The 72,089-nt window shown below is 33.4% G+C and overlaps 2 protein-coding genes across 2 annotated transcripts; both read left to right on the top strand.

Moving 5' to 3' along the window:
• Nucleotides 1–1,498: 1,498 nt before the first annotated feature.
• Klp64D (kinesin-like protein 64D) lies at nucleotides 1,499–7,002 on the top strand. Its single transcript, XM_077428774.1, has 11 exons — nucleotides 1,499–1,617; nucleotides 1,779–1,994; nucleotides 2,076–2,281; nucleotides 2,346–2,682; nucleotides 4,212–4,409; nucleotides 4,480–4,663; nucleotides 4,735–4,930; nucleotides 5,009–5,189; nucleotides 5,847–6,083; nucleotides 6,163–6,288; nucleotides 6,363–7,002. The coding sequence occupies exons 1-11, from the start codon at nucleotides 1,612–1,614 to the stop codon at nucleotides 6,513–6,515; spliced, it is 2,040 nt and encodes a 679-aa protein (XP_077284900.1). The 5' UTR covers nucleotides 1,499–1,611; the 3' UTR covers nucleotides 6,516–7,002.
• Nucleotides 7,003–37,833: 30,831 nt separating this feature from the next.
• dysf (neuronal PAS domain protein dysfusion) lies at nucleotides 37,834–56,171 on the top strand. Its single transcript, XM_077428857.1, has 10 exons — nucleotides 37,834–37,844; nucleotides 40,728–40,909; nucleotides 41,541–41,611; nucleotides 41,696–41,785; nucleotides 42,126–42,326; nucleotides 48,743–48,927; nucleotides 49,322–49,428; nucleotides 49,501–49,654; nucleotides 50,603–51,004; nucleotides 55,565–56,171. The coding sequence occupies exons 1-10, from the start codon at nucleotides 37,834–37,836 to the stop codon at nucleotides 56,169–56,171; spliced, it is 2,010 nt and encodes a 669-aa protein (XP_077284983.1).
• The last annotated feature ends 15,918 nt before the right edge of the window (nucleotides 56,172–72,089 follow it).

Raw genomic sequence — 72,089 nt, 5'->3', positions numbered from 1 at the left:
CACTTAGCAGCGGTAATGGCACTCATTCCCTTGGGGTTCTTAGAACTGACAACGCCAAAGCGTGGGACTGCATATCCGAGTACGTGACTAAACAATGGGGAAGTAACCGGACGTCGAAGACGCTCTGAGCGACCTGTCCTTTATAAGGAGGTACTTAGACCATATCAAGACGCACTGGCGGTGCGTGTATCTCCCTAATCACCAATAAATGCTGTGGCACGACTTTGGCCTTTTACTTGGATCCTCCACCCACCCCTACGCAACAATATACATATACAGAAAAACTGTAACTAAAATAACCCTTAACAAAATAGAATTTTTTTGATGTAAAAATGAATTAATGCGATACCTGAGCTTGTCGGATTTTGCAGATTTCAGAAATATTCGGTCGAATATTTGATTTAGCTACCCTCAATTCTTCCTCTAAATTAATCTATTTCTCGTTTGTAGTTTTTATATTAGTTATTGTTAAGAAACCGAGCTCACACAAATATGATGTTGAAAACGGCAACTTAATTTTCAGTGCCCTCATGTAGAGAACTGGATATTCCTTTTGTACAAAAATCCAATAGTCATTTCGGAAAATAGAGTAATAAAAATCTCGTAAAAATGACCAGTGACACGAAAGCCATGTGAAACGTAAAGGAGGTATGTAAAAAAAGCATATGCTGAGTAATATTTGGGCAGTTTTCTATACGGAATTTTTTTTGTGCGATAGGAGAGTTGCGCACACGATTTTCGTAGCGGCGGTTATCCTGGTAGCGATTCACATTTGAGATGTAGCCCGTTTACTATTTTTTTAATATGCAGCTAATGTTAATCTCGTAAAATAAGTATCGATATGTAAAACATTTTCGTATATGTGTTTTGTATATATAGAAAAAGTTGGGCGAATGAGTCTCGAGAAACTTCAAATTGGTGGAATGAGTTAGACTCAGCGTTTTCCCCAATGATTTAAAATTTTCATTTTAAATTTCAACACTTCTTTTATTATTTCCAGATAAAATTTATTAAGTAGCATTAATATTAGTCAATAAAGATTATATTGTTGCGTAGGGGTGGGTGGAGGATCCAAATAAAAGGCCAAAGTCGCTTCACAGCATTTATTGGGTGATGGAGGAGATCTACGCACTGCCAGTGCTCCGTCCAGAATGCCTTCATATGGCTTAAGTACCTGCTTATAAAAATCAGGTCGCTCACTGGATCTTCCTCGACACATTTGTTTACCTATTGTTATAGTCACGTACCAGATACGCAGTTCCACGGTCTCGGTATGCAGTCCCACACTTTCGCGCTCTCAGTTCTGAGAAAGTCCATTCGGGAGTCTCCATTGTTAGCCGACAGCACTTAAGCCTGTAGATAATCCTCAAAAACAATTATAACGGCGGGTCCTTTTAGCATATGCCACAATATGATATCTAAAACTAAATTTAGATTAAAATTATCTGTCAACACATTGAAGGAGCGTGGCCGTATAAACAGCTGTTACGTTCTCAGCATCTGTTTGAATGACAGTTGCCATAGTTGTCACTCGGGTGTGGGTGTGGATCGACAGTCATCGGTCTAAAAATTGCACTAAAATATAAATTGGTATACACATAGTGAACAATCATGGTTGTAAGTATGATATATCTTCTTCAAACACACCTTCTGTCAATTTATAATTTCCCAATTAGATATTCACAGTTTCGCAATGTTTCACCTTGTATCGCGTTTCATACAATCTAAACTGACATTCTCCATATGGAATATTGAAAAATGTATTGTGTGAATTCAAGGAGGAGTTGACTAACGATGCCTCAGAGACGGAGAACGTTCGGGTGGTGGTCAGAGTGCGACCCATGGATGCTAAAGAAAAACTAGAAGGCAATCATAACGTCATATCAGTCGATACTGTAAATAATAATATAACAGTGACGAAACCGAACGCTATTCAGAATGAATTGCCGAAGACATATTCGTTCGATTCCGTATACGACATCAGTACTACTCAAGTAAGACTAACACTAATCCATACATATACATATCTTCAAGTATATTTTGTATCTGATTTTACATATATCGATATGTTTTAGATGGATATTTACATTCAAACTGCAAGTCCGATTATAGAACAAGTGTTGAAAGGTTACAACGGTACAATATTAGCTTACGGACAAACGGGCACTGGTAAGACATATACGATGGCTGGTATATCGTCTGCCCCCGAATTGAAAGGAATAATTCCGAATTCCTTTGCTCATATATTTGGACACATCGCTAAGGCTACTGGAGATGAAAAGTATATCATCAAATTATATAATAAACCATTTTAATTTACATTTTTAATATCAATCGTTTTGTAGGTTTTTGGTGAGAGTTACGTATTTAGAAATCTACAATGAAGAAGTGAGAGATTTGTTGGGTTCAAAAGCTCACAATAAGCAAAGCTTAGAAGTCAAAGAAAGGCCTGATATTGGAGTGTTTGTGAAGGACCTCACCGGTTATGTAGTTCACAATGCCGATGAATTAGATAAAGTAATGCAATTGGGAAATAAAAATAGGGCTATCGGTGCAACGGCGATGAACACTGAGAGCTCGCGTTCTCATGCTATATTTTCTATTACGGTCGAGTCGAGCACTCTGGGAGAGGACGGTGCTCAGCATGTTAAAATGGGAAAATTACATCTAGTCGATTTAGCGGTAATTTTAAATGCATTTATAAGTACAGTAGAACCTCTATTATCTGTACTAATTGGGGATGAAGGTAGTCCGGATAATCGAAAAAATCACAATTGACAGGGAAAGACGTTTACATTCAGTATGAATAATTTTTATTTGCCTACATATACATATATAATAACATGAAGATCAATATTAAACTATTCTTTATTAAGAAATTCAATTATGGATTTTTGCTTAAAGTTAGCTGTTCTTTTTGAAGCTGCCAAATCGCGAATACTTTTCATACAATAATGGATCAGATATTAACTGTCCAGATATTCGTCTTTGGATGAATCACATAAACATACACTCTTGGAGTTCTTTATATCCTGATTTTTTCATAACCTTACTTCTTCTTCATTCTTCTGACATTAAGAGGGCTGGACACCAGCGCCTAGTCCATACAAACGTATTACACTTCTCCCTTCCTCAATTATGGCACTAGAGCAATTATTTTTTAATATACTATGGATATCCACCATTGGCATGTTTCTGTGGTTTTATTTTGTTTGATTAGTTATTTTTATGGAAGCTAGGAGCCGCCAAACATCTATAAAATCGCCTCTTTTTTACACCCACGAAAAGAGTCCAGCGTGCTTTTTTAACGGTTGATTCTTAAAAAAATACGAGCACACAAACATAGAAAATATCTTTCTCATACTGATGATGATTTTTTTTAAATTGGTCCAGTTTCGAAGGAGAAAACTGGAGAATACGAAACCTCGATTTTGTTGATTTAAAATAGGTATTATCTGGTCAAGTCGTAACTGTCGCATTCACTCAATATATATAACAGTTGGGCTGAAAAGTTCGTAGGCTAGCATAGAAAAAATCTTTTTTTTGTTAGAATTTGATTTTATTATTCAATATAGTTGCCTTCGAGGGCGATACAACGATTATAGCGGTCATACAATTTTTCGATACCATTTTTATAGTACGATTTGTCTTTAGCATCAAAATAGGCTTCAGTTTCGGCGATTACCTCTTCATCGGCGCAAAATTTCTGTCCAGCGAGCATCCTCTTGAGGTCTGAGAACAGGAAAAAGTCGCTGGGGGCCAGATCTGGAGAATACGGTGGATGCAGAAGCAATTCGAAGCCCAATTCATGCAATTTTGCCATCGTTTTCATTGATTTGTGACACGGTGCATTGTCTTGATGAAACAGCACTTTCTTCTTCTTCAAATGGGGCCGTTTTTATTTTGACGTTCCAGCACCATATTTATTTGACAAAAAACGTCCTAAGACACCGCTTTTTAAAGCATTGATTATACCTAATTTGACTTTTAATTATAATACAACACATTTTCTTTCCCATATTGGTAATATTAAAAATAAATATTTAAATCGTGATCAAATTTTCAACAAACAAATATGGTATGCACTTCAAAGCAGCAAAATCTTAAAATTTGTTTTTTTTTTAACAATCTGGATAATCGAGGTTCAACTGTAGGTGTTTTGATTTATTTAATATTTAACAGTTGATTCAATTTTTTTTTGTATATTATAGGGCTCTGAAAGGCAAAGCAAAACACATGCGACTGGAGTTCGCTTAAAAGAAGCTACAAAAATAAATCAATCACTGTCCGTCTTAGGTAATGTAATATCAGCGTTGGTTGACGGTAAAAGTACTCACATCCCTTATAGGAATTCCAAACTTACAAGGCTTTTACAAGATTCGCTCGGTGGAAATTCAAAAACTGTTATGGTTTGTGTCGTTTGCTTTAATATTAACATAAGATGGTATTTTTAGTTTAATATAAATTTGCATTGATTAGATTGCCAATATCGGTCCGGCTGAGTCGAATTATGTAGAAACTATAAGCACGTTGAGATATGCTAATCGTGCTAAGAACATTGAGAATAAGGCTCACGTTAACGAAGAGCCGAAGGATGCGCTTTTGACCCGATTCCAGCAAGAGATCGACGAGCTTCGTAAGCAGCTCGAAGATGCTGCCAACGGTTTGTACCGCATATTTGTTGGAATTGAGTGTTTTTGTTGGATTTGAATCAATATGTGTTTTGATTTGTAGCTCCACCTGATTCCGACAATGCAATTTCTGACGATGCTAGTTCAGATTCAGCTGACGATTTCGATGATTTGATTGATAGTAATGGACAAATGAAACATAAGAAGGAGCTTGAAGGTGCGGAAAAGGTGGATGCCGAAAAGGCTCATCTTGCTAAGAAAGCTTTGGAGGAAAAGCGAGCAGAATTGCAACGCACGAAGTATACTTGTTTCAAATGTATATGATTTTTTTTTATTTATTAATTTTTGTATTAATATTTTGTATTATAATTTTGCAGACAACAGCAAATCGACTTGAAAGATAAATTGAAGAGTTTGGAAAGCAAGGTTTTAGTCGGTGGAGAGAATCTTCTTGAAAAAGCTGAAGCCCAACAAAAATTATTGGAGCAAACATCGAAAGAGCTTCAATTGAGAAAAATAGAAGAAGAAAGACTTCAAACACATCTTCAACGAAAAGAAGTATGTGGATTTTCATATAACCCTTTGAATGCTGACCAACGCCGATCGGCGTTTTGCCAACAAGTTCATGGGCTTGAAAAACGCCGATAGGCGTTGTATTTTGAGCATGTACAAAGTAAACAAGAATACTACCCGCTAAGCCTTTCCAGGTAGCATTGTAAAAAAAATTGCATTGAACATGGGTCGTGTAATCCGTGTCATTCGTTTGTCAACGTTTATAAAGACTGGTTTACACCGGAATTTCTGAATTTATAACCATAGCAGAATTTTCTGATAGAAATCCCCAACTGCTAAGCATTTTAGATTGCATAAGAGCATTACATTTTAACAACAATGAAGAAGATGGAACTAGTTTTGGAAAAATACATTCATTAATAGACTTGTTTTGTTTATTTTATATTGTTGCTAGATATATTAGAGTCTTAACACCCTTTTACAAAACTCGAAATCCTCGGCGGTAGTTATCTAGGGTTTGTTTGGATTGGCTTCAATTTTTATACCTGCTTTCTATTGGATTTATAAATAGTTCTAGTTGGAAATGTTGGCGAAATTTTCAGCGTGGCAGACTTTCAACAGAAAAGACTTCAGCACTCAAAGGGATAATCAACCAATGTTTTCGATGTTTATATGTTGTATTAAATTTGAAATGTATTTTAGGCTGAACGTTTAGATATAGAAGACCGTTACACAACGTTACAAGAGGAAAATGCTGCTAAAACTAAGAAGTTGAAGAGAGTCGTCCAGTTATTGAACTCGGCAAAAGCCGAACTCGCAGATCAGATGAGAGAACAACAGAGAGAAATGGAAGGCATATTGGACAACATAAGGGCGCTTAAGAGAGAAATACAACTAGCTGACTTAGTCCTTGACTCGTACATTCCCAAGGAATATCAAGTATGATTATATTTGTATAACATACATATTGGATTTTAAATTTGCCGTTTTACATTATGTTATGATTGTTCGTCAATAGAAACTTTTGGAACAACATATCCATTGGAACGAAGACATCGGTGAGTGGCAAGTTCGTTGCGTGGCTTACACAGGAAACAATATGCGCAAACAGCACATTCTCAATGCTCAAAATAGGGAAAAAGAGGTAAATTCGATCAATCTGAAACTGTTTATATTCATTTGAATTGTTTTTTTTAAACTGGGTTATGCTTGTTTCAGCACGAGAGTGTTGATTTGTCTGGACAATATCTATCTTACGGTATCAATAGCAATGGCAGTGGGGGCTCTATAGAGAGACGACCTCGTTCAGCGAGAAGTGGTATATCAGGAGTACCGAGACCGGCGACTGCGAGATCTCAAAACCGACGTTAACCGTTTTTTCAACATGGTCATTTAGTTTAAATTTAAATCAATACTACCTTCAAGTTTTGATGAGCGAAAAATGAAAATATAAAAAAAAAATTATATATATACAATTTATACACATACATAACTATAGTAGTTTTTTAATGCTCATTATTATCTTGATTTTGTAAAATTCATTTATATATTATGTTTTACGGTTATTTAAATTTACATTATGTTTCTATTCAAAATTTTATTTATTATTGTGATATAAATGAACTACATATTTTAGCAGTATTATTTTATAAATCGTTCATTTTGTTTTCTTTCTGTTATTTCTGAATTGTTTATCGATTGTTTCTTGTATTTGAAAATTTTATTTTTATTTTATTACATACATACATATAATATAATTAAGTCACATTCTTGTAACATTTAGAAATTTTATATTTACACTTCATTGAAATTATTATAGGTTGTGGCTATTTGCAGATACTATATCTGCAAATCATTGGCTATTTGCAGGTACTATATCTGCGAATTATTGGCTATTTGCAGGTACTATATCTGCGAATTGTTGACTATTTGCATTTACTTTATCTGCGACAGGCGCAAAGCCTTCTGCGCATGCGCGTGAACTATCACTGTCAGCGTGTTTACTGTTAAAATTTTGATTTAAACCTCTTAAGATTTAGTTCGAAATCGTAAAGTCACGTAGAGTAAAAAATATAATCCAAATTAGTTAATATTATTAGTTTTTAGAAAATTATTATCATATACAACGTATAATACCTACATACAAGTACAAGCCGCGAACTACCTAAATGATATAAATCTATTATAATGACGTGCGAAATTTATTTTCCTCATGTATAATGAAGGATTGATACATTAACAAGTCTAGCATACATTAAATGTAAGAAATTATAATCGGATTATAAGTTCACGCGCATGCGCAGAAGGCTTTGCGCCTGTCGCAGATATAGTACCTGCAAATAGCCAATAATTCGCAGATATAGTACCTGCAAATAGCCACAACCATTATTATATGCATTGCTTGAATTTGTACTGATAACAAAAATATTTTGACATGGTGAGATTTAATTTTGTATTAATTCAATACGTATTATTGTGATTATTTTATGTGTTGTGAAATTCAATATGTCATTGCCCCGACTTGTAAACCTCTTAATTTTGGTCAGAAACGATACTTTTATTTTTTATCTTATAGTAACATTCTAAATCTAATTGAATAATGATTTTTAAATCATAACTAAAAAAAAGGCTGATTAACCCTTTGAATGCTGACCAACGCCGAACGGCGTTTTGCCAACAAGTCCATGGTCCTGAAAATCGCTGATAGGTGTTGTATTTTGAGCATGTACAAAGTAAACAAGAATACTACCTGCTAGGCCTTTCCAGGTAGCATTGAACATGGGTCGTGTAATCCGTGTCATTCATTTGTCAACGTTTATAAAGATTGGTTTACACCGGAATTTCTGAATTAATAACCTTAAGAGAATTTCCCGATGGAAATCCGTAACTGCTGAGTATTTTAGATTGTGGCTTGGCATTTAGATTGTGAGCATTAAGTTTTAACAACAATTAAGAAGGTAGAACTAGTATTGGACAAATACATTCATTAATAGACTTGTTTATTTTATATTGTTGCAAGCTATATTAGAGAGTCTAAACACAACTTTACAAATCTCGAAATCCTCAGCGGTAGTTATCTAGGGTTTGTTTAGATTGGCTTCAATTTTTATACCTGCTTTCCATTGGATTTCCAAATAATTCTAGTTGGAAACGTTGCCGAAATTTTAATCGTGGCGGGCTTTCAACAGAAAAGACGTCAACATTCAAAGGGTTAAATAGTTTTCATTGTCCTCTTAGCTAAATTTAGTTTTGATGTATGAGGTTTTCAAGTTAGTGTAAAGATATATGTAATTATTTTATAAAAGCAGTCTGAAACCACCGAGTTTTGTCGTAGCCTGTAACAAACGGTTAACGATTCATCTCGGCGGAAAAGCATCCGATAGAAATTCACCACTCGTACAAACTGTAAATATGAATTTATTATTATTTTGTCGTCGATGCACAATTATTTTTAATAACATTTTATTAAAACGACGCTTGTGATTCACGATACTCTCTAGTCATGTATAGGTTGTACACCGCATTGTCTTTTTATCGAATAAAATATATATGTATATACAAAAAAAAAAAAAGAGTTTGAGTGTATTTAACAAGTTTGATCAGACTTTTGATTGTCGATATTGAGAATTGGCATCTCTCTTTTTTTTATGTTGTGCTATATGACAGGTAACATTGTGCAATGGCTGTGGGTGATGCCGGAGAGGATCGGTGTGCCCCGAGATCAGGTATGCGTTAACTGACGTTATCTGGCCGTGGGTTATCTCTCCCGAATCGGAATAGGCTGTGTGTGATTTGGTACAAAAAGCAGGACGTTGGCCCCCATTGAGTCGGACAGGTCGCTGTCTGTCCGGCTGTCCACCACCTCATTATTCCCTTTACGTCAATAGAGTCAAATCTAGATCGCTATCTTCGCATCGACCGATATTGGCTTGTGGCATATCTATGTAGAGTGCTGAACCCATCCTCTCCTTATTTGACTTTGTTTATGTTGTACATATAACCAGAGTTAGATTTTGTTTTGAACCAGCTGAACCCGGCATGCGTTGCAATGCCACAATAACGCATGCTATTCCCGTTCCCGTTTCTCGATGTGCTTCGATAAGTGAATGTTTTAGTTTCAAATTAATACTTAATAACACTGTTCGACAAATGACGACTTTTTTTTTGGTTCAGAGACGAGATATGACTCTTATAGATCTATGCCCAGTAAATACGAATCTGGTACAAAACAAAAAATAGTGTGGCCAGAATACTATCCCAATAAACATGTTTCAATAGAAAATACTCAATATAAAATAGTATTAACTGTGGAAAAAAATCCCAAATGAAAATACGTACTTTTGATTTGATTTGAACTGGACGACTACTTAGAGAGATTTGAAAGCTGTAAAGTACTACAAATGAAAGATAAAATAATCGACTATAGATTACAATATTCATTTTGAACAGGAAATTAACAGATTTTGAGACATTGACCGAACAACACCAAGATATAGAAAAATCGCGCGATTTAAAAAACACATATCTCAGAATCTCGGGCCAATCAACATTTTTTTATTACCAGATTCGTGTTCACTGGGCATAGATCTATAAGAAAAGTCATATCTCGTCTCTGAACCATTTTTCGTGTCGAACAGTGTAATCTAATTATATAACAGTAATGATAATTTGTCGGATAGACGCAGGCGGCGAACACATCTGAAATTATTGCAATGCCACTCATTCCTGTTTTCCAGTTTTTGGGCGATTTTTTTTTACAGAAACCATCGTGGACATACACAATAACTCATGTAAGTTTCATCGCAATCGGTTGAATGGTATAGGAACGCATATGTGACAGACAGACAAACATTGATTTTTACAAGCGTCTTCTATACTTTACTTGGCTCTTTCGTTTGGCAACATTTTTATTACATACCTCCTTTACGTTTCACTTACGATTACAATTCAGGAAAAAATTTGCCTCTTATCCGCCATATTGCTCATTTTGGTCATCAAGTAAATGGATCCTCCGCCATTACGATAGTGCAAAAATGCAAAAGTGCCTGACGTCTATCCAGTTTTTAGTTTTAAACATAGATGGCGGTAGTAAAATAAAATTATTGGTATTTTTATTCAAAATAATAATTTTTATATATATAGATAAGATCCAAAATGGAAATTGAAATATTTTTCGCATTAAATTCCCACTAGAATCTTGGTAGAAAAATATAACGCTTCCATTCTCAATATAATCTCATTTTTAGCCTTGCCAGTGAGCAGACTCCAGATATTATATATTTTAGATATATTATATTTTATTTTTTCTTTCTCTTTTGTACATTTTTATATACTATTTTAATTTTGATCAGTGTAAACAAAGAATGGGATTTATGGATTTTATTTTTAATTTTTACACTTTTGTTATTTTTTTTTCTCTCTGAATGATGTATTATTTTCCTTTTGTTACTTTTTTTGTAATTTTATTTTACCATGTTTTCTGCTTTTGCTTTTTTCCTTTATTTACAGTTTACTTGTTTTTATATCATGTTTTTATATATTTTTCAAATGTAGGCCATTGTGGCGCATTAGGTTCTTCCTGTAATGCCACAATGGTCCAAAACTATTAAATAAATAAATATCGATTCAAATTTGCCGACGAGCTTTTTTTTGATTCTCCTATTCCTATTTGTAGTAATACATATGCTAAGTAATAGCACAATAGTTTATGGTTTGACGGAAGGCAGTGGACGTAGTTGTTTCATCAATACAATTATTTGAATACCTTTTTTACAATACGTGGAGTGCAACTGCTTTACCATGACGAGCATTTTTTTAACGTTTGTCATGTAGTGGAGTTTCTTTGCTTTCTTAAAACGAACGAATAATTTTGTGGATATTTTGTATATGCGAACAAAATAAGGGCTCGAATGGTACCCGATAGAATGTAGAAGGCCATAGGGGAGATGGGTGGATGAATTCAGAAAAATGTGTTGAATGAGATGGATGCGAGTTGCTCAAAACATAAAATAAAACATGTGCATAGTACGTATAAATGGTACCCGAGAGAATTTAATGGGGTGTAAGGAAGGCCGCAAAAGAGATGGGTGGATGAAATTCGAAAAATATATGAGACAAGAAAGATGAGTTGCCCAAAACACAAATGGTAGCGTGTTGGAGACCAACGCCGATCGGCGTTTTGCTGACAAATCCATGGGCTTAAAAAACGCCGATAGGCAACAAGAATACTACATGCTAAGCCTTTAAAGGTAGCAATGAAAAAAAATGCATTGAACATGGGTCGTGTAATCCATGTCATTCATTTGTTAACGTTTATAAAGACTCGCTTACACCAGAATTTCTGAATTTATAAGCATAGCAGAATTACTCGATGGAAATCCCATAACTACTGAGTATTTCAGATGGTAGCTTGGCATTTATATTCTGAGCATTAAATTTTAACAACAATGAAGAAGATGGAACTAGTTTTGGAAAAATACATTCATTGATAGACTTCTTTTGTTTATTTTATATTGTTGCAAGATATATTAGAGAGTCTAAACACACCTTTACAAAACTCGAAATCCTCGGCGGTAGTGATCTAGGATTTGTTTGGATTAGCTACAATTTTTATACCTGCTTTCTATTGGATTTATAAATAATTCTAGTTGGAAACGTTGGCGAAATTTTCAGCGTGGCGGGCTTTCAACAGAAAAGACGTCAGCATTCAAAACTGGTTTTGAACTTGAACTTTTTGACTTATTAGGTAGATATCGAAGAATAGAAATACATATATCGAAGTTTTGTCATCTGATAGCAGCCCACCCAGTAGATATTGTAAAGGTACTTTCTCCACCCCTTTGCCAACCCTTATGCTGAGTTTAATGTTGAAGTCGAAGTTGATGACTCAATCTTGACCGTTGACTCCAACCATTATGCTGCTAGTACATGCTAAACAGTTGAATTAGCTGTTTGTCGTGTGTCCAAGGAGCGCAAGGCAGGCGGCCGAGGAGCATCAAGCGAGCCGGAGGCTGCTAGACGTCGAGGTCTGGTAAACATTGTTAGACCGAAGGCGAAGCACATGTCAAACGTCAACCAGCGATGCTAAGCCCATACATCAGCTGGGTTCCGAGTTTCCCCCCCCTCCCCGCCCCACCTCGAGATCATCCAAATGATGCTTTTATCTTGTCGCTTAAACGCCGACTGAATAAATCAACCAGGCTGAAAAATACTACAGCGGCGGCAACTAGACCAGAACCGGTACAGACGACAATGGACAAGTGTCATTCAGAGATACGGTCGAAAACCAGCTGAATCGCAAGCCGACGGACGGTCTGTCGTCAATACCAAATCGAGAGGAACAAGATGTCCGTGTCCTTGGATAGAGTGATGGCATCGTTCAGCTGCCGTTACCCAATGTAACTGTTATTGCTAACTTAATAATTTTCTATTTATTTATGTGCGATCAACTTGATCGCACATGAACAAATTGGTTGTCCGATCCTTGGTATAGAATAGCAATGGTAAGATTATTCTGCGTATGATTGAAAGACAGAAAAATATAGTATCTTCCTATTTTTTCCAAGAGGCATCAGAATACTTCATTGTTTGAAAAGAAGTACTGCTAAACTTCAATTTTATTACAACGAGAAGTTGAGGCATACTTAAAAGATGTTTCTTTAATTAAGAAAAGTAAGTATAAGTAAGAGAGTGGGTATTTTCAAGAAGTTGTGCGTAGTTTTCATCGATGAAACATATAGTAGGACAATTGTTCGTGCCGAGCCTGGTGCGTCAACCATATTTTTCGAATGTGCGTTTCTATTGAAAATATCTCCATACAAAAAAGTGTTCTCGGCACGTGAAACACATATATGTATATATCCATGCAAAGAAGGCTAATATGGATGAACGCTCTAAATTAACGAGGTTTTACGATCGATTTCGGAGGTCGCCGATCCCTCGATCCTTTATTCTTTAGACTAAAGAGCGGACCAACTTTGCGCAGTTCATTGTTCATTGTTCGCCGTGCTTCGTTCATTTTTATGATGAACCTTTTTTTTATGCTCTCTAGCTTTGTAGTTTGCCCTGTTTCCTGGAAAATAGACCCAAAACGCCCTGTTTCCTCGAAAAAGCACGCTTCCGGTCCTACCTCTGGTTATCACTAAGGGGCGGCGGTCGAGTTTCCCATCATAAAATAACAACAGACCTCTCCATTGTCCGAAAAAGCAACAGAGCAAAAAAAAAAGATTGACAATTTTTTAGCCGTCGAGCATCCTGGCCGCCTAAGTCTAGTTATCACCATTGGGTTTGAAAGGATCGTTTTTTTTCGTCTTGATTTTTGGAACTCGTGAACTCCAAATGTAATTACTAGTGAGCTAAACAGAAGCGTGCTGTTAAAGGTTCGCCGAACCTTTTTTTTGCACTCTAGCTCTGTAAAAAGGAAAAAGCACGCTCCCTATCCGCCCTTTAGTAATTACTCACCAGTCTCTACTCTTCCTAGCAATTGACTTATTGTAAGAACACTCGAATGTGCGGCACGTCTAGTTGACTCCAGCCGTTATAGCCTTACAAAGAATAACTTTTTCATCAAAAACCTTCAAATACTCGCCAAAAACAAATGAAATGCACCCTGTTTGAATTATTTGTTTGAATCGAATCCTTTCGTACATTTTTGTTGTCTTTCTATTACGAAAGACTCCATTCCAGTTTGTTTGAAGCAAACGATTGAGATGCTCTGTTCGAACCATCCTCGACTCGACGACTCAATCACACATCACATCTCAAGAAGTGTATTAATAGTAAGACAGGACGTAAAGTGCGGTTTATTTATCCTCAAAGTATCGAGTGCACGACTTCCTATTATCGAGAGACTCGGATGTAATTAATAAGCGAATCGAGGATGTTCGTACTGCGAACATCCTACCTTTGTAAACGTCACTTACCTACCTGTCCTACCGATTATGTCGAGTTCGTAGGATAGGGCGAGATCCATACTCAAAGAGAGCCGAAAGCTCGCATCCGCACCGAACGCAACATGCATTCTAATTGCACTAACTGCAACCGCAAAGACGATCCAAGTTGCATCAACCGCGACAATCTACAAACGCACGCACGCTCAACTTCAAACAGGTCCTAATTTTGAGGTAAAACTGATCGAAACTGATTCAATCAGTCAAACGTATGAAGCTCCGTGAATTTTTGATTTTGATTGTTAAATGCTTTTTATTATTACTAAAAGTATGTTTACAATACATCTTATATCTATTTTAATAGCTACTGATCTACTGATCATTTTCTATTTTACAATTTTAATTTAATTTTGTTAGTAATCATAGTATTATATTATTCTAATGTTAATTTACAGCATAATAAGAAAAATAGCTCAAAAACCTATTTACAATTTTTAAAAATGCTCATAATACATCTAATACATAATATTAATTAAATATTCTCTAAAGTCGATGACCTAAAGCAGATTGTGTTTAGGTAATCTGTGTATATACCTGAAGGGTATAGATATTTTGTTGTAATCACCGAGACTCTTCACAAGTGTGTTAGTATGGTTATTAGTGATTCTGTCATAGAATCTACTGGTTAGTTTATTAGTAATGTCTGTAACTAACGGAATATTATTTATGGGATGGAGTTTTTTCAAGTTAGTATATATGGGTGTGTTATATAAATTATATTTAGGGATTTATTTTGTATTATTTGGAGCTTGGAAAGGTTAGTGTATTCGAGGCGTTATTCCATACACGTGAAGCATAGGTTAAACTCCGTGAATGTGAATTCCAATGATTGCAAAGAAACTGCTCGAGACAAGAGACAAAATACAGCTGGCGAGTCGGTTTTTTTAATTAAAATGTATGCATTCGTATCCAGTCATTGTGTCGTAGCTGTAAAAATCATTATGCGGATGAAAACCCTCGAAAAAAAAAAGCGTAGATATACGTTCATACAATAATTTATGTACATTTATAATTGAACAGTGGCATTTTAAGTGTGTCACATCGGTATGAATATCATTACGCGATCACGATTTTCTCGCTTTCTTGTCAAAGCGGGGAGGGTCAGGGATTTTGAACTTTGTGTACATATGTATTTATAAATATTTTCGTATTTCTCACAACGGCGTTCCTTGTGCCGTGTGTGTAATTATACGTTCAAGGAAAAACAGCGGGAGATTCAGACCGTTGTCATTTTTTTTTATTTATTATTATTTTCCGAGTAGGTAGTGTGCTCAGCGTGTGGAAATTCTCTTTCTATGTGTGTGTGTGTTAATTATTAACATATTTTAGAAATTGAAATCAATAATATTCTGGAGTTTCAGTTTGAGGACTATCGAGCAAATGGGTTCCTTCTTTAATGAAATTTTCCATCTCGATACTGTTTTCAATTGATTTATCATATCTAATCAAATTTTCAATGAATGTGTACCATATTGGCCAATTTTTAGCAATTACCAATACATATGTACGTACCCTTTAGGATTGAAATATACTTTTGAACTTCTGAACATTATTAAAATAATAAAATTAAAATAAGAGGCTTTCTTATAATATTTGTTTATTTAAAAGTATTATAAGAAAGGGTTCGACTTATATAAATAATAAAATAAAAACAGAAATATTCATAACAATAATAAGATAAACGAAAAAAGTAAACATGAAAAAAAATACGAAATAAAAGAAAATACCAAAAGATAAAAAAAAAATATCTGGAACGGTAACATAATAACTAAAAGAAATAAAAAAAACATAGGACACTTATAGCGATATTCATATCTATTGGAATAGTTACGTTATATTTACAAGTAATTTGTTATTTAAGAGATTTTTTATTTACGATTAAATTTCGATGATACTGGTTTATCTAATATTTATTTATTAATATGTCAAAATTCGTCAAATTTATTGAATTCTTGTACGTTTTTTAAAACCACAAAGCATCTGAGAAAAATGGTATTCTTTGGGACTTTATGAAATTTGGATTATGGATTTTTCTTTGGTATATAAATAGTCATAAATATGTACTATTATTTCATTTTTCTGTAATTAGAAGGATTTATTATGAGACGCTTTTGTTGGAAACATAGTTATTCTTAAGGGCTAACAAAAAGCTCTGTAAAATGTGTTTGCTAAAAAAATTGTACCGACGAAAAAATTTCTATTTGAAAACAAAAATGTTTTTAGCTCATTTGATTTTTTTTACTGTTAATAAATTATGTTCACAATACATCTTATATCTACTGATCCAGTAATCACAATCTACAATTTTACTCATTACATATTTTTCTTGTTAGTATTTATGTATTATTTAATTTAATTCAACAATCTAAATTTGACCTAATGAATTCAAATATGTATCAATGAGTTTTGTTGATTTGCTTTCCTTGATGAGCGTTTCAAAAAATGGGCATTGTTTATAGTTTTTTCACTCAGAATCTAGTATTGATGTACAAAAAGTGAGTATTGGAATCAATAGTCATATTCAAAAAAATATACTTTTTTTAGACACTTTTTCGTGACAGGTAAAAAATAAAAAATTACCAATTAATTTTAAATATAAAACTTTTGACACTGTATTTTTTTATTATTATTGAATACTATTGTATTTATTATCTATGTATGTATATATTATTTATATGGACAATAGGGATTGCACTAATCTCCCTATCGTCTAGAATAAAAAAGTTATTATTATTATTTAAATGTTAGTCTCATATACAAAGAATAATGAGAAAAAAAGTTTAAAAATGTATTTAAAATTCTTATATACATATGTTCACAATACATTTTGATTTTATACATACATATATATTATTTTTGACTAGTCGACAATCTACATATAAAATTTTCACTTTTTAAAATGTTAGCTCTTTGGAATTTCTTCATATGTACATATACATATGGTAACTGTCCCATTTTTACTGCTTATTTTGGTTCAATTAATATTATGCTTATATACATACATTTGTATATGTATGTATTACATGCATATATTTAATCCTCCCTCACCGAAGTGGGGTATGTAAGTGCCTCATTTTTATGTTTTTTGTAATAACTATGTGGTCTTTAAAGCTATACACCCTTAATTTTCTTGAATTCCTAGAATGAACTACAAGAAATTTATTTTAATAGATTTTGTATGATTTAGAAAAGGGGTACATCGTAAAAAAATAAATTTATACATTTCTACGTTTCAAAGTATGATTTAAAGGCGGTATCGATAAGTCATGTTTTTGACTGTTCGCTTGCATATTCTTGCTGATCGGTGAATTAATGCGAGATAAAGAGACGGCTATATTTTCGTAAGCTATTGTTTTCGTCGCTTTTGGTGCGTTGCTATTGAGTCATACAGTCGCCTGTTGGCCCCACCTACATATGTACGTTTGCGTGTTGATGCTTGTCGTTATTTTTGAATACAAAAATAATCAAAAACATGCTATAGGACTAAAATTTTTATTATGTTCACGTATAAAATGATTAATAAGATAAATATTGAACCCATTTGTATTGAGAAAAGCTGTATTTTGATTAAAAAATACTGGGGTCTTACTCGACCCCGGTTCGGGACACTCGTTCGATCTCGACGCTTCGTCTCTCAAAGGTTAAAAGAACACATTTGAAAGGCTCAGATCGAAAGCTTGTAAAGCAAAACCTTGAGTACTCCTATAAGAAATATGTAACTATGTATATAACACTTTGGTTATGTAGCGTATGCGATTCCGAGCAATCTATTATACTACTTGGTCATTTGAAATGTAATTTTTTTACGCTTGTGGGCTTCTGTTGATCTCCCCTGTTTGAATCCGACAGAAGATCACGAAGCACGCGCCCTCGTAGTGTCACAGACAATGACCATTATAATGGTGGCTCATTTCACGCAGAATTATCCCCGAAAACATCATCGGCGCACCGTTGTGTGTTGAATACTAAATGGGCGATGCATTTCACGACCAATTAATACCACAAAACGGATCTCCGACATTATACCGTAGTTTGCGAAGATTACCATCTCTGCAACAGAGATAGATATAACCGTACCTCAAACCACCGAAACCACTTTCGCCTATTTCTTTCGCATTGTGCATTATCATTATATACTAAGTATGGCTACGCTCGGCGTTCTGCCTTGCAAATGAACACGTTAAATATATGTATATATGTATATCATCAACCGAATGCAAATGTTCAACGGGAGAACCGCTGAGAGGTTGCTTTATTTACGATGTGCTAATAATATTTATGGAGTGGCTCGGGGTCATATGGACTCGCGAAAAACGTTTAACACATCTTTTGGGTGAAAGATGGGCCATCGTGCTCGAGAGCTCCATTATCCGAGCGGCATCTCACAATATATTATTTTCGCATTTTTCTTTTGCAAACAAATTTATCTCGCCGATGGATATATAAACGAACGAGTATTTCAAACGAAATTTTAATTTTACGAATCCGCCTCGAGGTGTGCGAATGTCGACTGTTCGTTTCTAATTTTTCGATCCTTTGGAGCTTTTCGTTCGGTTGTGGGTTGGAATTTTATTTTATATTATATAAAGGACAGATAACCCTTTGAACTTTGTCCGTTCTGCTAAATAGAGTAGCTCGAGTCGTTGAGAAGATTTTTGCCCGGCGATAAAACAGACAGCATCCTTTGACGGCGAAACATTAACCGGTGAGTTTTGTTTCGAATGGAGCTTTTACGACGCGAAAATGGGCTATAATGCTCTGCTCAAACGACAACGGCAAACTAGCTTTGTATTTTCTCACACCGAAATAGAAATGCTATCGCGAGAAAATGCATGGCGACTGATGAAAGGTACTGCATTGAGAGGAATTCCAAATTCATCTCTGATTCCATCTCTGCATAAATGTCTTTTCACTTGAAATCATAATTTGTCTAACCGAAATTAATAAATCATATACAATTGCTATTTAATCTTAGCATATATAGTGAATGAAATCCTTTTAGAAACAGTTAGAAAAGTTACTGACTCTCTAAAAATAAATTGAAAAAGAAACAACATTTAATAAGAAGTCAGAAGAAATTTTTCTTCCAAAAATAAGTAGGTACATTTTCCTTGTAAAATATGTACCTACTTCTACGGTAAAATTAGTTTGAAATTAATACAAATTTAAATAAAGTGTTTATAGCTTATGAAAAACTAGTATTCAAAATAATACTATGTAATTATTTGCCTAATTACAAATTTAAATAATACAAAAAAAAGTTCGGATGTGACCAACCCATGACTTTATCTATGTATGTATTTGAGGAATATAAGAAGGTCACAAAACAAAATTCGATATTGAACTGTACAGACACATTCACACAAACACAGCCGCATCATGAAATACTAATAGCTATGACAGCATTTTTGATACAAATTGAGCGCAAATGTATGAAAACTTGCACAAGTCAAAATTTCTACTTCCGGTTGTTCGATTTTGTTCAAATTACTTAAAATCCTTATCAGCATTATACACAATACATATCAATAAGCTTAAAATAATGAAATATTGTTTTAAAAAAAAATACTACTTCCGGTTTACGAATTTTGATAAAACCTTATAAACTCTAAGTTAGTATATAAAAAATACGCTTGATACGTTCAGGGGTGTCTTTCTAAGAGAAGAAAATCCCGTATATTAAATTTCGTATTTTTTTTTTATTTTCATCACATTGATACAAGAATTATACTTGATTTTTTCGTGAAGAACACACATGTTTAAAGGGAAAATAATGTAATTCAAAAACTTAAAAAAAGAAGACATCTATAAGGGGAGGTACCATTTCCGGTCAACTTAAAAATTGACATCTTATCGATAAGAATTTCAGTAACTAATACTAAGTTTCAGTTTGATAGGACAAATGGTGTACAAAAAATCCCTAAAATACACACACATATTGTTACTACGTACATAGATAAAGTAATAAGTTAGAAGTTAATTAGCTGTTCTTCAGCATCTCAAAATTCAGCGATTTATGTAATAATAAATGTTACAATGTTTGTAATTGGCTAGGAAGGCGAATTGGAGATTTTCTGTTAGGATATCTCCTTTCCTGATATACATATGTATTATATATATATATATATATATGTAAATAAAAAAATAAAACACACTTTTAGTAAAAAATATACATATGTACATAGGTTCAAATATAGTTAGAATATATATTTTTTAAATAGATATACACAATTATAGATACACAAATGTACATACATATGTATATCTATGTATGGAAATTATCTTTCCCATAAAATAAAATATAAAACGGCTATCGTCGATATGCTGAAATTTTAACGAAAAGTCAGACTGAAATGCGATTAATATTCACCGTATGAAAACTTGGATACCCATTTCAATAGATTAACATTTTACGAATGTCTGCGTACATACTTTTATAACTATTGACATCAACACTTAAGAGGGCTGGACACCAGCGCCTTGTCCATACAAACGTATTACACTTCTCCCTTCCTCAATTATGGCACTAGAGAAATTATTTTTTAATATGCTATGGATATCCATCATAGGCATGTTTCTGTGGTTTTGTTTTTTTGATTAGTTATTTTTTATAGGAGCTAGGAGCCGCCAAACATCTATAAAATCGCCTCTTTTTTACACCCACGAAAAGAGTCCAGCGTGCTTTAACGGTTGATTTTTAAAAAAATACGAGGATACAAACATAGAAAATATCTTTCTTATACCGATGTTGATTTTTTTTTAAATTGGTCTAGTTTTGGAGGAGAAAATTGGAGAATACGAAACCTCGATTTTGTCGATTTAAAATACGTATTATCTGGTCGAAGCGCAACTGTCACATTCACTCAATATATATATATATATATATATATTGATATACATATATGTATTGTCGCATTCACTCAATATATACATTCACTCAATATATATATCGAAGAAAGGAACAGCAACAAAATTAAGGTTTCGGGTATACAGCCCTCTTAATAATCAAGTCAATAATTGGCATTCTAAATACTATTCTAATTGCAGAAATATGTACACCTACATACATATATACATATTAATTGAAAATACATACGTATATTACACAAGCAAATATTTGACTTCAGAACCTACACTAGAGCGATTTATTACATCAGAAATTTTCCGTTCGAAATCGATTCATCCTAAAGCCGAACGTATCATTCGAATATCGAAGCCAACGTGTGTGGTTTATTAGACGATTCGAAGCAAGGCGAATAAGAACCCGGTCCATTTATCATCGGCGGTCCCCTTTAAAGGCTCTCCTCATCACCAACACCACCGGATAGAAACAATAGCCCATTGTGCCGATTGAATAGTCCCATCAGCCGACAATCATTGATCACAAGCCGATATCTCACTTACATATGTGTATCACACGCGCTTTATCCAAAACCACACTAAAACACTTCCAAGTGATATTTAAACTTATATATTTTTTTAAATGCTTTTTATTATTACTTACTTATATTCATAATACATCTCATATCTATTTTAATAGTTACTGATCTACTGATCATTTTCTATTTTACAATTTTAACTTAATTTTGTTAGTATTATACTATTCTAATGTTACTGTACAGCATAATAGGAAAAAAGAGCTCAAAAACCTATTTACAATTCTTATAAATGCTCATAATACAACTAATACATAATATTAATTAAAGATTCTCTAAAGTCGACGATCTAAACCAGATTGTGTTTAGGTAATCTATGTTTATACCTGAAGGGTATAGACATTTTGTTGTAATCACCGAGACTCTTCACAAGTGTGTTAGTATGGTTATTAGTGATTCTGTCATAGAATCTACTGTTTAGTTTGTTAGTAAAGTCTGTAACTAAAGGAATGTTATTTATGGCATGCAGTTTTTTCAAGTTAGTATATATGGGTGTGTTATATAAATTATATTTAGGGATTTATTTTGCATTATTTGGAGCTTGGAAAGGTTAGACTTCGAGGCGTTATTCCATACAGGTGAAGCATAAGTTAATAATGGTAATATGAGCGCGCAATATAATTTTATTTTATTTTGAGTTGATAAAGAACTATGGCGATTAAATATTGGGTATATTGAGGATATACCCCCTATCGCCTTGTATTTCGCTCCCTCAATTTGGGGTGCAAACTTATATATAAAGTTTACTATTTGTTAGTTTTCCGCTATGTAAATCAGTTTTTTAATTTACATCCACAAAATTTGGAATTCTAGATCGTAGACCAGAGAGAAAACGAAGTACATGGATGAGAAGTATTTATTTTTATTGTTTTATTTTATTTCAATTAATCATGCGCACTCGCCTAAAAGATTGCTCCAAAGTGGCGAGTGTGCTAAACAGATTAAGACTCGAGAAATATGTATTACATACAATATTAAATACAACATTATTACATACATACATACACATGTAAATTGAAACAACACCTGACATCTATGGTCAGGCATTACAAACATCGTAAACAATACGATCAATAACATTTTTCATATAACAATACGAATTTTTACATTGAAAGGATTGAAATGGCAATGAGTGGTCCACGTGACTAGAAGAATGGACAAAAGAAGTGCCAAAATGCTACCCAAGATAATGCAAAAGAGTTAAAAGAAGATTAGAGAGATGAGTGAGATGGGTAGACGAAATTAGGAAAATGTGTGGAATGAGTTGGATTAGAGTTGCCCAAAACAGAGATGAATGGAATCGTTTTGGATATACCTTCATTCAACATTGCATACTAAATAGCTGTGAATGATGATAATGATTATTAAACCGTAGACGGTTTTTGGAAGAGGTCAAAGGGCTTAGGGAAAAAAATTACTCGCCCGAGCAATGTCGGGCAATTTAGTTATTTTGCTATTGTATTGCATATGTACATTATTTGATTGGCCACTTCGTAAATCTTCTACTATGTAGTATACTAAATTTGGTAATTATCTCATAGAAACTTTTTTTTAACACTATCCCAATAAACATGTTTCAATAGAAAATATAAAATATAAAATAGTATTAACAGTGGGAAAAAATGCCAAATGAAAATACGTACTTTTGACTTTGATTTGAACTGGATGACTACTTAGAGAGATTTGAAAGCTGAAAAGTACTACAAATGAAAGATAAAATAACCGACTATAAATTCCAATATTCATTTTGAACAGGAAATTGACAGATTTTGAGACATCGACCGAACAACACCAAGATATAGAAAAATCGCGCGATTTAAAAAACACATACATCTCTGAATCGTGAGCAAATCAACATTTTTTATTACCAGATTCGTGTTTACTGGGCATAGATCAATAAGAAAAGTCATATCTCGTCTCTGGACCATTTTTCGTGTCGAATAGTGTAATATGTATCTACATTTGACCATAATTTTTTGCCGAATTGTGATATCAGTTTTGACTGTGAATGTTCGTGCATAGGTTCATTTGACTATGTTTCATTTGACTCATCTAATTTAGGTATTTTGTATAGATAACAATTTATTTTCAAAAAAGAGAAAAAATCAACCCGTTCAAATATCAACGGGCAAAACATATTATATAACAGGCGTAGAGAGAAGAAGAACTTGGAAAGTTTTCCACGCGTCGAGAACAAATCGAAACACATCACTCATAAACACTGTGAGTGTTTTTATTCTCCATGGGTATATAGAATGTGAGATGAAGCCGTTTTGATGAAGACGGACGCCAAACTTTTTCACGTGCCGATGGACTCCATCCGCCATTGTGTCGCGTGTATATTATTTACACAATGGCGAGTCGACGACAATGAGAGACACTTTTTTCCTGAATGGGAGATCTCGAACGTGAAAGACTCGAAAATAACTGCGACAATTTGTTTCGATTTCGACGGTTGTCAACGGCTGGAGCAGCGTCCTTTTGACGCTCTCACAAATGTGAGTAATAGTAAAAATAATAATACAAAAAAAAAATAACGCGATTTCTACTAAATTAATTTGTGCCGTTCACAATATGTAATGTCCTGCGAGTTAAGATATTTCACGAGACGACAACAAGTCCCTTGCCATTGTTGTGCAGTCGAGCTTTGTAACTCATCTTTGGATTTCGACATGTGTGTTAATTTGAAATATTACATCATATCTTCACAATAATGAAGGCAACTCTGTTGACAGCTGAATATCTCAAATGCCATTCTATTATGTCACATAGTGGGAAAAAACGACAACTTATATTTAAAAGCTCGTATCTTATAAACTAATAATGTTATAATAATGCAGTAAAAACCAAAATAAACTTCAAAAACCTGCATTTCTTTATAATATAAAACAATGTTAATGACATTTTAGAAATATACGTAAATGAGCCATTCATCAAGGCCTTTCCAATACGCTTCCACTCGTCTCTGTTTTGCGCAACTCTCATCCATCTCACCCTACACATTTTCCTAATTTCGTCTCTCCATCTTCCCTGCGATCTTCTTTTTAATCTTTTGCATTATCTAGGGTACCATTTTGGCACTTCTTTTGTCTACCTTTCGTTCATTCTTTTAGCCACGTGATCCGCCTATTGCCATTTCAATCCCTTCGCTCAATCCACTATATCCACTACCCTTGTCATACTTCTCAACCAAGTATTCCGATTCCTCTTCTTCCTCATAATGCTAAGTATACAGCATTCCACTTATTTGAGTGGATTAGGCTTTGTAGCATCTTAGCGTTCAATATCCAAGTTTCACATCCATACATCATCACTGGCAAAATACATTGGTTGAAGATCTATTTCTTCAGGAAAAGTATATGTATATATATTTACGTATATAAAAATGACAATTAATTGTTATTTTTGACTATTTATAACAATGTCAGTGTCATTCAATCAACAAATTTTACAAAAATCATATTTTCAAAATATCAGACTATGAAGTAGGGATCCCAAGTCCGAATATTCGAATACTTTTTATACGAACTTATCTTTTTATTTTCAATCTACAGCACATTTAATTCTATTTGATGTTCCGGATAATGGTTCTCTTAAAACTTTAATAATATCTTCAACTTCTTAAAACTACAAATAAATAATTTAAAGGTACTACTCGATATTCGATATTCGAATATATTCCAATATATTCGAATATTTGGGATCGCTACTATGAAGTTTGCTGACTGCAGGTAGATAATGTATTTGGTATATTTTATAAATATACTAGGTGTCTTTTCAAAACATTCTACTATTGAAATATTTTTAATCATGGCAAAAACTATAGATGTGGCCAAATGGAATATTATTTATTTAAGTTTAAGTTTGGACCATAGATATAGTTATAGTTATTCTTTATATAAGGTTTGAACCATTGTGGCATTACATGACTCCCTAATGCACCAGAAATGGTTGAAAAAATACAGTTAGATGAGAAAAATAAAAATATATAGATATATAAACAGACAAATATATTATATGTACATTTATACATAATCATAAAAAAACAATAGCATTATAATAATAGCAGGTAATGTAAAAGTATCAAATAATAAAATACAAAGAAGGGAATGTCTTACACCTATAGCCAGCACCAATATATAAGAACAAGCCGCAAATACAAAACATCCCTGTGAGGCCCAAATGGATAAGAGAAGATCAAAATTCCACTCATACATCACGTTCAATAATGAAAATAGTGAGCGCAGGATACTAGACTAAAATAATAGGTTAAAATAATTTCCGATAACTTACGCTCACTGAGGTGGAAAATATCACATTCAGGCTCAGCAGCAACGATTTCATGGAGAAGTCGGATAGCTCTTGGAGTATGAGCCATTCGATAAAGAACAGTGCAGGCAGGAGTTACAACCATCAAATGATGATGTCTAACAGGCACATAATTATTGGGGACATACAGTCCCAACTGTTTCAACAACGACTGGAATGACCACGTAGAAGCTGGAGAACAAAACGAGTTAATAAGAATTTCAAGAAAATTATACCCAAAAGGAATGAAGTAGTTTAGAGATATAGAGAGGTCGGATTGCTCTTGAAATATATAAAGATCGATAAAGAACCGTGCGAGCTGGAGGTACAACCATCAAATGATGATGTATACCACGCAAATTTTATGACGAAGGGCATACATATTTATATGACACGTGTAATGAAAACTTCCGACCGGAAGCCCTGACACACATAAAAGTCATATCGTATTTACAGTTAACCCTTACGATGCTCCGGGAGGTCTCAGACACAAGGGACGCCGAAATCAGTGACGTGAATAGAAAAGGGCTAAGACAATGTCGGTCGGTCGCCGACAAATGATTCCATCTCTAATGAAACCCGTCGTCGATTGACTTCTAAGTAGCCTAAGGTGAAAATGTGCCCACCTGTCGTTTACGGTTTCGGTAAATTGTATTAACATAAGTGTTGTCTGTCGGCGGGCATCGGAACAAAAAGCCTTTTGTAAATCGGTGTTATTGTGTTCATTGAATCGGTCAACAATAAAACTAATAAGACGACCAGAAAAGTGTATACCTTAGTACTGGGTAGGCATATTGTTCACGCAAAAATAAATATTCATCATAATTTTGCGAAAGTTTTGTCCGTAGGAAGTCATTTTATATTGATCTTATGTGACAATGGCTATTGTTATAATGTGAAGGAAATGCGAATGTGTTCTGTTTACATATGAAACGTTCATTCAATTCCGTTTTTGTCGCAATCATAGATAGATATTCTATATCTATGGTCGCAATATTATAATACAATTTCAAAAAGTAAATGTATAGAATTGGACTTCGATTCCATCTGTTCCAAATATTCAAAACGAATACGTATATATGTGCATACATCGTTCAAATGGAAAGTACTAATACATACATATATCAATTACAAAACAATACGATCCGTGATAAGTAACAGACAATAGACTCACGGATTATGAAATTAAAAATATATATATTGTTTATAAAGAAATGAAAACATCTTTTTGTTTTACGGTCGTGCTGTGTTTTCTAGACTTCGTGCTGTGTCATTTCACACATACCGTTTATGAACAAAAAAAAACAACAAAAAACGAGATGTTCAAACAAAGGGGATAATCTCGAATCAAGGCACGTGCCTTTGGCCAGGAACAAGTCGGAAAAAAAAGAACCGTTCACACTTAAATCGTATAATAATAGTAGTAGCCCTTTCCCTTTGTTTTGGGCGGGTGCCCGTTTTTTCTTATTATTATCATTTTATTTCCTATAGAATAACGGGACAAAACCGGAAGTTCATAACCAGAATCAGATATAACTAAAAGCTCACGACAAGTGTTTTCCTAACACGCGATCAAAATACGATACTCATACGTTCATGCCATGTTTTTGAATTATTTTAAATTAAATATAATAGAAACAAAAATTTGATTATAATTAAAGCATCATCTTTTGCAACGACACAGATTTTTTAATGTAAAATCGTTATCTAATAAAAATCTATTAAACTTTTGCTGTCTTAAATCGAAACCATCACTCTTTTAAACTCACCACATCCACTTTTGTTTATTTATTAGAGCATCTGTATTATTACATGTTAAATAAATATAAACATGAATGTTTGTTCATTTGTATTACATACAAATCTACGGTTTTAAATTTAGTACAAAAAAAATTGGTATATTATCTAATGGTACTTTATATTACATAATAATAAGATAAAATACGGCGTACTTAGTACGCCACTGATCGCCATGCGAGCTACATATATTTGGATGTAAATAGTTCATTTTTTCAGGATTATCCTATTTTTTTTCTATAGATGCAGTTGACAGGGGTTTTCAACATAAAATATAATATGTATTTTAATAAAATAAATCAATAACAATGTAAATATTTTCGTTTTAATTATTTTAGATAAGATCTGTCGTTTCCTTTTTATCTCTGTCGGGGAGGTTCATACCTACTTTGCATTTAGGCTTTCACTTAAATTTAACGATATTGGTCTGTCCGTCCGTAAAAACTATTTCTTGTTTTTAACCATTCCACCCCTTCGAGAGTATTATTTTTAAATAAAATGAACATCCTACTGGCAGCTAAATAATGCCTCTGTAAAGTTAACAGAAATTTCATACAAAAATAGCCTCAATGAACGGGTAAAGCAGGTACTAAAATACCATAACTTATGGTATTTGCGCCGTTCTTTGTTCATCGGTCGCCGTGCTTTGTTCATTTTTATGATTAACCTTTTTTTATGCTCTTTAGCTTTGCAGTTTGCCCTATTTTTTGGAAAATAGACCCAAAACGACATGTTTCCTGGAAAACACACGCTTCCGTTCCTACCTCTAACCATAAGTATTGGTTGCAGTTATTTATTTTCAAAAGATGCTAAAACAATATCAATTTCTTGACTAGTATTCGTTCTTTATTAATCTAAAAAATAAAGGTTCATATACAAAATATAAACTACGCCCAAAAACAGCTCACTTGGCGAACAGTGTAGTACGCGGTCTTGATCAAAGGCCTAAGAAATTTTTGAAAACAATTTAATTTTTTGACTTTATTTTGCAACTAACTTGCCCGAGTAGTACTGGTCAATATTTATTCACTATACAAATCTTCAGTTTTCAATTTAGAATCAAGAAATTTGTTATATTATCTCATGATATCTACGTTATCAAGAGTTTCCTTTTTTAAACGTATTTTTTCAATTCATATCCGCCCGAGCAACGCCAAGCATTTTGGTTGGTGTTATAATAAACTTAGCAGTTTATTGTATTGTTTCTATTTTTAATAAACCGTTTTGTAAGCGTTAATTAATTAACAAGAGCGATCACTAGTGCCGATTGCGAACGCGCGCAATTCGAATTTACGCAATCGTAAATTCGCTATATTTTACAACCGGGTCCATTTATCATTCGCTTCAATCAACGACCGGAACCGTAAAATTTATCTCAGCGCTAACTATGTTTGATTTATGCGAAACGACTTCATCTGTCATTTTAATTTACATAAGCGAGCGAGCGCATGCTGCACGCCGACTATAAAAGCTCACTCTTTTGTATTTGCAAAAATACCGAAAGCGACAGGTAGTTTTGTAGCTTATGAATCAACTACGATCAAAAATAATCGAAAAAATCATACAAATAATATTTATCGGCGAATAGTTAGTTCGTCGCGTACACGCATAGACTATTTGAAGTTTTGCGGTCTTGCACTTTTTACGACGATCGATAAATATATCGCATTTATGGCCTTTGTAGGTTGTGAATTTTACTGCTAGTTCAATTTAATGATTTTACGTCGTTGAACTAACGAAGCACTTAACGCTGTCTATGATGGATTTTATACGTGGATAAACAATTTTAACGTCGAAATTACGACACCAATAATTTATGTGAGCTTAAAGCAAGGCTCGATTGAGACATCAGGAAAAGTTCTAGTTTGAAAATGCGGATAGATTACTATGTATAGTTTACACTGGGAGATATCAATCGACCAATGTGAATCGATGAATTAATATTATTTATAGTGGCTTAATTATACATATTTTAAATACTAGTTCTTATTATTCGAACTTGATGTACAATTTAAAAAATTGACAAAAATTAAACAATTTAAAGGAATACTTTTGATATAATTTGGCATGTAACATATGAGTCGTTATCCATATTTTAAAGTGGCATAAGTCCATTTTTCTACATTTCGAGAAATATTTCGCAATACATTAAATATAATTTTTTGCGTTTGACAATACAATACATATCTATTTAAATATACTGGCACATTTATTCTGCTTTTTCGAGATTCTGAACATGTCGAATTGAAATAAGTGATAACGATTTGTGAATTAAGTCAAACAGAAATCGTGTTTATGCATCTGAAAATTCGATTTCCGCCACTTTCAAATATATCGGTTCATAATACGAATTACATACATACATACATAGTGCATTAGAGATTAATAACTTGGGCAACAAAAAAATTACAGTTTTTACTTACCGGGCGGAGATGTCAACCTTTACCAAATTTGACCCACTAAATGCGAATATTAAAATGATTTTTGTTGATATATTCTCGTTTATGAGACATGAGCGTTTAAAAAATTGCACATTTTTTACATATTTTTGGCTTTTGCAGTTTTTAACTCAAAATCTGGTACTATTTCTGTGCCAAAAGTGAGTATTTTTTTGTAAATTTCTTATTAATCAATTATGTTCATGGAGATTCTATATGAGTTTCATCGACAAGGGTAATCCAACTATGGTTTAACTTACGTATATCAACTTTGTGTATTGATATGCAAGCGTTACAAAATGTAAGCTAATTATTTGACTTCAATGAAATGCTTAGAAAGTTTTTGAATGGTCAGTATTCAAATTTTACGAGTACCTACCTGGAAACTATTTAATTAAACGATTTTTTCGTGTCGATACTTCCTCATTTTGGGTCTAGGTCGGTTAATTGAAGAGAATAATCGAATCACGTAAATCACATCCAACTAATTAAATACAGTGTACGTGCTCTTTACGGTCTAGATTACGAAGCACTACGCTATATATTTTTACGATTTTTTTATACGATGACGACGAAGTACACAACTTTATGTGTCGGTTATTGTCGAGTAAAGAACGTAACATTTTACCGACATGGGAGTTTTCACAAGGATAGTTGAAGTACCTACAACATAGTATATCTATATGACAATAATACATATCTCGGTTATAAATTTTGTGATAAATATAACTTACGGTATTTGAGGTGACTTTATTTTGAAGCGACATTTTATCCTGTGTTGGAAAACTTGATTTTCTGTCATTTGTTTTTTTTATTTGAATGTGTTTACTAATTTTTTTTTAATGAATCTTAGAATTTATAGATACCTACGTATGTGATATTAAAATATTATTTTACTATATGCAAATTATTAAGATGTAATTTCAGACATTGTCTTTTACCCTTTTCGTTTATACATTTTCTGTTCCCATGAAAGGAAAACTAACAAATACCACACTCTACATTGAAATATGTATACCATAAATGCTTTGCTATTTAATATTTGCAAAATTTTCTCAACACATTTTTTACCTAGAAACAAATATTATTAAATTTATTAAATACATGGGTATATTGTATTTATTTTAACAAAGACTAAAAGTAAATTGCATTTTGCCGTAGGTATAAAAAACAAATTTTGAATTCGAAAAAAGTTTCAAACTAAGTCGATTGTTGTATTGAAAAAAGTATATTTGATGTTAAGGTCTTACAGACATTTTGCTGAATTATTTTCACGCTTCCTCGTCGGATTCTGTTCCATCTTACACCCAACATTCCAAACGAATTCGTTTGACTGGTGGTGGGTTTTTTCTCCATAGTCGAAATGTGACAAAAAACGTATTTACGCCTAAATATGTATAACACACCGAGTTGGGAATTCCTTTTGGTTCGGGAATTAGACGCGGATGTTCGGTTCCAATAAGTTCCCTGTGAACAAATTACTTTTGATTTTTTTTATTCCACTTTATTTAGTGTGGAGCGCTACGCTCTAAAGAGATTTGAACGCGCGGAGCGGATCGAAGAATTTGTCGGCATTATTTGACAGCTCTTCAAAAACGACACCGGATTGATTGTCAATTAATTGAATTTCTTGTTTTGGCCGCGGTCGTTCCGAGGAAGGTGCCGCTGAAATAAATTACACATATTGTACAATACATACAATATACCATAGATAATAAAATCGTTTCGAAACACTAGCGCCGTTTAAGAATGCCGTTAGTTCTAATTTTGGCACGGTGTCGTAAAAATAAATTAAAATTGGTAATGTTTCGTTTGATTAGTGAAGTATTTAATGTATGCCGTTATAAATAATGCATTGCACTTTAGATAAACATCGTGAACACGCACTGTATTATTTAGTTCAACTGATCTACATTAGATGAAAGCTCGAACTTAAAGAAGTGGGCGTGTTCGACAACCTTGCCTCATACAATACCAATTATAACACAGCAGACAGGGTTGAACTTTAATTAAACATCACGTCCTAATGAATTGTTTTCTTAATTCTTATTCCTTATTGCAATCAAAATATTTCAAATATTTTTTCCTACTAAAAATATTAGGTGGAAAATAAGTCGTTACATATTACCTATATATACATGTAAGATTAGATGACATTGCTAGAATTTGTCAATCTTAATACATCGAGGATTTCATAGATTCAACACACAAAGGAAAAATCGAAGAAAGATGAAAATAAACTTTGACTAATGAATGAATGTGGTTTAGTTGTAACGAGCTATTGTTTAATCTGTCTGGTAGCCTGCGCTCAACCTTATTTTTTTATAATTGTACGTGATGTATGAGTGGAATTTTGATCTTCTCTCTTCCATTTGGGCCTGGAAGGGATGTTTTGTATTTACGGCTGGTTTTTATATATTGGTGCTGGGTGTAAATGCAAGACGCTCCATACTATGTATTCTATTTATTTGATATTTTAATTGTATCTACTATTATTAATGTTATTGTTTTTAAAAGAAGGAGTCTCTAATCGAAGAAATATTACGTTAGAAGGTTTTTTTTGGTAGATGAGTGAAATATAAGCTGAAAAATGTGTGTAAATTGAGCAAAATTGCTAATAAAAGTTATTTTAGAATTTTTTATAAATTATCCCGGGACTTTAAAGCAGGGCTCGAAATGAACGGGAGCGCATGGGAACGCCGCTCCCTTTTGTGAAATCCAGAAGCGCTCCCTCTCATGAAAAATCCAATATTTCCGTACCCTTTCATAAATTTAAAAATCATTTATTCTAGCATTTAGCGAATGCATCAAATGCAGTAATATTAAACTTGAGAAACCTTGACTCATCACACACAAAGGTGTCAGTCTATTGAAAATACATATAATATATAAATGTATGTACATATGAAAACTTTTGAAGATACTCTTCTTCGAATAGTGGCCCATTAAGCTCATATTCTACACCGGCCTTTCTCAAACATTTGAAAAAAATTTTCGCCTTTGGTGCATCATTGTGATTAATTGAACGTATTGAATAAGAATAATACAAGGAACGTATTGAGTAAGGATAATTTTTTTTTCTGATTAAGAAATACTCAAATAAAAATAAATTAATAATTAATTTATTAAGAAATACTTAGATGAAAATAAAAAAATAATAATTACATACATAGGGGCGTAAATTTTTCCCTTTACAATGTTGACAATATGTCTAGTACCGGCTCTGATACGTGTGCATATAATGTTAATAGGTACAAAAAAAATCAAAATCATGTTTTGATTTTGATTTTTAAATGCTTTTTATTATTACTAAATTATGTTCACAATACTTCTTATATCTGTTTTAATAGCTACTGATCTACTGATCATTTTCTATTTTACAATTTTAAATTAATTTTGTCAGTAATCATAGTATTATATTATTATAATGTTAATGTACAGCGAAATAGGAAAAAGTGTAATGTTTTGTAAATTAGAATTGTTTTGAAAATTTTCACGAGTGCTCTCATTCGTGAAAATTTCCATTTGGATGCCTGCTTTGAATATTTTTTATTGAATTTGAATTTGAATATTATTGTCTTTGTGGTTATGAATATTTTTGAAACATCTTCCACAATCCACAACTGCGTGAGGTCAATTTCTATTTTTTTGGTGCCTTAATTATTATAATTATAGCAACATTGAAGCATCCTTGATCGTCGTTTGGCACCGGAGCTCCATCGACACATTGAGAAGATAAAAAATATCGAGGTTAACATTTTAATTGCAGGCTTTCATAGAGTAATTGCTTTGTAAAATTATTGGGTTGTTTGCGATCGCATCGCCCGCCCCGTTCTTAGACCGCATTATTGGAACAGTGAAAAGCGAGAGTGGCTTAATTTGTCCAAGGGACGTGAAAAAATGCGCATGTCAATGATAGGACGATGTGTCGTTGACTCGAGTGTGTATTTAGAATGTTTTCGAATCGGAATGCATACCAATACGAGTGCATTTTTGTTTAACAAACGAATCGTTTCGGTATTGGCTTTCCGTGTAGTATCGATTGTATATTATAATTAGAAGTTAATTACTGCGCGCGGCGAAACGTATAATTTGTGATAGTTTTTCGGCCGTTTTGTAACATGACTTACGAGCGGAATGAAATATGTTTCCTCCTGAGTGAGATAAGAGGTGTTGTCGAATCAAAATTTGTGTCGTTAAAATTTATCGATCATTGTAATTTTATTGTGGATCGGACACGTGTGGTATTATCTATCTTAAGAACGTAGGATTTTTTCACAATGGGCCACACTGTATAGAACAATTTTTTTGTTTTTGTTTTTGAGAAGTACGTACGGTTCATAACTCGTTCTGTTTGATAATTTATAATTTAATTATAATTGAAATGGGGGGGTGTTCCCCTCGGTATAATGTGCGCTTTCGAAATTGTTTAATGATCATTGTCGTCATGCTTTATTAGCGATATCTTGAATTTATCGATTAGAGAATTTTATGCGCGCGTACCGATGTCCATTCTTTTCGTGCCATTCATAATAAAAAAAATATGTCGGTATTATGACTGCTATTTCGTAATCGTTGTGGTATATACGAAAATTTTAAAATTGTATGTGCGCTGTTGATAAACGTTTATGTAAATTAATTTTTATGATGTCAAATTTAAGCTTAAATAATAACCCCCCTGAACTCACATTTAAATTAATGAACGGTGATTTAGTAATAAAATAATGTTCGGTTGATATTTAAATTTATTATAGAAATTGCAAATGCTTCGAGTACATGCAAAATCGTTTCTGTACAGCTAGGTGAAGAAAAAGCAGTGATTCTCAACATTACATATAGTATAATGTATTTATTTTCAGTGAGAATAAATATATCTATCCTTAAAGAGGTAAATTTTATCAATTGATACATTTTGAAACTACAAACATTAAAATATAATTTTATATTAGAACTGACATAGATCTACGGATATTCATCGACATGTTAGATAGTGAGTGATGTGGAAAGCGACGAATTTTCAATAGAGAACAAATATTGTAAGCTATTTTATAAATAAAGCTGACTGAGGCATGATTTGCAGATGATTTAAAACCTTTGTTGGAAGTACTAAGAAGTATTAATAGAGAAAAGGCTAATAAAGGTTTAAATGATTTATTGAAATTTGGTAAAGAATAGCGGAAGATCTGATGGGTTAATATTCCAAAGACTGTACAAGATAAGGCTCTCTTGGATAAGGCAGGTGGAAGCGTCCAAATCTGAATCTCAACAATGATAAGAGAATGGAAGTGCGAATATTATTAAAAATGAGTAATCGGTATGTATCTGAGTAAATCGATTTATTACATAAATGAATTTAAACGAGCATTTTTAAATTTTATTGGGAGATAAATTTTAGTTCAAGTTGGGTAAGGTTACATAAATTACAATAAAAATAACTTTCAACAGATTTATAAAACATTTTGGATTTTTAGCTGTCTATGTTGGTATTTTAAATTGACATTTACATACGTTCAGATGTATACGTACCTACACAATAGACACGACATAAAGAAAAACGGATTTCAGTTGAAAAATTCTTGCTATGGGAAATTTATATCGATATGCTAACTGTTGTGACATTTACAACGACTTGGACTTGTATACAAATAATCAATACTTACCTACCTATGAACATGCATATTTAGCCAGCAGTATGGCTCGGTATTTGCGTTTATGTTTAGCACTGAGAGGTTACCGGGTTCGATCCTGTGCTAATCTTTAATGGTGCTGGTCAGACTTGGATATTTGTGATTCCAAGTCGATCGTTTCCTATCAGAGTTTGCCAATTTATATGATTTCATTGTTGATTTATGTACAATATGTAAAAATTTATTTGTATACTAAATCTATATATGTTTCTATGGATTAATTAATTAATTAATCGTTGATTTCATGTTCTTCAGACTCTCGAAATACAGCGATCTATGTAATAAAAAAATGCTGCAACGTTCGTCAGTAATTGTCTAGGAATGTGCATTGGTTTTACCTGTTAGGTTTCCCTGTTATATATCTATGTTAAATAAAATACAATATTTACAGTTGTTGTATTTTTTAGAATGTTAGGTCTATATATGTAAATCATTGATTTGCGTATTTTCTCAATAAATTATCTCAAAAACCTAAGTAAAAATATATATGAGAGAAAATGAGAACCTACGTATATTACAAATTTTACAAGATATAGTGTGAAAAAGAAAAAGTTATAGGGAGTTTAAGCAATTAAAATCTGACAAAACGAAAGGGTGGCAGAAAGGCAGATAAATACGGCAACTTACCATTATACGTCAAGATGGTCAAAATTGTAGCATTTTTAAACTTGTCTATTACGATTATTTTTCACCATCTTACTTGCGCATTTGATTTCAATGCGTGACTATTGTTGACCAAACCGTGCAAAATGGCAAAGTTTCAAAACGATCGGAACAATGTAGGATACGAAATCCAAATGTTGTCAGACGAACTTTGTAATAAAAAGCGATATTTTCTTATTGGATTCTAAAGCGAATGAATTGAAATTTTAATACTGAACACATCTCAATTCTCAAACGTGTGAACATTGACAAAATTTTCCATGAAAACTTTTCACACACATCATAAAAAACCCCTAAAAAATGGCGTCTACCAGCTTGCACGCGAATGAAATAATAAATAAATCTCGTGCGCTCATAATACGAAGGATCATACGTGGTTGAAAAAGCTCGCCAAGAATTTTTCCCACAGTCTTCATAGAGAGCGTCACGCTACCGGCCAATGGGACCCGAGTCACGCTGCCGCGCTGCTTTCCATGCAACCAAAATTACCATAAAACCCCTATTTAAGCATTGCGAATTTAAATTTTTACTTCAGCCCCACCATACAACGACTACAATTCCAGTACAAGCCGTTCGACCAATCAGAAGCCAGAGAGGCGGAGCCAAAGCTCGATTCTCTGTCCTACATAAACGCATACGGGGACTATAGCGGTGTTTCTTTCTAACGCGCGTCTAAGTGATGCAGTAAGAGCGAGATAAAACATTGCGTCACGTTGCATCGCGCATACGAGTACACTGTAAAAAACCAATAGAATCGCTACATCGATCCTTGTCTAGCGCATACGAACATTCGAGTAATGAATTTATTAAATTGATCCCAATGAAGGAATTATGCAAATCTTTCAGACACTTGTTCTGATTTTATTTTGACGGATTTTTTCTGGATTTTTGCGGTTCGATGCGGTTGCTCTTTGTGGTTTTGTGAAGAGTGTGAGACTATTGTTTTCTCTTAGCATTGTCTGTAAGCGCGATGGTCTACCACGCCGGGTGCAAGAAGGCCCGAGAAGGCCACCCTCTTCGGAGGACCACATCAGTCAGTCAGCGGGCCGCCGGCGATGTCGGAAGGACTCCGACCGGTTCGTTCTGACCGGTGTGTTCTGTCAACGGAAATGATCTCGTTCGTACACATGCGAACCGGTCGGTATAGCACGCGCGCGTGATTGACGTGCATCGATCACCAACCACAGCATCTCTCAATGGATATTGCCGACATGACAGTGAATCGTCAAAACACACATTATGCGAATGTTACACATCAACCTGCGAAACAACAAACTAAGTGAAAAATAAAAAAAAGTAGTGAAATTTACAAAATCGTGAATTGTGCACAACCAAGTTTACAATTACAGGACTTATTCATACAATTTGTGATTTGAAGTGTTAGTGATTGATTGGATATTGATCGTATCACAATGTTCACCAGGTGAGATTAATATCTATTTGTTATCTATTAATCAAATATCTTGCGCGTGGGAATATTGTGCCATTCATTGAAAATTCACTTTGATGTACCTGTGTTTTATCGTTTGTTTTTATAAATTAGTTTGTGTGTGAAGGTATATAACTATGCTCGGAAGAGAGGGTTGGTTTTATCTGTAATTATCTCGGCGCGGTCAAGACGTGAACAACACAAAAAATATATATTCTTTAATGTGATTTACTGATGAAGAACAACACGCCTTTTCTCATTAAAAAGTGAATAGGAAATTTAATTTATCCAAGGTTTCCAAAGTTCGTCGTTAATTTATTAACTGATGTCAGGAAGACTTTGGTATTTATTTTTTGATAATTTCGTACGTATATAAATTTTTAATTGTAAAAAAAATAATATGAAGTATGTAGGTAATAAATATTATATACCAAACAGTACTGAAAGTAATAAATATTATTTAACAAACAGATTAGCTATACATATTTTAAATTTCAGATGAAAAATAGGTTTAAAAAGAATAATAAATAAGATGTGTTGAAAGAAAAAAAAGAGCATAAAATTTTATATAATATATAACCATTAAATTTGACATAAGTATATATTTATGTATGTTTGTTTAATGATCGAAGATCAATAGAAGCAAAGAACCCTTTTTTTTAAACCGCAATGATGATTCTATTTTTTTTTTGCTTTATATAATAAGCTCATACAAGAGATCCTTGAAAAGATTATAGGTAATAATTTGATTGATTTTCAGTGAATTTAAATGATGTTTTTATTTTCAATAATATTGATGCTATTATAGTGTGCATTGTATAGGAATATTGTACACAATAAGTCATAGTTAAACTTTGTTATTATAAAATAATTGATATTTCATTACATGAAAAATATGTACATACAATGGTCGTTAGTAAAACGACGGTTAAATAACTTTACATATCATATCTATCTACTTTTATTCGTATATGCGAATAATGTATGCATATTTTCCATAATCATTTAATAAAAATTCTCATCACTCACTCATTACAAGATTAGATTAAAAAATATATTGTCACTTCTTGAATTTTAACGCGTTCTCAGAAAATACCTGACTGTGTATCGAATATCATGGGAATCGAATAATTTGTCATTTGTAAGTGGATTGACGTACATCCTCTCTTATAGATGTTATCTGATTTGTTGGTCGGCGTCAACAGGGCTGTGCGAAAATTATATGCACACTCATCTACATATGTAGATATCTTAATAATATTTATCCAATAAATGCATATTCATGATGTCGATGAATTTAAATTTTAAATGTCGTGTAAGCTACAACAATTAGTCAATCTTTATATATTATCGTGTAGTCGTGCTTGTTAAACATATAAATAAATTTGAATGATTTAAAAAAAGCCGCCGATTCATCTCGATCGTTAGTCAATTTGTTGGCATTTTCTCTTTTGTGAATTTAGTGCCGTTGTAAGTGGGTTATTGAAAAAACAAATTGTTGAAATTATGGTCGTCTGGTAACCCTGTTCGTGTAACGCGAGTCGCATAATAAACACTAATCGTATATAAATCAAGAAAATGTCCAAATATGCTCGACGAACATGTTCGCTCGGCTACTGTCAAAATTCATTATGAATACAAATTCGATTCAAATGTTCCGAATCGTAATTTATTCTGTGACTAATGCCAATTTTAATGCTAAATATTAGCAACAATTTGCAGACGGAGAGTACGCGATCGCAATCCAAACGCCTGTTTACCCATTCGGCGTGCGTTTGTTCAAAACATCACACTGAATTATTGCATATGCGAGGCGACAAAATAATAAATTTTCTTACCGTCTCGATAGTTTTTTGAATTACTCGTGTGAACTAACATTGTGATTTATGTACGCATTGTTAGCTTACAGTTGGTCATATATGAATCTTAATGGTTTTGTAAATGTTAAATTAATTTAGAATAGAAGTTTTCATTATATTATATAAAGACATCGACGAGCGGGTAGAGTAAAAACCCAAGCTTTCCATACAAAACGTTTATAATAAAGTTTAAATTTGTATTTACATAAGTCAATGACTTTTATAAAAAAACATTCGTAAACTTAGCTTTATTCTGTTTATAGTCAATGGAAGCAAAATATAAGGCGATGAGTTTAAATTCATTAATAAAGATTGATGTGTTTTCAGAAATACATAGCTTCGTGATCAAATTTAAATTAAAAAAAAATAGCATTTCTCCATCAACACTGCATGTGTAATTTTTGCACGATTCAACACAGGTTATCTACTAATTTAACTTATACAAGAGTTGCGGTGAACCAACTACTAAATCAATATTTAGCAGTTGTTAAAAAAATGTGCCAATTCAATATAATTAGAATAATATGCAATGACATATTTTATCAGTAGTTATTCAATTTAATGTAAATTAATCAGTTAATGATGTAATTTGCTTACTTAACGTATGTGATTTCGACAGTATATACGTATATGGAAAATAAATCATGATCTCTAGAAGCTTTTCTAAATTTATTATCCTCGTAGAAAAATATTTTAGTTATAATCATATGCTTGTTAACTTGACAGTAATAAGCATTTAATTAAAAACTAAAAATATATCCATTTATTTTGTTATCCCTAAAGCTTTCACTTAATTTTCTGACATAATAATGAGTAATGCAATTCAAATTATATGATTTATTTTAAATCTGGCAAATCTTTTGGTTTGGTGATTCGAAGTATGTAGTTTCTGTACATTGACGACTCAATTATACAAACGTGTTCTTTCAAATACTCTAAATTGATCTTCAATAAGTATGTGTAAGATATTTTAAACTAATTTTAAATATTTTCAAGTAAATTATACATTCGTTGACAGATTCGAACCCACCAAGTCTACTAAAGGCGCCAGTAAAATGCGAAGAGATCTCATAAACGCAGAAATAGCAAATTTAAGAGATTTGCTACCACTACCGCCATCGACGCGCCAAAGACTGTCACAATTGCAACTGATGGCGTTAATTTGCGTGTACGTGAGGAAAGCGAATTATTTCCAACAAGGTGTGTATCTCTATCAGTGACAAAAATAGCCGCAATTTATATTTTACAATGTGTGATTTATTAACGCGGCTCGTGGCATTTAATAAACTGTATCATATCTATTATTTATGCAATGTTAACGAAACGTGTTTGCACACGGTATCGGACGACAATACAATTGTCAACCGTTGTCGGAAAAATTAACAATAATTTATCTGCCAACTTTCACCCACCATTGATGTAATATCACAAACACCGACACCGTACAATATTGTAATATTCGCGTTTATGTAATGCTTTAAATTGCTTTAACACCTCGCGAATTTTGCCGAGCAGCTAAACTCCACTCTGCGAATTTAATTCGAGCGATTGTACAATCTTTCGAATTAGAAATTCGTACAATTTTTTTAGAAGATATGATAAAATTGTTCTTTATTGCTTTTTAAAATTTATTTATTTTAATTTACGTTACATTTTATGCACCGATATTGGCGAACGATAACAACTATCTCGGTATTGTTTTCTAGGTGCACGCTTTTATTTTAATGCCCGAGCACGACTTTTATAGTTGCGATAACGACTGTTTTATCATTTTTGTCATTAACAGTCTTGTTTATTTATATGCAATTTTTAATTACCTTGATATTTTTAGTATTGAAATGTCACGATTTTACACATCATTATCACCACCACTCTCCGACGCCAAATATTGGATTTTCTAAAGTAAGAATTAGCACTTGTTTTGTTGTAAAATTTTTAAATTAAAAATGCTGAACTTTTGAAGTAACATTTGATACTAATTTTAAGGCTATGAACGGATTCTTGATGATGATGACTCAAAATGGAAAATTACTTTATATATCAGACAACGCTGCTGAATATCTCGGCCATTCAATGGTGAGTCTTTTTATTTTCTCTGTATATGCAAAATATAAAAAATGAACTAATACAATCATGAAAATTCCATTCTGTGATATGCATTAGATATGACGACTTTCTTTTATTGTTATAATTTTTGTTTGAATTAAAATTGTGTATATTTTTGAAGAATGTCGAATTACACACTTTTTCCCGTATTTTCATCGTAATATTTACCTAATCGATTAACGTGGGTCAGTCCGTGAAATTGGTGGAATTTTCACGGTAGTCTTCAAATTAAACAACGGTCGACTTTAATACGATTAAAGCCAAGAAGTGACGCATCAAGTTTTTTTTCTAACTCATTTTCACATTTTAGGAAGACCTGTTGATACACGGCGATAGTGTGTACGACATAATAGACAAACAAGATCACCAAGCAGTTCAAGCCGAACTGTGTAGAAATTTATCATCAGCATCACCCGGAAGCAGTTCGAGTCCTAAAGAATCCAGGATGTTTCTGTGCAGAATCAACGTTGCCAGAAACGCGAGAAGACAGATGAGATTCGGCGATCAAAAAGTGAGTCTATTTGCATTTTAATCGTTCAGTTTAGCCGTTAATACCATTGTTACTGGAAGAGACGATGATCGAGCATAAGTCGACGATTTACGACTCGACTTTCAATACCATGTACGGGTCCAAAAACAATAAACTGAATTTGATATATTGTGCATTGAACGTCATCGGCGCTAGTTTATAATCACTCGAGGCCCTTTTGCTTAGGATACACCCGCTCAGTCTGCATGCATATAATTGAATTGCATTTGCAACGAATGCTATCTATCGTTGCATTATAGAGAGGAGTGTCCGATAAAGCTCGAGCATCTAGCAGATTCAAGATAACAATTCCTAGAATGTTTGCGAAAAATTATATATCATACAATAGCTATTACCATTAGCTATTACGTTCTCTTTTGAATTTATCTGTATCTCGGTTCAAGAGTTAATATATTTTATTAATACTGATTGCATTACATGGAGCTTTTACACACAAGTTTTTCAATATATTTTCTGCACTTTTGCATGTTCATGACCAATGGAAACGATAAGAAATGTTTAGAAACATGAACCTAAACCAGCACGAGATAGATAATTATAGATTATTTATTACCAAAAGTTTTCAATAATATTACTGTTATTGCATTGGTGGAATTTGGGTCACTTCTTATCCACCTGCTAACCACAAGGGTTAAGCAAAAAATTAAAATAAATTATATAGAACGTACAAAATGATTATTTTTGTTAACGACTTATTTTTTATGGTTTTAGATATATGTACATATGTAAATATGTTACGTATGGAAAATGTATGCCAAATTGTATATTAAAATTAAGTCATAGCAATTTTAATGTATAATTATATACGTAGTAATTCCATTTGCCAGCCGATGTTTAATTATCAGTTGATCTTAATCTTCTTTTCTAAGTCCTGTGTTAATTCCATTGACTCTTCTATTGAAAATCGTAACCGCATATTTACCACCAATAGTGACGCAATCTCGATTAATGGCGATGTTACGTTATTATCTCATACGGTTGAGTTTTTTTCTTTTTATAAACGCTCAAACACAATATCGGTTAAACGATCGCTTGATCTTGAAAGTTCATGAAAAGGCTTTTTATACATATGTATGTATGTAGGTATACATTTTTTCCCCCATTACCGGTTTCCATAGAACAAATCCGTTTTTCTCACCAAAGCAACGGGTCAAGTCGAGTTAATCGAATACAGTTTTGCGGTTTCGATGGGATTTGCACAATGCAGTTGGATCATTCAATATAAATATTTGCAGAACGCCAACAGCAAAAAAATACCCGATCACGTATAATGGTAATTGCGTGCAGTAATAAGGACGATTTCACTACGAAATGCATTGATTGTGATGTCATCAATCCGGAAAAAACATTGAATCATTTGACCGCGTCTCTCACTGTATAATTAAATGTGATATAGTGATCTCGCTCTGCGATGGTACCCACTATGTATACTGTCGAGATGAGGTTACGTTTGTCTCGCTGGAATGAGTCAATAGGTTGTGTTTGTTCCTTTTTGTATTGCAAATCTGCGGTAGAAGCCGGAACCGTTTTTGCTGATGAGCATACGGTATCATTCGTATTCAACCATCGGTTTTAATCGTTCATTTTTAATACCTGTAGACACGATTGAGTACATTAAAAGCTTCATTATATAAAATATAAAAAATAGAGTAAAACAACAGAGCTAAAACCAAAGTAGATATCATTATAATTAAATGAATTAATTTAGAAGAACTTATGTTTGGCAACAAAACTTGAATTGTTTTTGAAAACGTGCTTTTGATTTTGTAATATCTTTCTGTAAGCCCACATACGATTTTAGAAACTACGAAAGCTATTTGTACAAGTCAAAAAAACAATCAATCATATTTAATTAAATTATATGTAAACAAATGGAAATTGCTCAAATATTCAAAGCTAAATTATAATTATGAACACAAACATATATCAGAAATTCGTAGTCATTGAATTCGTGGCCTCGAAGCAAAACGATTAATTTCTTATTGAATTTGTTCTTTTAATGTGAATAAAAAACTAATTAATTTAATTATTGTTTAGTATAGAATTAAATAAATATAAAAATAACATGGAAAAGTAATCAATTTAGCATAAAAGAAAACAATGGAAGCCTGATGATTTACGGATAATGTATTGTACAAATAAAAAATCCTTATTATTTTTATTATTAAATATATATTTTTAATATTAAGAGCTATTTTTTCATGCCGATTTTTTTATTCAAGTTTTTTTTTTCTATTTTTTTTCATTGATGATAGTCATATTTCCCAACGCTAAAATAGTTCCTATATTCTACCAAAGTAGATGTAGTAAACAAGTATTTATATTTAGGTCAAATAATAGACATGTCCGGTAGTAAAGAAGAAGACATAGAGAGACGTATGAAATTAGGATGGAGTGCATTTGGACGAATGGATGTTGTTCAATGTATTTTGACGTATGGATTTGTCATTGAATGCCAAATGCTACACAAAGTCCAATGCACTCAAATATGTATAGAACGCTGTATGATCGGCATAACGAGGAAAGATAGGAAGCGGAACACGAGGGTGAGAAGTATGACAAGAATAGTGGACATAGTGGATAGAGTAAAGAGATTGAAATGGCAATGGGCGGGCTACGTGGCTAGAAAATTGTACGAAAGGTGGAAAAAAGAAGTGTTAGAATGGTATCCGAGAGAATGCAAAAGAGTAAAAGGAAGACCGCAGGGAAGATGGGTAGATGAAATTAGGAAATATGTGGGGTGAGATGGATGAAAGTTGCGCAAAACAGAGACGACTGAAAGCGTGTTGGAGACGCCTTCATCTAGCAGTGGATGGTGATGATGATGATTTCGTCTCATTATACAGTGTGTATTTATAATAAAACCCTTACATAGTGAACAAATTCCAATACTATTTTTGTATTTAATGGGTTCATGTTAGTAAACATCGAATATTCGAGACTATGAACTTTTACATGAACTCGTGACAATTGAATTTCGATGAGTTTAAAAGAGCTATTTTTGAACAACTATTGTGATGTAATGAAATTAGGAAACATATTGTATTAATTTCAGTCGACTCAAACATCACTCGAAATCAAACCAAATTTGCTAACACCATAGTCAAAATTTTCTTTCAATCCAAACGAACAAATGGCACAACAAAAAATATGCACAAATGTCGCAAAATAAATAAAAAGTTAACAACACCTGAACGATACGTGCGCGGACGAGTGTGGGAACCGATCGGCTCCGAGTCCGCGTCTCGATATACTACATAGCGGACTTCTTCGTAATTCGATGATTGTATTTCGTCAAAATAATATATATCGGCCATGCGTTAATGTACAACATATACAGGGCGGTCGCCTCGATGCGAAAAAAACTCAACACAAAAAATAAAGATATAGGCATATAATATAATAAAACGACGAGTGTCGGTGCGGTTTCATCGTAAAAGGGCGTGTTCGGCGCCTCGCGTAAAAACAAACTGGTTTATGAGTATCACGTGTTCTCAGGTTGGTGTCGAAGACGCCGACGTCCGATGGACCAGACTTTTCACGGCTAAGGTCCCTCGGATGCATCTCTAGATAATGGACTAGTGATGGAAATGTGCGTGCTTAATTTTAGAATGTGAGCGCGTTTAATTGCGAGCGCACTTTCGGCACGCCCCTATATCTGTTTATAGGTATAATAATATAGTGGTTAATTCGCTATAATATATTCACAGATCGAAATTTGAAACTGGCTAATCTATCAGCCGAACGTGTTATACTGCATATTTCAATCTAATCGATCGAATTCAATTAAACGACGCGCATACATTACGCGAATTAACGATCGTCGAATTGTTGCGTATTTGCATACGAAAGTGATTTCGGATCGATATCGTGTAATTATGTGTTTCCTTCGAGATTAATTTTGATTGATTTGTGTAGTGTGATTTTGAGAATGAATTTGTTGTATTATTTTTTTATAAGTAAACTTTTGGGTGTAGGTTCTTGTATTGGCACGATATATTGTGCAATATATGTACATATTTGTCAATGTTCACCAATTTGAACCCATTAAACACAAACATAGTATTGGAATTTGTCCAATATGTAAGGGTTTATATAGAAATACACACTGTGTAATGAGGAGAGTTAGATAATAATAAATAACGGAATACGTGGGTGAGAAGTATGACAAGGGTAGTTGATATACTGGGGAGGGTGAAGAGATTGAAATGGCAATGAGTGGGTCACGTATCTAGAAGAAAAAAATGATGGACGAAAGAAGTGCTCGAATGGTACCTGAGAGAATGTAAAAGGGTGCAATTCTTTGGCCACATGGGATATGGGTGAATGAAATTTGAAAAATTTGCGGGATGAGATGGATGAATGTTGTCCAAAACAGATATGGATGGAAGCCTGTTGGAGAGGATGGCAAATGGTTATGAATGATGATGATGACATATATGTGTATATAGGTATAAAACAAATATTAAAATTGCGATGATTTCCTATTTTTAATTGTTGAACGGTGTCTACTTTAAAGTCTCGATTTTAAAGTTCGATTCAATGTGTAGGAAAGTCTTTAAGATGTTTATAACTAAGCGTCCTGATTATATTTTTATATATGTTATTCATTTTTCCGGATTATTTTGAACATTGAAACTTGCATAGAAATATTATGGAGACTTTTCCTATTACTTTATATAAATAACCTTAGTATTACTACATACCTTTTGTATTTTTTTGTACAAAAATGTGTTATCAAAAATATAAGCTTGGATGTAAAATTAGATATGATATTTATATATGTAGGTTCATAATATTTGTAGAAGTTGCTGTTAACGGTCTTTATTTTGTTTTCAAAAATATTTCATCAAAATATGTACATTTTAATTTGATTGATATATTATGTAATTATTTCAATTCACTTCTGTTTGTGGTGAATTATTATATGATATTTATTTATTACGTTTTATATCGGTAGGTACATACATATGTACGTACGTATGTAGGTGTATTACGTAGGTACATATATTGGCAATGGAAAGCATTGAAAGTTGATAGCTTGCAAAAAATATACATTATCTAGATATGCATATAAGCATTTCATTCGGTTCTTTTTTGTCTTATCCTCATTAAAAGATTTGAAGCTTTTGTTTTGGAATCGAAACTCTCGCTCCAAACGAAATAAATGCCAACCGAATTGTGCAATCTGTCAAAGTCACCGCCGTTTTATTGTTATATTATTTAACTTTTGATATAACGGCAATAAATCAACCTCATTGACCTTACGTATCAATCGTTCCATTAAAACAATGAAACGCCCGTGTCGAAGCCAACAAAACTTTTTAAGATCGATTCGTACGACTGAAGTGACGTCCGTTACTAAACGGCGGTTTTGTCAGATTGAGCCCGTAGTAATCGAGTGGTTAACCTCACGGGTTAACAACAGCGATCAGGAATTTTGATTTAGAAAACGAACCAAGGTTAATCTGCATTTTTCTGTGTCGAAAAAAACGATAATGGTGCCATTTGCATTGTCGGAATGACGACTCAAAGTTGAAACTATTCTTGAAAATCGTCGAGGAAATTCAAACGCAAAAATAATCATAAAAAAAACACACTACAATACAATCATAGTTTGATATTTTATTTTCATTGACACACAATTGATATATAATGTGTCGATACGTCATATACCTGTCAACCTTTTCAAATATTCCGACAGCTTTTTAAACTACATATTTGCGTGTACGATTTTGACGTATTATATTATTCATCATTGGCCAACTATTTGTAACATAACGTAATTGTTATTTATATAACTACTTATTAATCGGAAAAATATTTAATGCGGAACTTTATAAACATCCGCTTTACATGTGTATAGTAATTAAAAGCGATAAAAATTTAATCTCAATGATAAGCTTTCTTATTGAGGAAAAATTTATTCCTAGTATCAAATGTATAGGAAATTATAAATTTTCCTTGAATGTATCCGCTTTTGAGTTCGATAATTCATAGTTGATCTTTCATTTAATTAGAAATTGTGTCAAAAATTCGATTTTAACGACCGTTAGAACAAATTTTATCGCCTATATAAATCCCATGTCTGTATTTTATTTATTTTTTTGCTCGTCAGTAATTAGTGCTGTGTTGCGTTTTTTTTCCGTTGCCGCATTAATTATTGTTCATATTTTACAATTATGACACAATTTTCTCATTTGGCACGTACGGTCATTATAAGAGCGTCATTTATTCAAGGCAACGTTTAATTTTTTAATATAATTTATTATTAAATCTAAAAAAAACCTTGATTTCGGAAGCGTCATTTTTTTCATATCTCCGAGTATTTTATAAGCCTCTATCAAAATGTTAAATGAGATTTTTGTCCGTGACAGGTCGTTTTGGTCAAGGGTCATTTCTTGTCTTTTCTACCATTGTGCAGCAGAAATGAACCGGTGTTTCTCGCAGCCTGTGCTCCTCTTGCAATGCCAGAAACCAGAGAGTGCGTGGTCCAAGGTGCCACCAACGTTTTCACAACGATACACTCAATGGACATGAAGATAAAACACATAGACAAAAAGTGAGTATCTATCTATCATAATCGCATTTGAATTTAGTAAGCACCGAACGATAATTAAAACGCAGATGACTCCAAACGTCCATAAGTCATATGTTAGCCTTCGCCCACTTGACTCTGAATGCCCAAACACTAATGCGAATGTCTTAATAAGCCACAGACGCAGATTTATAACCGTAATCTAATACCATTTTTTATCACATCCCCCGACATGTTTCAATTAACGAACTATCTTGTGCGTACGTATAACACAATTGCACACGGGTATTGATGATGTACGAGTGCTGCTCATTAGGCCGCACGTTGCAATAAATAATTCGCTTTTATATTAATTAAAAGCGTTGATGAATGAGACGCAATCATTATTTGTGTTAATTTTGAACTTCTTTGAACGCAGCGGCGAGTGGTATCTGGGATGGGAGAAGACCGAGATTCAAGGCGTGTCCTGGTATCAGCTGCTGCATTGGGAGTGTATGAAGGAAGCTCAGTCCAAACATAGATTAAGTGAGTCTCCATTTAGCTATTTTTTATTGATCGATTAAGTGATGTTTGCTAATGAATAAACGATGATTTTAGTAACGCAATCGGAACAAGAGCGATCGTGTATATTGTTGTTGCGATTGCAAAAGCATTCAGGCGATTGGTTGTGGGTTCATGCAGTTCTTCAAGTCAAAGATAATATGGAGAATAATCAACAGCCTGTCATAGTCTGTACTAATCAAGTTTTGAGGTAATTTGATTATTTTTATATCTATACGTAAATAGGGAGTAACAAGTTTAGCAATTTCAAATAAAAAAATGAAAGGTTGATGTAACATTTTGTATGATATGTATCGTGGTATATTTTCTCATGTAACATAAGGTCGCAAATAAAATGCGTTATTACATACTTATTTATTCTCAAATGTCAAAAATAGATATCTCAATTAAGACGTAACCTTTTAATTTTCAAATTGTATTCAAGCAAACAATCAAGATTGGTGTTAATGTATTTTATTATGGCTCCGCTAATTTTGATTGGAAACAAGTTTGAAAAATAAATCATCTTAGTTAGTTTTTTACACTATCAAAAATTCCAGTCCAAACATTAAATATATGATTTTTTAACAGTTTATGAAACACATTTATTTATCTTTGAGACAAAATAATACTAATTAATAAATTAATTGAAACTAACATTGTACTGTTCTACAAATCAATGCTTATTTTATTAAAATAACATTTTAAGTCAATATAAAGTGATGATTAAAAAATGTATATGTATATTAGTCAAACTTTTTTGATCACGGAACACTTCAAATAGTATTTGGTAGAAAAAAATGGTAACCACATAGATTTTTTTCATATAAATCTATCCATATTGTTTTAACATAACATTCCGATTCATCTCTATACATGTTAGATATGTATGTAAGTTCATTCATATGTAAAAATTTCCTAACAATAGCACTTGAAAGCACTAGTGTAATTTTGTTTCAAAAAAATGGTTGATTTATATTGAAATACACAGTAGAATTTAATAAAATTATAAGATGTTATCATTGATAATAGCCAAAATTTGAGCTCGTTGCCTATGTATGTAGATGTCTGTTCAATCTTGTTACGCCTTACGATTATCAAATATTTAGCATTAATACATTTAAAATTTGATTCTTAAGTATTATATTTTATAACACAGTGATGCTGAAGCTTCCATCATGCTATCGAATTCCTGGCTGTACCATTACTACAGCGTTCAAAGTAAACTGCAATACGGAATGGCTTACGACACCCAACTGCAAAACTACTACCACCCATCCCTCGCAAATTATTCACCATCTCCATACGCAATCAACCAAGAATCACCGTATTCCCAACATTCGAACGAAGACATGTCCCATATGATCAACACTTCGGAGCAGCAACATCACGACATCCACGCCTTGCACACCAGCAGACAGCACACACCAACCGTCTTGAGACACTCCGGAGGACACATAATGGCCGTCAACCATCAAGGATATGGCTTCGAACCCTCGATGGCGGAACGGGGACCCGTGGACTATTCGAGGAACTCATCCTTCACCCCGGACGCTGAAAGGTCAGTGAAACGTCTCAATAAATATATATTATAATTATATGTACATTTTCACTATTTTTTCGGAACGTATCCGAACGTATGATAATGACGAGTCTTTACTATCCCCCGGGGGTCCTCGCATATCAATCACCGCGGCAATTGATGGCTTGGCATACAAATTATTAGAGAAACTGTTTCTGAAACGATCCCCGTACAAATATTTATATGGGTACGACGCGGAATGTTTGATTTATAACGAAAAGGTTAAAGAAAATGAGCAATCACTGTAATGAACGCGCGCGGACAATATTAGACGATGGAAAAAATCAAAAGCGTATGTGCATGACCTCTGCGTATTCAATTATTTGAACCATTTCAATGCGGTTTTAAAACGATTAGTGTGTATATGTGTGTTTATTTTTTAAATTGAAAATTATACGCTTGCTTATAAACATAATACATCTACAGGTTGATTCGAATCAATGCAAGTTAAATATTTCAAACTAAATCGAAAATTGTTGCTTTCATATGTAAAATTTTAATCTTCTATATCTAAACGTTCAGCCTAAAATACATTTAAAATTTAATACAACAAATAGACATTTGTTGATTATCCCTTTGAGTGCTGACGTCTTCTTTGTTGAAAGCCCGCCACGCTGAAAATTTCGTCAACATTTCCAACTAGAATTATTTAGAAATTCAATAGAAAGCAGGTATAAAAATAGAAGCTAGATCACTACCCTAGATAACTACCTCCGAGGATTTCGAGGTTTGGAAAGGTGTGCTTAGACTCTTTAATATATCTTGCAACAATATAAAATAATCAAAACAAGTCTATTAATGAATGTATTTTTCCATAAATAGTTCCATCTTCTTTATTGTTGTTAAAATTTGATGCTCACAATCTAAATGCCTAGCCACAATCTAAAATACTCAGCAGTTAGGGATTTCCATCGAAAAATTCTGCTATGGTTATAAATTCAGAAATTCCGGTGTAAACCAGTCTTTATAAATGACAAACAAATGAAACGGATTATACGACCCATGTTCAACGCATTTTCACTTTATCTATGTACGTAGTAACAATACCTAGATGAAGTTTTGTGATCATGTGAAAATTCGAACTCGAGATTTTGACCGATTCGAACTCAGAATCGATTACTGATCACGATTTCATGATCTAGAAAAAAATTTGTGTGTGTTTGTGTATTTTGGAGATTTTTTGAACACCGTTAGTCCTATCGAACCGGAACTTATTTTTCAATGCTACCTGGAAAGGCTTGGCGGGTAGTATTCTTGTCTACTTTGTACATGCTCAAGGTACAACGCCTATCGGCGTTTTTCAGGTCCATGGGCTTGTTGACAAAACGCCGATCGGCGTTGGTCAGCATTCAAAGGGTTAAATTTTTTTTTTGGTGCATATTTTAGAAAACGCTTTGTACGAATCTTTACTTTTGAATACTTTTTATTTGATCCATTTTAAGATTAGTTAATTAACATAATTAATCTTGATTTGTTTTTTATCTCAATATATAAAATATAATTTTAAATGGTTTGGTTTGAATTGGAGTCAATTCATAGACTTCAATTGCATAATAGTTGCAGTTGAGTTAATATGAAATAGTTCCAGTTTCATATGAAATATGAATTACATTACATATAAATCCATAGCTCTCATTTGAAACACCTGTATATTATGTACATACGAACAAAATGACGTAAACGTAAATTAGTTTTTAGTAGACGTCGTGTATTCGCGATGCCCCTTGAGCGATATTAGAAATTAATTTTCACATATTGTGAACACATTTGGCGTATCGCATTAAACACTTTTTAATTTAAGATCATGTACCGATTTTTTTGAATTTTCTCGACGCAATGTAACCGACCATAGATAGCTTATAGATAGGTAACGGATATTCTTCTAATACACGCAACGTCAAAAATCCATCAATACTCCGTCGTGTGATTGACGCATATTGGTTTTTACCAGTGGGAACCTAATTTATTGGGCGTTCGTTTAATTTATAATCATTACACTGGCATGTGTTTGATGATTTTATTACTTTTTCCCATTTGCGAAAGGAGTGAAACGGATGAGCATGATTAAAATGTAAAAATTCTTAGACGCGCCGCGCGTCAACGAGACGCTGGCGAGATTTTTTCGCGTTTTTTATCAGCTCGCCATCTCCGGCGAAACTGTCAGATCGCGTGTCAGGACTTTCTAGACGAGGATGGGTACTAACGTGGATTTTTTGGAGCAAAAAAATCACGAATCGATTTCTTTCCGTATCGTGGGGGTACGTCGGAATAATTGCGGGTCTCAAATTGAACGGGCACGAAATCTCGACTGAGACGCGTCTAACACCTGGAAGCGTCAATTGATTTGATGCGTGCGATGATTAATACGTGGAAGAGTCGTTTCGGATGTTCTCTCACTCGTCTGGAGATACAAAAAGATTGAGAAATACTCTTAATACGCATTATATGTGTGTGCATGTATCAATCAACGGGCGCGCGTGCGGCTTTTCAATTTTATTGCGCGAAAGTGGCGCGTGATTAGAGAAAAGTTGCCCAAAAGGCACTAAAGAACTGTTATTATCGGTAGGAAATTCAGTGATAAATAAACTAACGATCCGGCGTGATAAAACATCGAAAAGTTTTTTGGGTTAAGTAGATTTTATTATTAACTCGGTTGGCAAGTTCCTAAAGTATTTTATTTATCTGTTTTCCCTCGAATTTCCTCTTCATAGATCTACAGATCTACATATATAAATCACAACTCTAGCATTTTTGCAAATGAAGTTCAATAATTTCAAAGATTTACATACATACATATATTAACCAGCAGCATAGACAAGTGGTTATCATATTATACTTTCGAACAAACTGTTCACAGGTTTAATCCCATCGGTTGCTTCTGGCCAGACTTTGGATGTGTCCAGGTCGATAGTTTCCTATCAGAGTTTGCCGATTTATCTGATTTTGATTGAAACGGTTACAACAAATTGTCAACCTTTACAGATTTCGACCGCGTACGGATCGAACACAAGACCGACACATTTCTTTTAATTTTTTTAAATTCATAGCTTAATATGCCATAACCCATGCCATGATATTTCATCGGGTACAACACTAGTGTACATATATATAAAGTTGGGTTTGTGGCAATATCTTATATATAATTTCGAAAGAGACTTTGTGTATATATATGTATGTAAGTATTTTTGGTTGGGAACGTCGAAAACAAGTCAAAGTTTCTATGACGACGATTCGATTGGTTGAATATTATTTTTTTTCGATTCAAAGAAATTTAATAAAAAAAAAATGAATATTTACTATTAGATTCGCCATATTTACCCTGTTTATATTACAAACACTGAGCGAAGCCGGGTAAAACAACTAGTAGATATTTATTTTTATTTTTTACTTATATACATACCTGGAAGGCCTTACAGGTAACCCCAATGCGTCTTCTTGGCCAATTACATTGCAGCATATTTTTTATTATAAAAATTGCTGAATAACGAGACATTGAAAAACTCGCAAATTAACGAAGTTGTGACATAGTAGGTACGAAGGTTTTTAGCCAATTTTTAATCGGGAACCGTTTCAAAAATGCAATCAGAGAAAATTGGCAAACTCTGATAGGAAACGATCGACCTGGAGCCACAAATATCCAGGTCTGACCAGCAGCACTACAGATATATTCAGAAAAATTATTTTCAATCGAGGTCAGCTCATGGGATCGAACCTGGCGCCTCTCAACGCTAAGCAGAAGCCTAACGACCGAGCTATGCTGCTAGCTATAATATATACATATAATATGTACATATATAGTCGCATAGATATATGTATGTTGAATTAGCTAAATTTTGGGAAGTGCTATTATGAGCTCTGAATATTCCATTTAATTATTTCTTTAAATTAATTTTATGGTGTCACGACAAATCACTCACGGACTTTACACTCAATATAAAGCATTGTCAAAAAAACTAATATGGGTAATACACTCTGTTGTCGTCACTAGGTATTACAGTACCGAAAGTACCGATACCGGTGGTATCGGTATTTGAACGAAAACAAGTTTTTGGTACTTCCGGTACTATAAACTAAATAAAAGCTTTTGAAAATCCGCAGATTTATCAAAATAATTGATCTGAATTTTACAAACGATTGCAGTGATCATAATTTACACGTTAATTTGAGCTCCATATGATTTGATACATGTGTCATTGCATCGATCAAAAACTATAAACCGTTGAGTGCAAAGTCCGTGAGTGATTTGTCGCGGAACCATATATGTATGTATGTTGAATTAGCTAAATTTTGGGTACAATATCAACGAGAGATCGATCTTATATAAAACGTTCGATAGATAGGTCAAGGGAGTGTCACTACCCGAGAAAACTATCGATAAAATGTAGCCACAAAGAAGTAAATTTTGGGAAGTGCTATTATGAGCTTTGAATATTCCATTTAATTATTTCTTTAAATTAATTTTATAGCCTCAATGTACATAGGATTAATTCGAAAATAACAGTACATAAGATTAATTCGAAACAAATTATTATTCAACAGATACATCCCACAGTCGGAAGTCATCATGAGAGGTATGGAGCCACATTCTGGAGAGCCCCCACCGCCCAACATCAGACACCACCGGAAACGGAAATACTCGGAGACCCTGACCAGACTGGAGCCTCTCCACATAACGGCATCGAAGCAATCACACGTGATCGTAGACGGAGGAGGAGGCACTCTTCTGGCACTGACACACCCAGCAGACCGCTACCCGAGACACCCCTCAAAAAACGGTGCAGAGGACCCGGCGGATTTTATCGACCGATGGAACCCGAGTCCTCCATGGTCGGATACGGCCCTCCAGAAGGCACCCCAGGGATACCAAGAGGTTAGTTATGCTTCTCCGGCTCCTCTAACCCCGACCGGAACGCCCGGAGCCCTGACCGGTTACGGAAGCTTGCAGGGCTCGTTCACATTCGACTGGCTTCCGGAACACTACGTGAGTCACACCGGGATGCCTCCTCAACCGGTTCTGCATATTGTGTGTCGGGAAGAAGACTACAATAACAATCCGGACGGTCGGCAAAAGCACCAGCCTCTATCGGCTGATAGTGCCACCTTGCACGAGCCTAATAATCCTGAAGGCAATGTGGAAGCTTCATAACATCGGCTCATCTGCTTGTCGGGGATGCTTCAAAGGTAGGTATGTAGTGGTAATATGTGACGCGATTGGAAAATTCAACATTAAATTACAGGACGTATCAAACAAGTACTATAGACAGTGCCGTAACTAAGCAGGTGCACAGACACAAGGCCCAGAATGATGGGGGTTTGAAATGAAACCAACGAAATAAATGCCACCTTTATATGTTGTTAAAATAATTTGTTTATCCAAGTAATTAGAGGGTTTTTTAAGTTACAATTTAGTTTTTTTGTTATATAAAAATGAGCCTTTATTGCATGTTTATGTTTGAAACTTTAATTAAATATTAATTATGGATAATGTAATGATGCATATTTGTCGTATTTTTCCCCAAAAAAAAATTATTGAGAGGCCCAAAATTTCATGAAAAATTTGTTAAGACTGTCTGTCTGTCTATAGGATATTTGGAGTTTTTTAAGGTATAGTTTTACTTATTCGAGTACTTTGCTGGGACTAATATATAAACAAAATGATTCTAAATGTAACATATATATATATGTATATAATAAAAATTTGGTATTGAAGGATAAAAATTGACCAAATATTTGACTCTTTAGGTCCGTTTGAAACTTCCTGTATTCAAGAATGTTGATATTTAGACGCCGGGATTAGCGCAATAAATAAAAACTATTTTAAAACTATTTATTTAGATGTATCGTTTTTTTAGTACGTTTGCACAAATTTTGTACGAGAATATGAATTTTTCAATTTAACGAACGAAGCATTTGTAAATTTTTGTATTGTTAAATCAATTTTAGAATTTATTTTTTAAACTATTTATATCATATCACTATTGTTAGATAGTAATTTAAGGCAAAAACCAATTTCGAATGTAATTTTTAATATATGTAAGTATATAAATATAATATTTTGCATTTTGTTTCAATGGCAATCAATCGAACTGTAGATATATTCCTACTTTTGTATAATTTTGTATGTTGTACCAAATATTAGATATTTTCACGAATCATTTTAAATTTTTAATTAAAGATTAAGTACTTATTATACAAGAGAATATTTTTAATGTAAATATTGTATCGATTTTTATATTACGAATGCTATGGAAAGTAAGTTCACTTTGACTGTGTTAAGAATAAAAAAAAATGAAATCTAATGTGAAGTAATAATAATAAACAATAAAATCATTCACACGAACAATGTTTTATTTTATTTTATGTATTTATGGCAATCAAAATGCACTCGCGATCGCGATAATTCAGCATATTTTTTATTGCGTTTTTTCAATATGTACCAATGTAAGATTATATGTATTAAAATGAAAAAAGGTACATACTTTCGATCGCTTACATTGATTAATAGTGGTGCCGTTGATGGTAAAAAAATATACCCAATGTTTTTGTACCTACGACTTCGAAGTCCCTGGCGAGCGGCCGTGAATGTGAGGTCTTCCCATCGCACGAGTGCAGATCCAGTCTAATGTGAAGATAAATAGAAGGTTACGAAGGCAAGTGGATATGCTCTGGGTGTATCTTTTTACTGTGTGTAGACTCCCAGTCCGAGGACCAAAGTTCACTTACTGGCAAAAGGACCACAGAGGGGGCGCGTGTCTAAAAAATGCTACTAGTAAATTCGAAATTAAAACAAATAACCCGAGATAACACTAAATACCACGCCAGAGCATAATCAAATAACTTGATCATAGTATTTTCAATAAAAATTTAGATTTAAAAATTAACGTTAAAGAGTATTAAGAAGCTCTGTTGATCCGACCAAATATCCAAAATAAACTATTTATTGATATTGAAGTACAAATGTACATATGAGCCCAGAGGTACAGGTTGAGTTAATCTGACTGCGGTCTGATTTTGATTATGATGTGGATATCTATCTGATTAAGAATGTCAGTTTTGAGATTGAGATCATTTGTTTTTGATAGTGATAAGTATATACATATGTATACATACAAACTTACTGTTTGTACTTGAAATTGAACACGAAATACATATGTATTGTGTTCTATGTATTTTATTTTAATTTAATGTGATCGAAATGGAAATAACATAAGTTTTATTTATATACATATACATACATTCCTTGCGTATTTCATAGATAAAACATTCAAAATCAAAATCAAATTGAGTGGAAAAAATTATCATATTACTATTAATACAATGGAAGAGGTACAAAGAACATTTGAAAAATATATAAGCTTTTTTATATTTATAATATAATTAAGATCTATACGAGCTATCGTCATTTACAGCTATTTGCCATCCACTGCCGGATGAAAGCCTCTCCAACACACTTCCATTGGTCTCTATTTTGAGTAACTCTCATCCATCTCATCCCTCACATTTTTGTAAAATCATCCACCCATAAAATCATTTTTTTAATTTGAAAACGACGTTAATTCGCTCAAATGCACTCCATTAAAATTTCATTTGCTTCTTATTTGTTACCAGATATAGCTCGTGCAGCGAAAGCTGGCACGTACCAATACAAACACGTATATTGTATCCGTGAAGATATGAATAAGATTTTTTGTATCTGTTTTCTAGGACAATCAGTTGGTCCCTTTCATACGCACCCACTTTCCGAGCATGACAGAAACAACAATTATTTTTTGTATTGCTCAAAGTGTGCACTACAGGGTGATTTTTTCCAGTTTCACTGGTCAGTCACCGATCAACCCCCACAAACTGACGTAACGCGTTCTTATATTGTTTGCTAATTGGTTAATTGGAGTTAGTTCATTAGAATTAGTGGACATATGATAATAAAATGCTTTGTAATAAAATTGGATCTGGGAAAACACTAACGGGACAATCTCGCGAAATTGTGTATAATGTTTTCAACTATTTCATGCATCGTAAAGTGAATCAGAGCAGAGTCAATAACTATTGATACATTCAGAGACGTTTGGAGACATGTGAAAAAACATGAAGAAAAATTTATTGAACTGGAACCAAAACTCGATAATTTAACGGACAATTTCACTGACATTATAAAAGTAGAATATTCTGATAGCGAATATATGGATTCTTCAAGTGATGGAGAATTAAGTGGCGTAGAAGAATTATGATACGACATTGTATAGAAACAGAAGACTATCCAAAACGAGGAAAGAAGTAACGAATTAAAGAAAATCAGAAAAGGTTAGTAAAACTAGAAGTACGTTTAGTAGTAGAGTAGTAAAAGTAAAGTCTTATAATAGAAAAGTTTGAAATTGAAATTCAAAAATAAGATTATAAAATGAACAATGTATTTATTTAGATTAGAAACACTTCCGGTTCGGGTAGACTTTCTGGGTGTAAATGTACTGCGGCATTATCCAAAGATCGCCGCAATATTTTTTTTGTAAGTTTATTTTAAGTTCTGACTTAGCTACAAAATTCTGAAGCCGACAAACAATTCTATGCAAAATAATGAAAAAATATTTTGATGGCCTAGGCACCCAACAGTAAACAAATTTGAAGTGAGCAAATAAACAACAAAGTGTAGCGCTGTCTTTGCGAATTTTTTTATTATCTTTGTAAGGGTCGGGACTTAATACTAGCCGACAAAGAAGAATATCTATACATAATAATGAAAAGGACTGCATTATTATCAAAATTCGAACACTTTTAAAATCACTTATTTCCTGTTTAATATAATTTATATCCTATATTTTTTTCTCATTTTTTAATTCGTATTAATTTTTGCATACGTACGTTTGTTTTACTTATAATTTAAAAAAATGCTATTTATCATTTTATTCGTGGTACGTATTCAAATATTAAATAAATATGCCACCCAAATTATATCATAGATCTTAAAAACATTACACGATCGGTTGAAATAAAATATATAAATAACAGCCTGTATATGAAAAATGCATTTGTATGAGTACTGTGCACACGCCTTCTGTAGCTAATAGAGCTATATGTCAATATTGACTATTGGTCGAATGGACACTTGGCCGAACGGACACTAGACCGACGGACAATAGGCCAAACAAATTTTTTAATTTTTAATGAGGTTGAGATGAATCCTGAATAATATATCTGTTTTCGGTAGGTTTTGAGTAACAGAAGTTTTCAGAACCTCATTAAAATTTGATATATTTGATCAATTTATAAATTAAAAATTTCATTCGGCTTAATGTCCGTTCGGACAAATGACCATCGGTCAAATGTCCATTCAGCTATTAGTCCGTCCACCAAATTATTCATGGTTTTAATTAAAATTAAAAATAAATAGTGAAGAAATAAAATATAAAGCCATCAAAGTATTCTCAAAATGGTCCGCAACACGATGTAAATTAAATTAAGGTCAATTAAACTCAACCGTACGATTTACGACATTTCATTGAAACAAGGTTACCAATTCGATTAGTTTTGAATTAAAAGTCGCTATTAACAACCCATACAATCAATATCGATCAATTCCGGAAACGCATAAAGAACAAATCCAATAAATTTCGGTCGACACAAAAATCGAAACGAGGAAAAGCGATCAGATAAACGCGGCACACAACTGTGTGTGAGAAAGAAAGCCTTGTCAGATGGTAGTAAACAACGGCTCGTCGATCAGTGCGGTCCAGAGGTACATTGTAGATAGGTGTTAGATCAAAAAATTAAAAGGTTGGGTCACGCGACGCCAATGGGTCGGCCAGGGGTCGTCAGTCTGTGGTCCGCCCTGATTTAGTGGCGCGGCCCGCTAATTAAACTGTAAACTGGCTCGTTCCAACTGTACCGTTCCCACGGACCACCAACCCATACAAAACACACACACACACACACACACACTCATTAATCTCTACAATTTAATCCTTTAACCTCTCCTTCAATTGATTTCATAGAAACATTGCAGAAATTATTTACATATAGGTACATTGAATCGATCACTGAAAAAAATGTGCAAAAATATTCATCATAATTATTAGATTCCTTCTGAACCTAATTCACTTTCTTATAAGGAAAGATTGAAAATAATGAATCTCACTACACTGGAGACGAGAAGAATAAGAGGCGACTTAATCGAAGTCTTTAAAATACTAAATAATCATTATAAATGTCGTATGTCCCATCTTTTTACAATCAACGAAAACACTTACCTCAGAGGTCACTCACTTAGACTCCAAAAAGAAAAATCTAATAAATTAATCAGAAATTCCTACTTTTCAAACAGAGTGGTTTCAGTTTGGATTAGTCTTCCCAATGAAATTGTAATTTCTGATAACCTTAATATTTTTAAGAAAAATAATAATAATAATCACTTTTTATTCTAAGCGATAGGGAGAATAGTGCAATCCCCAACGTTCATATAAAGAATATATATATATATATATATAGATAATAACATTATTGAAAAATAATAATAATAATAAGAACAATCAATCAATTCAAAGTCCATTTAAGGCGTAGCTCCATTCATCGAACGTATACTGAAGAATGCAAATGAGAAGATGCAGCTGCAAGAAGACAATTAGAAGACAACAATTTACGAAGACGTAGAGAGGCCGCTGTCATCCTGAGAATGCTCTCTATAGTTCTTCTTTGTCTTTCTTTGAATAAGCTTGATGTATTTCTTAAACTTAAAGGATTTCTGTAATTCTTCTTTCCCAATTTCTTATTTCTGTTTCTTGTTTACTTTTTTTCTCTCTTATTTTTATTTTAATATTGTCATTTTGAATTTATTTAACTTTTTTTCTCACTTAATTTACATATGTATGTGTATAAATCAAACTCCTCCCCCAAGTATGTTAAATAAATAATACACTATCATAGCAATGCTTAAAATCGAGAAAGTATTTTCACTATTATATACACTATGATAATAAGAGAAGAAGCTAAAGGAAAACTTCCCAGTATGTATGTAAGTATAATATAATATTTGATTACGCACTCTTAGCTTTTACACAACGGCAATAGCTTTTATAGTTGATACGATCTCGTTGCTCGGCGTTTGAGTTCAAAACCTGAAGTATACACCTCGCTGAAGATGTTAGGATAAAATTAGCTATTAAATAAAATGTATCTAGGTTTATATATGTATATGGATACCTGGATGCATTAGCGCAGTACCGGCTAATAAGAGAATCTTAATTAAAAATCTGCGGAATCTACCTTTTTCAAATAAACGATCGAAAAAGTTTACAGGTAAAGAATATAATTATTTATGTAGGTATATATAGGGTGTGTCCGATGGGTGTTTGGATTATGACCGACACAGAATTCCGACTTGGTATTTCCTAGATAAATCTCGATATCACTTATAAATAGGTTGACCATATTTAGCAGGATCCAAAACGGGACAATTTAATATTGTACAAGGAAAATAGAAAAAATATAGAATATTTGATGTTCATGCATCGCAGGCCAATTTTTTTCCGAAACGTGTAAAATCAGCAAATAAAATATCTACAAATTTCACAAAAATATATTCTCTGTTTTTTTTTTTAATTGGAAAAATTATGTGTAACTATAATTTAGACTTTTTTCATTTTCATTTCTTCTTTTTTTAAGTAATATAACCAGAATGTAAATTTCTTTAAAGAAGAAGATGAAACGACATGAAAAATTAAATATAATATTACATTGTATTTTGCAGATATTTAAAAATACATAATTATAATGAAAATAATAACACGAAGCGACTATTTTTTCAAAAACATGTAAAATGATTAACGTTACTAAATATTTTAATTAAAAGGAATATATTGTATATTTTAGTTACTTTTCCTTTATGACCAAAGATCGGCGTTATTTAAATCTAATATGTACACTCGCCTTTACAGATCACTTCAAAGCGACGAGCGTACTAATCCAGATACAATCCGTCAATACAAGCATTTATAAGATGCGAATTCATACAAACATCATTAACAGTGACATCTATGGAGACATTTTTGCAGCATTTTATAACAGAAATTGGCGAACTTCAAGACGCTGAATAGCTTGAAATTTGCAAGAGAAATTTGTAAAGAGGTGCCAATTTTACAGGAACCGTTTCGATGAAAATCAGAAAAATTGGTAAACTCTGATAGCAAACAATCAACCTGGAGTCACAAACCAATGTATGGCCAGCAGCTACTAGTAATCGAACCGTGACCACTCTGTTTAAAAGTATAATATGCTAATCACTAGATAAGAGGGCTGGACACCAGCGCTTTATCCATACAAACGTATTACACTTCTCCCTTCCTCAATTATGGTACTAGAGAACTTATTTTTTACAATGCTATGAATATCCGTCATAGGCATGTTTTTGTGGTATTATTTTTTTGATTAGTTATTTTTTATAGGAGCTAGGAGCCGCCAAACATCTATAAAATCGCCTCTTTTTTACACCCACGAAAAGAGTCCAGCGTGCTTATTTAACGGTTGATTTAAAAAAAAATACGAGCATAAAAACATAGAAAATATCTTTCTCATACCGATGATGATTTTTTTTTTTAAATTGGTTCAGTTTCGGAGGAGAAAACTGGAGAATACAAAACCTCGATTTTGTCGATTTCAAATAGGTATTATCTGGTCGAAGTGCAACTATCGCATTCACTCAATATATGTATATATTGATATATATATACATATATATTGTCGCATTCACTCAATATATATATGTATATATATATCGAAAAAAGGAACGGTAACAAAATAAAGGTTTCGGGTATACAGCCCTCTTAAGACTTATGAGTAGAGCCCGGAATCTGAAGGGGCCGGAAACGTGCCGCCTATTGTTCAATTGTTGTAAATGCTTTGTAAAAAAGGTTCGGCAAACCTTTAACAATGCATTTACAATCTTTGAACAATAAACAGCCCCATCAGATTCCGGGCTCTACTTATGAATAAACCAAAGATTGGATAAAAAATTAATCTGTGCATCAGTGCAAAATGGAACAAATCAAACAATTTTTAGAAAGTGATGGGACAAACGCAAAGCTCGTGAAAAACGGGAATGTCCCGGCCGAAACGGCACGTATGGTCACCCTACGTATAAGGAAAACTGTATGGGAATTAGTATATTTTAATTTGCGATAAGGAACCGTTTGAACATACATATGTATGTATTGAACTATAGAGTAATGTATGCATTAGTGCAAAGCACTAACAACAAGATTCGATTTGGATATATGTACATATGTAGAATATATGAAACACCCTGTTTCAGCCGTATGATGAAAAGAAAATAACAAAAAAGAACTGAACTCATTGTAATCCGAAAAATTTACAACGTAATAAAACGTAAAAAATGGGGTCCGTGTAAGATCGGAACGAGTACGTTTAGGCACGCTTAAAATGTTCGATCGGAAATAACTTCGATCCGCACAATAGACAATGAGACAATTTATTACAGCACAAAAAAAAGTATTCATACGTACATACAAATGAAATAAGATCGAAAAAAATTCACGTATATAAATATAAACCACATATTATATATATACATATAGGTATGTATATGAGACACAAAATGTCCGCAGAGGTAAGTAATTCCATTGTTTGTATGGATCCAGTATATCAGACGAATGCCACGGTCCCATACTGTTAGCTTTGACCCCCGACGAGCGGATTGTCCTTTGAGTCGTACACGGTGGTTCTGAACTTTTTGACCTTTTTAAATATATATATATATATATATATATATATATATATATATATATATATATATATATATATATATATATATATATATGTTGTATAAATACGCGTTCGCATTAAAACTAGTCTCGGGAGTTGAAAAAAAGAATGGCAAAAAATTTGAAGTAAGGTAGACCGTTTAAAAGGCGATCGCGTTCGAGTCGGCGAGCTATTTTTGTATGTGCGTTGGGCGAGTTGGTCTGTCAACTCGTGTCTGTTTTGATTTTGAAGCGTTTGAACCAGAAAAATGAAAACGTCACGCCAGTGACAAAGACGGACGAACCGGGGAGTCCGAAGTGACTAGTGGACCCTTTGTTTTTGTTGCATTTCAACGTCGAACTGGTTAGCCATATTGCGCAATCGTAGAACGAAACGTAGACAAATTGATATCTTTCTTGTGTCTAGGCTATATGCTGCTGACTGATATGAAGATAAAAAAAAATGTTTTAATATGATTGTTGAGGGAGAGGAGAGGGGGGGAGGGGGCATATTCAAGCTTTTACCCCGGGCGCAACTTTTTCTTTGCACAGCTTTGGTAACGACTGCAATTTGAATGTTAAATCTAACTAAAAACCTTTACAGATTTTAGCCCAGACATAGCTGAGTATATTCGCTAGTAAATTCATCAACATCGGAATGCTTTGTTTATTTAGAACTAGCTGAACCCGGCATGCGTTGCAATGCCAGAATAAAGCATGCAATTCCCGTTCCCATTTCAAGCGATGGTTGGAGCTCTACTAACGTCTCTTCAAACCAACTGGTATCGTGGTTACCTACAAACAAGTTACCATTTCACAGTAAGCTTCCCCTGGCATGAATACATACAACAAATCCTGAAAGTTCCATCGTAATCGGTTGATTGGTATGAAGACAGACAGACAGTAAAACAGACATTCAATTTTATATATACATATATGTATAGATGTATATATGTACGTATAGAAAATGGTTCGGTGATTATTCCGAAAAAAGCGATCTCGCACACTCACTGAAATCTCGATAACGGAACATTTGGCACCCAAAAACTTCATTAATCGAAAGCTACCCATGCAAAATATTGTACTAACGAGAACTCGAGTTCCAGATATTGCGTATTCGTGATTTTTGTGGGAACCATTGTCGTGCGTGCGATCGCAATTTGCGCAATAATCCGTTTACCATAAAAAAATGTATACATATTTGTATATCCCAGGAAGGCCTAACAGGTAAGCCGCAATGCGCCATCGTGGCCAACAATTTACAGAGACATCTAAGGACAAATTTGAGAAATATTTTTAAAGTATTTTATGTATAGGTATATATTATTGAAATTTTGCGAGAAAAAGGGCAGGTTGCCAATTAATTGGACCATTTCAATGAAATAAGATAAAGTAGGTTTGTAAAAATTGGCAAACTCTGATAGGAAACGATCGACCTGGAGCGCATATCCAAGGTCTGGCCAATAGCACCGGGCCAGGGAATGAACCTGTGACCACTCAGTTGAAAGTACATACTACACGCTAACCACTGAGCTATGCTGCTGGTTACAATGTATGAGGAATGTAGACAATAAAATTAAAGAACAATTTAAAATTTAAATTAAGGGATTGATTTTTTTTATTGGTACAAAATCAAATCTAAAAACGACTCAATTATTATCAATTTTCGTCTATTTTTAACAACTTTTGTAAATGTTTTATATAAATAAATAAAATATTTTTTAATAAGATGTTTAAGAAATTAATAAGCATATCACATTTAAGACATAATAATAATAATATAATATAAAACCCGTGTATTATGTATTTTTTTGCGTTGACATTATTGCATAGACATACATATATGCACAATATTAACATTTCAAAAAATGAATATTACAATTATCAAAAGTTCATAAGAATGCAGGATATCGTAACAAGAACAGGTACTGACAAGAACAAGAGTCACGGGGATGGAGGGAAGGGGCAGTGTGAGGTGAGGGGTGGATGAAGAGATGTTTGATGTTTTGATTTCCTATTGAAATTTCTCACCAAAAGTTGTTTGTCTTTGTGCACTGTCAATAAAACAAAATTGATTAAACAACTGTACAAGTGTTAACCCTAAAAAATGCACAGAAGTAAAAATAATTTATTGATTCTACGGGGGGTTGTAGAAAAATTGATTCGATCGTCTGCGCGAGTTTACACATTATTTTTAATGATGAAATATAGGATACCTACCGTTTTTGCCCAGCCTTCACTAACTAACTAGAAGTCGTTATTTTGTCCAGTAGAAATGCATTATAACAAATACGACCGGATAAATCATTGTAAACAAAGACACCCGAATACGTTACGCGCAATTATAAGGGTCAAAGTTGATACCGGCGTGCATAAGGTTAAAATTAACGAATAAACAATTTCGTACTTACGCAACATTCATTTACACATATGTACATATGTACGTATGTATGAAACTGCGAAAGCATTCGCAATTATTGCAATCGCAATAAACGTTTTACCGCTAACAGATAATCCATAAACACGAAACCCATCAATTCGTAAAGCGAGTTTTATGAAATACGAAAATTTTCAACGTCTGTTTAATTTTATTGAAGCATATATTTGAAAATCGATTATGTTTGTAATACATTATTAAAGTGCAGTGACCACATATGTATGTATATATGTATGTACATACATACATACATATGTGCAACGGAATTGGAATGCGATATGCAGTTCGTATTTTTTTCAGCTATTTTGATTTAGTTTTGATATGAACCCTTTCAATATATAAGCAGTACTTTGTTCTATTGAAAATTTAAGTACAGGTCACTTATGCTGTGCACAAAATTTAAAATGATTTATGGCAGTGCTTCTATTCTGCATTTGGAAACATCCCAACGATAATGCAAAGATTTCGCATTTGCGCAAAGTTCACCGTCTTATTTGACCCGTACTGGTTTTTTTTTTGTAATTTATTTTTCAAACTCACTTTTGCTATTTGAAATTGACTTTCACCGCAATACAACGATCGATAATAATTCAATCGATGACAATGTCGGACAAAATTATCGATCGAGTCGGGCCGATCGGTGACAGAGTGCGGCTGGTCGTGTGACCCGGCTGACACGGGGTCCACTTATCAATCAAATGTTGAAATCCGATTTGGAACTAGGAAGTTGGGGGGGTTTGTAAATGATCCAGGCGTGACTCTGACCCTACTACCAATTGGCCGAAGTGCCTCGGGGCCATCGGGAGCATTTTCATGAGACCACGTGCTGCTGGGTTGGCCTCAAAGTGGCCCCTGAAATCCCACGACCAAGCTATCTAATCGTCCCGATCGAAACCATCAATTATTATATCAACATTATACCGTTAAAAGGGGGTTCTTCTCATTTTTTTGACGAATATATGTATATACCTAATAATAGGATGAGTCACAGAATGTATTCTTAGTATAAAAGTGGACTTGATATTATTCACGGAATACTTTGCAAAACAACTTTTCAACATTTACATATTTTTCTTATATTGAATGTCTGTGTGTGTGTTTCGAATAGGCTCCTAAACCACTGAACCGATTACGATGGAACTTTCAGGATTTGTTATATGCATGTCCGGGAAGATTAGTGTGAAAAAAAATCGCACAAAAACGGGACCGGGAATGAGTGTCATTGCAACGCAATAATTTCAAATGTTTTCGTGTCGTGACTTGTGTTGTTAGATAAAATAAACAAACAATTGAATTATTTAAAATGTGTTCGCTACCTGCGTTTTTCCGACAATGGGAACGGGAACGAGATAGGGAACGGGAACAGGAACGGGAATAGGAACGGGAACGGAAATTGCATGCGGTATTGTGGCATTGCAACGCATGCCGGGTTCAGTTAGTTATGCATAAAAGTTTACTATATAGATATAATTTCTAGAAAACTTGTATCATTTAGCTTCATATTCATGAAAGTTTACATGTTTGCTTTTTAACAAAGCTCATTATCTTTTAGAAAACTGGGTTGATAAAATTGATATTTTATTTAATTTCATAGAACATATACACTCGCCTTTACAGATCACTATAAAACGACAAGTGCACTTATACAGATACAATACAATCAATCAATATACACAGCATTGTATACAATGCGAATTCATACAAACATCCACAGTGACATCTATGGAGAAAATTTTGCAGCGTTTTAAAATCAAATTGGTGAACCTCAAGGCGCTGAATAATCTGAGATTAGTAAGAGAGATAGGAGAGGAGATGCCCATTTTACAGGAACCGTTTCAAGGAATATGAAAAATTGGTCAAAAACCAAGGTCTGGCCAGCAGCGGGACTCTAGTGAGACTTAAGCTTGTGATCACTCTGCTCGAAAGCATAATATGCTAACCACTAGTCCACGCCACTAGCTATCTTATTTAACTCTTATGTTTTTGAAGATTTATATTAGTAGATATGTAGGTAGTAGTAGTACCTACACTGTACACATGCACATAGATTTTTCATTTTTATTATAGGTATAATCGCAAGTCCTTTCTTGAAATCCCCAGTGTAGAAAATTTACAAAAAATTAAATAACACCTTTCAAGGTTGGGATATATTAATTAAATTATATATCTTTTTACAAAAAAAAATGTATCGGACTATGGGAACCTTATAAATGTATACTACAAGTCTAAAAAGTGGAGAAAATCAGCAAAGTAAAGACTATGGAGGTAATGAGAGACATCGGTTTATAACGCATCAGTATCGACCGATGCCGATTGGCATAAATTACTGAAACGTGTAGCGGTGAACATATAAGACGACGATGAAATGTTTGCAAATGTGCAAAATTGAGTTTAAATTGCTACCAACGTTGGCGGGGTCTAATGACGAGCAGATCCACCTACCAACTCCCACCAACCCTTGGACAATGGCTCGTGAGAAATCCAAGTCTAAGGGGGCCTTTATGGAGGCCCCCATCCGATCTTGGACCAGGTCCATAGCCGGTTGCGTGATAGAATGCGTCTCGAACACACCGAGCACGCACACTAACCATAATAAATTCGTATACAATTACCAGAGCCTCTACCAGATGATACGTATGTGTGGCCAATTGATCCTCCCTGATGCCCCCCTCAGATCTTTTTAATCCTTGCGGTTCTCGTGTGATTTTTCTCATAGTCATACAAACTTCGATCCTCGGACGCATGTATTATACCTATAGTGGTCCTTTCGGTCTAATTTTTTTAATTCTTATTATTGTGGCATACTCAAACGGTTTTACAATTGAACATGGAATGGAGCTTTGGAAAAAGTATTCAATGGTTATTCATCGCCTTATAGAAAGCACGGAGACTTATTTAGTTAAACATGTTTTATAAGGAGTAGTAGAAGTTTAATAGAAGTTTTATAGAAGTTTAGTAGTCATAGAAATCAGCAGATTCTGACATACATATGTACAGTGAACAGCTCTGAGGTTCTGAGTTGTATTAACAGATAAGTGGAAAATCTTAATGCTGTCAACTCATGAAGATAAGGAAATATACTGTGGGGAAATAAATAAGGACTTGAAAATATACTCAACCTGCTGCGTAGTACAATAATTATTCAACAGAACTGGTACAAGAAGTTTATGTAAAATTCGTACTTACAGTTCATAAGTTTTAATCAGTGCAAAATGATTTTATTTTTAATGTTTATTAATTGTCAGCGCATATACGTATATACATATTATATTATATACATATGGACATATATATGTATTTCATTTTTATTTTTTTTTATTTTATTAAACATGTACTACAGAGTCTTCACAGTTTACTCCAATATGACACTGTGGCCAGATAATACATAAATGATACACATTTTATATAAACATATGTATGTATTAATGATGATTGATGTAAATTTATTTACTGTATTTTTTCTTCTTTGTATGTTTTTTAAGTATTTTGACCATTTTGGCGCATTGGTGGATTGAATTACCTATAATACCAAAAATAAAAATAAAATAAATAATACTGATTTCCAAGCTCTTGAGATGAGCTTGAATATAATGCCATTCTAATAAAAAAAACTGAGTTCCAAATATTGTCGTAGAGATAAAAATTGACTTCCACCAGGATTGTATCCACGGAGCTTTCAATGCTGAAGGAAACCATCTACCGACTAAGCTATGTATTTTTCTTCGGTATTATTTATTTTCGAATGTGTAACACGTTCCGTTGTTGACCGGGTGGCCATTGTCTACGGCACGGCCGTTATGTTTGTGCAAACAGTGTGCCGGCATTAAATGCACTTAACAGCATAGTTCGGTCCTGGAGTATGTGTTTCAGTGTTTTCATCCGCGATTAGGAGTATTGGAGCAGATACGCTAATTGCTGGAGCAAACGCCGAGGTCGAGCTTTGTTGCACTGTTGCGGTGCTTCTCAATCCTACGGTACAGTTTGATATATGTATAGTAAAATTATCCTCGTTGTAGTAAACATGTGCACGTTTATACATATGTATGTATGTATATATTTAAATATTTTATAATATCTTCAAATCTTATATATCTACCTAATGTACATACATAAATACATTCTAATGAATTCATAAAATCATTTCTATGGGTAATTTAGTTGGTTTTATAATCACCATTCATGCGATACTTGAGAGTTGTAAACTCATGAAGTACCTACTTGTAATTTTGAAAATTGGAATGCATCCGATTGGTGATGAGTTGTATTATATTATCTAACGAATCCAAAATTAGTCCCAATGGTAATGGCTTTAGTTTCAATGGTTTTCCGGATTTTCGACGAAAAGTTGGAGAGAGGTATAAAAAAATGCCATAGACCGCAAAAAATATTTGAAAAATCCTAGAAGAAAGTTTCATTTTGTCGATGGAAGACCACCTTTCATACTTGAAAAACGTGATTTTCTAAAGTCACTCTGCACCTTGTGATCAAGTTAAATTGGTGAGTATTAATTTTATTTAATAGAATTAAATATAATTTATAAAATTGCTATCATAAAACTAAAATAAGTTTGTTACTTTTTTTTAGATTTGGGATTATTTGCAAGAAATGGGTATCAAGACACCACCATGGCTTGGGTATAATCTCGATTTAAACAAAATTGAAATTTCATGGATAGGTTCTAAATATAGAATAAGTAGAAACAACGTATTTTGTCTTAAATGAAGAAAAAAGCAATAGAAAAAGTGTGATACGAAGATTTTCCTTTTGAAAACTCTAACCTAAAACTCTAAACTCTAACCTAAAATCTAAAATTGTAGTTTCCACAATCATGAATGAAAAAAAGGAGCTTATTACGGATCCCCTCTTAATAGCCAACACTTTT

This window comes from Arctopsyche grandis, chromosome 4, assembly GCF_051622035.1.
Source record: "Arctopsyche grandis isolate Sample6627 chromosome 4, ASM5162203v2, whole genome shotgun sequence".
In the NCBI taxonomy this organism is placed as follows: Eukaryota; Metazoa; Arthropoda; class Insecta; order Trichoptera; family Hydropsychidae; genus Arctopsyche; species Arctopsyche grandis.
The sequence above is the reverse complement of the archived record's forward strand: the minus strand, read 5'-3'. Positions and strand labels throughout refer to the sequence as shown.

Excerpts from the sequence above, each read along its gene's own strand:
- Klp64D (XM_077428774.1), top strand. Across the intron at positions 5,190-5,846 it reads CACATCTTCAACGAAAAGAA|GCTGAACGTTTAGATATAGA; the intron begins GTATGTGGATTT and ends AATGTATTTTAG. Across the intron at positions 6,289-6,362 it reads CTCAAAATAGGGAAAAAGAG|CACGAGAGTGTTGATTTGTC; the intron begins GTAAATTCGATC and ends TGCTTGTTTCAG.
- dysf (XM_077428857.1), top strand. Across the intron at positions 40,910-41,540 it reads AGCGAATTATTTCCAACAAG|TATTGAAATGTCACGATTTT; the intron begins GTGTGTATCTCT and ends TGATATTTTTAG. Across the intron at positions 41,612-41,695 it reads CAAATATTGGATTTTCTAAA|GCTATGAACGGATTCTTGAT; the intron begins GTAAGAATTAGC and ends ACTAATTTTAAG.